Source organism: Hermetia illucens, chromosome 5, assembly GCF_905115235.1.
Source record: "Hermetia illucens chromosome 5, iHerIll2.2.curated.20191125, whole genome shotgun sequence".
In the NCBI taxonomy this organism is placed as follows: domain Eukaryota; kingdom Metazoa; phylum Arthropoda; class Insecta; order Diptera; family Stratiomyidae; genus Hermetia; species Hermetia illucens.
This window is the reverse complement of record NC_051853.1, coordinates 99,790,377-99,851,324: the sequence shown is the minus strand read 5'-3', so window position 1 is coordinate 99,851,324 and position 60,948 is coordinate 99,790,377. Positions and strand designations below refer to the sequence as shown.

The 60,948-nt window shown below is 41.4% G+C and overlaps 1 protein-coding gene across 3 annotated transcripts; it reads left to right on the top strand.

The window, feature by feature from the left end:
• Positions 1-17,496: 17,496 nt before the first annotated feature.
• On the top strand, positions 17,497-31,314 carry LOC119657434. 3 transcript variants are annotated; one of them, XM_038064339.1, is made up of 5 exons: positions 17,497-17,649; positions 29,951-30,065; positions 30,133-30,301; positions 30,356-30,667; positions 30,782-31,314. In XM_038064339.1, the coding sequence occupies exons 2-5, from the start codon at positions 29,977-29,979 to the stop codon at positions 31,190-31,192; spliced, it is 981 nt and encodes a 326-aa protein (XP_037920267.1). In that variant the 5' UTR covers positions 17,497-17,649; positions 29,951-29,976; the 3' UTR covers positions 31,193-31,314. The 3 variants fall into 3 exon arrangements, with proteins under 3 accessions (XP_037920267.1, XP_037920265.1, XP_037920266.1); XM_038064337.1 differs by having other exon boundaries at positions 29,692-30,065; XM_038064338.1 differs by lacking the exon at positions 17,497-17,649 and adding an exon at positions 26,489-26,553 and having other exon boundaries at positions 29,692-30,065.
• Positions 31,315-60,948: the final 29,634 nt, after the last annotated feature.

Here is a 60,948-nt window from a genome sequence, read left to right as displayed (position 1 = left end):
CCAACCCAAAACGGACACCGGTTGCTACCCATTTATCGCTTCTCCAGGTGCCAAGAAAGAATAGTGGATAACTCCAGCTATAGACCACCAAACAGTCACCATTACCTTCTACGGATGAAGGCTCGGTTTCGACATATGCTTCGGTGGCTCATCAGCATCTAGCCTTTGTGTTGATCGGCGACTATTATCGTATAATATCCACTTTTCATCACATGTCACTATTCTGTGCAAAAAGGGATCGCATCTGTCGCGGGAAAGTAAAGGGCTGTAAATTTCCGTTCGAAGCACCATGTTTTGCTTCATAAGGACTTGCGGAACCCATTTGTCGAGCTTTTCCATCTTTCCAAGTTGTTGCAGGTGTCGGGAAACTGTCGAATAGTCTACGCCCAGTTTCTCTGCAATGTCTCTCACAGACTGACGTCGGATTCGACGAGCAAACGCAGCTCGTCGTTATCAATCAATGGTCCTGGATGTCCACGTGGCTCATTTTGAAGGTTTACGTCGCCTGACCTGAATTTTTCGAACTACCGCCGTGTGCTTCGTTCGCTTACCGTATCAGCGCCAAATGCCCTGTTAATGTTCTTGGGTCTCCTCCGCTGCTTTAAGACCGAATTTGAACTCATACAGAAAAAGTATACGTTCTTGGCTCTTTTCCATCCTTTTTTCCATTTTATTCACTGTTATCCAAACGATGGTCAAAACTGAAATGCCTCCTTAATTAAATATAGGAGTATTTATACTTCATTATCCGACACCAACAGCGCCAACTGGAGGTGGTTTCATACAGCAAGATCGAAAATAACTTCACTTGATTGCCAAATCGGCCATTTCATATGCAACAACCTAATACATAGCTCGCAATGTATATACATATTTAGCATGTCAAACTACGAGTATTTACTTTACTGTGATATTGAGTATTTTGCATTCCAGTAAATTTACGCGAAAAAGGCAACTTTGAGCTATTGTAACTTTATCAGTAGTAGTACGATTTTGATCACGCTTTATACTATAGTCATCACGTTCGACTCCGCACACTCCCCGCCTTCCCAACAAATGTCAAAACTTTCGTTTGATACAACATGACTATATTCGGTGAAAAAAAATTACAGCCCCCCTGTTGCATGTGCCCCTTTTAAATTCCACGTGGAACGATGTAACTCAGTGTACATGTTTCTGATAAAAGTACGTGTGACAGACAGGCAGACATTGAACAGATTTTAATAAACTTTGGTTTTGCTAACAAAACCTTAAAATCATAGAATCATAAACTGCAAGTTGAATCTTAAGGATGAACTCCTCAGATCAGAAACCTCATCAAAAACATGGAGCTGTCCTGTCCAAATATTATTGTGGATCACAATTTGGTCGTCATTTTTAAGGTTTTGTATGATTACAATTATTAGAAGCAATTCGATGTCTGCCTATGGCCTATAGGTACGATCAATTTATATACGTGCATGGATATGTACAGTACTGGATGATAGGTAGTTTGTTTGTTGAAATAATATCTATGTCTTTAATATGTATGCATATCTTGTAGTTTGGAAAAATATGAAGGAATATATTGGATTTGTAGCTATATACGGATGGAAAAATGTGCGTAGAAGTTTCTCACATAAGATAAGAACACTTCTTTTTCTTCAGCCTTTGTCCCGTTCACAAGCGGGGTCGGCTCGTCGTGATCGGCTTCGCCATTTGGCTCTATCGAATGCCTGATCTGGGGGCAATCTCGAGGCTTTCAAATCCCCATCCAGCGTATCTAGCCACCGTTGCTTAGGTCTGCCTTTTGGTCGTTTACCATCGACTTCGATGTTCAGACCAATCTTGGCAAGTGAATTCTCGTTTGCACGAATTGCGTGGCCATACCATCGAAGACGCCTCTCTCGCAACTTCTCCACGATCGGTGCAACCCCATAACGATCGCGGATATCCTCATTTCGGATGTGATCTAAACGTGTGACGTCACTAGTCCAACGTAGCATCTTCGTCTCCATTACCGCAAGACGCCGTTCATTGTCTTTTATGGTTGGCCAACACTCAGAACCATAGAGAGCGACTGGACGGACGACATTGCGGTAAATTTTAGATTTGAGACGTTCGTTGATATGTCGATCACAAAAGACACCAGTTGTGGAACGCCACTTCATCCAGGTTGCGTTATTGCGTAAAGCAATTTCATAACGCAGCTCTCCATTGGCTCATAGCGTTGACCCGAGGTATTTAAATCGCTCAGTTCTTGGCAGATCACTGCCGCTGACAGTGATTGTGCCTGTTTCAACGAGATCGGTCGTCAAAAATTCAGTTTTGTTTAAATTCAATCTGAGACCGTGTTGCATGAGGCGATAATTCCATTTTTGAACAGTTTGCTCGAGATCATTTTTGCTATCAGATGCTAGGAAAACATCATCTGCATAAAGCAGTGTGTAGGGCGCTGGACGTTGGATATCCCGTGTGACGGTGTCCATAACAAGGACAAAGAGGAGTGGTGAGAGGGCACTTCCTTAATGAACTCCAACAGAGACACGAAGCGGTTTTGATACACCCGCCATACTTCGAACTTTACTTTTCGGATCGTGGTAGAGCAATTGAACCCAGCGCACGAGTTCTTCTGGCACGAAGTGTTGTCGTAAAGCATACCAGATGAGTTCGTGTGGCACACGGTCAAACGCTTTCCCTGAATCCAGAAAGGCAATCTAAAGAGGTCGATGCTTCTCACGGTGTTTCTCCATGAGTAACCGCGCAGCGTGTATTGCGTCAGTAGTTCCGCAGTTTTTGACAAATCCGGCTTGATTCACGGTTATTTCAACGATTTCGCGAATGCGTTCAAAAATATTCATGGTATGGGAAAGTAACCGGATCGGACGGTAATTTGAACATTCTGCTGGGCCACCTTTCTTTTTCCATATTGGAACAGTGGTACTTTCTTGCCAGTCAGATGGTGTTCTTCCTTCCTGAATAACACGGTTAAAGAATTCACTGAGCCACAGTGTTGGGTCCCAGCTCTTCGCTTTCCAGAGCTCAGATGCGATGTCGTCAGGTCCTGTTGCTTTCCCCGATTTCATTTGTCTTATTGCCTCCTCGACTTCAGTTGCGCTGACTGGCGGAACTGCTCCAAATGTCGGCAATGATTGTGGAAGTGGAGGATGAGGAAATTCTTCAGATGAAATCTGCTCGAAGTATTCTCGTCATCTATCCGTTTCGGCTAGACGGTTGGTAAGCAAAGTACCGGTCTTGTCATTAACGCAACAGAAGTGTTCGATATCCTGCGTGCGTTCATTACGACTTTTATTAAGTCGATACAGATCTCTCTCGCCATTCCGAGTGTCCAGTTTATCGTAAAGATTTTTGAAATGGTTCGCTCGGGTGACAGCGACCGCTTTCTTTGCTTCCCGGTTGGCATTTTTGTAAATTTGCCAGTTAGCAGGCATTTTATCGTCGAGAAATTTGTGGTAGAGGCGTTTCTTTTCACGGACCTTCATTTCAACATCATCATTCCAAAGCCAAGTATCTCGGTTGATGTACCGTTTACCCGGCTTGGTGACCCCGAGGGTTGCAGAGGCCGCTTTGTGGATCGTGTCTTTCATTTGGTTCCATGATTCTTCCACATTCGTAATGGTTGGCAATCGTATGAGTGAGACTGTTTCTTCTCTCTCCTCACCAAATCGCCACCATTTAATGCGCGGCGGGCCAGTGCGTTCCTCACGCTGTTTTATCGGTGGCTTAATTCGCAGGATGGCAATCAACGGCCGATGTTGAGGTGCGATGGTCTCATAGGGAACGACTTTGCAATCAGTGACAGTGGTAAAATGTTGGCGTCTTATGAGAATATAGTCGATTTGCGTTTTATTGTTCCCACTATAAAATGTGGGAAGGTGAGACAATCGTTTGATGAACCATGTATTCATAAGTGCAAGGTCATGGGTGTCCGCAAAATCGATTATACGCTCGCCACCTTCATTGCGCGCTCCGAACCCCTTTCCCCCATGGCACCTGTTACCGTCTGCCTTTTCACCCACATGACCATTAAGGTCGCCGGCAATGATTATGTAATAGTCAGCAGGCACGTGACAAGTCTTTTCATCGAGAAGTTGCCAGAAGGCATCTTTCTCGGCATCAGGTCGACCTGTTTGTGGTGCATACGCGGTGAAGAAGTGAATAGTGCAATCAGCTGATATAATGGTGAACTTCATCAGCCGATCATCAAATCGTTCGACTTCTTTAATGGCATCACGGAAACCCTCTGAGATGGCAATGCCAACACCATATTGAGTGTGTGGGTTACCAAAATAGAGAAGTTTGTAGCCATTTTGACCGCGTTCGCGTTCAATGTCGCAGCTTTTGGCACCAGACCATCGGGTTTCTTGCAGAGCGCAAATGTCAATGCGCCTTTTCCGAAGGGCTCTTGCGAGTTCCTCGGTCTTTCCAGTTAGGGTACCAACATTTAGCGTGCAGACACGTATTTGTTTTGTTCGTTGTGTGCGGACTAACTTGCTTACGTCCTGACGCCGTCCATGCGTCAAGAACCCTTGCCATTTCTCGACAGGACCGGGGCCCGTCCTGCCGCGTCGACTGAGGTGAACGCCCTAGCATTTCTCCGAGGCCTATGACTTAATCCGATTATCATGTTTGTAACGACATTGTATGCATTTTCTTGGTAGACCTGTCGCGGGGCCTGTCACCAAGAGAGATCAGGTAGGATTTAGCATAGTAGAATAACTCCAACTATACTCTATTTATCTCTTTCCCTGATCTCAGCATTTTATTTTTGTTTTACTGAGGATAGTACAGAGTACGTTGCCTCAAACCCTCCTCCTTTACCTGGGCTTGGGACCAGCATACTATGTTAATAGCATGGCGGAGTTTAAAATAAGAACACAAAACCTTTATAACCGAAACGCCCCTCCCCCCCTTATTCCGACTTGTTTGTATCAGGGGAGATGTTTCCTCCCGCCAGCGAATTTTCTTTTGAATCTGTTTCAATTACTTTTGAGGTTTTGTGTAAAACTATTTGTCGGTCCGTCTACTTCTGCTTTTTCTATGTCGCTATAGTCCGATGTCGGTTATTGGCCTCCTGAAATATTCGTCCCCATTCTTCGCGCAGTTGCTCGCCTTCCAATTTCGCAAATCTGACAATGTGTAGCCTGTGGTATCCATCGAGTCTCCCCACCTACTTTGACCTGGCAATTTTTGTGTTGCCCGTGAGTTCTGCATAGCCTGCCCACTGCAACCTTCGAATCTTGATGCGACTGGCATCTGTCGGATTATAGACTCCAAATTAACGTCAATGTTGTTTTACTTCAATCTGAAATCTGTACCGAAACATTGTGTTGCCTGGTCATTTACGTCATTGTCATTCGGATGAGTCTAATCAGTTTTGATGAAATTTCAAATTCGGACAATATTTTGTACAGTACTGATGAATGTGTTGATTCTAAGGAATTTTTTTTTCACCGAATATGGTCAAGTAAGATCAAACAGAAGGGCTAGATTAGTACTTTTCAAAAATGATCTTGTTTCTGACATTGGGTGAAACATAGAGGAGTGAGGGCTCAAGATGTTTGCCCCAAAAAGTAAAGCAGGTCTCGTTCTAAAATCTATTCAACCCAAAAATCTGAAAAAAAATCATCATCATCATCAACGGCGCAACAACCAGTATCCGGTCTAGGCCTGCCTTAATAAGGAATTCCAGACATCCCGGTTTTGCGCCCAGGTCCACCAATTCGATATCCCTAAAAGCCGTCTGGCGTCCTGACCTACGCCATCGCTCCATCTTAGGCAGGGTCTGCCTCGTCTTCTTTTTCTACCATAGATATTGCCCTTATAGACTTTCCGCGTGGGATCATCCTCATCCATACGGATTAAGTGACCCGCCCACCGTAACCTATTGAGCCGGATTTTATCCACAACCTGACGGTCACGGTATTGCTCATAAATTTCGTCGTTATGTAGGCTACGAAATCGTCCATCTTCATGTTGGGGGCCAAAAATTCTTCGGAGGATTCTTCTCTCGAACGCGGCCAAGAGTTCGCAATTCTTCTTGCTAAGAACCCAAGTTTCCGATGAATACATGAGGACTGGCAAGATCATAGTCTTGTACAGTAAGAGCTTTGACCCTATGGTGAGACGTTTCGAGCGGAACAGTGTTTGTAAGCTGAAATAGGCTCTGTTGGCTGACAACAACCGTGCGCGGATTTCATCATCGTAGTTGTTATCGGTTGTGACTCTCGACCCTAGATAGGAGAAATTGTCAACGGTCTCAAAGTTGTATTCTCCTATCCTTATCCTTCTTCGTGTTTGTGTTTGACCAGTGCGGTTTGATGTTGTTGGTTGATTCGTCTTCGGTGCTGACGTTGCCACCATATATTTTGTCTTGCCTTCATTGATGTGCAGCCCAAGATCTCGCGCCGCCTGCTCGATCTGGATGAAGGCAGTTTGTACGTCTCGGGTGGTTCTTCCCATGATGTCGATATCGTCAGCATAGGCCAGTAGTTGGGTGGACTTGAAGAGGATCGTACCTCTTGCATTCACCTCAGCATCACGGATCACTTTCTCGAGGGCCAGGTTAAAGAGGACGCATGATAGCGCATCCCCTTGTCGTAGACCATTGTTGATGTCGAATGGTCTTGAGAGTGATCCTGCTGCTTTTATCTGGCCTCGCACGTTGGTCAGGGTCAGCCTAGTCAGTCTTATTAATTTCATCGGGATACCGAATTCTCTCATCGCCATGTACAGTTTTACCCTGGCTATGCTATCATAGGCGGCTTTAAAGTCGATGAACAGGTGGTGCAACTGTTGTCCATATTCCAACAGTTTTTCCATCGCCTGCCGCAGGGAGAAAATCTGATCTGTTGCTGATTTGCCTGGAGTGAAGCCTCTTTGGCGTATGGGGCTATCCGGCCTAGCAAGATAGTGGAGAATATCTTATATGATAGATGGTACTCAGCAACGTGATACCTCTATAATTGCTGCACTGTGTGATATCTCCCTTTTTATGTATGAGACAGATTATGCCTCGTTGCCAATCGTCAGGCATTGATTCGCTGTCCCATACCTTGAGCACAAGTTGATGAACCACTTGGTGTAACTGGTCGCCTCCATATTTAACCAATTCGGCTGTAATTCCATCGGCTCCTGGCAACTTATGATTTTTTAGCCGATGAATTGCACGGACTGTTTCATCCTGCTGACTTGTTGGTAAAACTTCCGCGCCTGGTGCGGTTGCTCCCTGTACTTTTCTAGTTCACAGACTTGTTGGTTCTCCCAGGCTTCCTTTTTCCGTCTGTGAAGTCGCTTCTCCGCTCGACGGAGTTCGTGATAAGTCTCTGCGCGTGCCCGCGTTCTTTGAGAATGCAACATTACTCGGTATGCGGCATTCTTCCGTTCCGTTGCTAGCCTACATTCATCGTCAAACCAGCCGTTCCGACTCCTTTTGCGGCTGGGGCCAAGTATATTTGTGGCCGTATCCATAATAACGTTCTTCAGGTGGTTGTGAAGATCATTAGTTGATGCTTCATCTCCAGGTCCTCTGTTGACTGCGGTTATTGCGGCATCCATTTCCCTCTTATAGGTGTCGCGGAGGGTTGTGTTGTGGATAACTTCAGTGTTCACTCTCACCTGATTGTCAGAGGGGATTCTAGGTGGTATTGTTATTCGAGCTCGGAGCACCATGCCAACGAGATAGTCTATATTAGCCCCCCTATATGTTCTGTCATTCATCAAGGCGAAGAGGTGGCGGCGTTCGATCAACACGTAGTCAATTTGGTTGAAAGTGGTCCCGTCTGGGGAGGCCCACGTATGTTTGTGGACCGCTTTCCGCGCAAACCAGGTACTTCCAACAACCATTTCGTGTGACCCTGCTAATTGAATAATCCGCAGTCCGTTATCATTTGTTTTTTCGTGAAAGCTATGGGAGCCAACATATCGCCTGAATACGGGCTCCTTCCCTACTTGGCTGCTAAAATCCCCAAGTATGATTTTGATATCATATCTGGGGCAGGCTTTGAGGGTTCGTTCTACTGCCTCGCAGAAGGTATCCTTCTCCGACTCTGCAGTCTCCTCTGTAGGGGCGTGAACGTTTAGGAGGCTAATATTTCTAAACTTGCCTCGCAAGCGCAGAGTGCATAGCCGTTCGCTTATGTTTTGAAAGTCGATAACAGCAGGTTTCATTTTTTGGCTGACTAAGAGACCTACTCCGAGCACATGGTTTACTGGATGACCGCTATAATACATGGTGTAGGGGCTCTTCTCCAAGAAACTGGTCCCTGTCCATCGCATCTCGTGTAACGCTGTTATATCAGTCCTATACTGGGACAGGGTATCGGCTAGCTGCTCATCAGCTTCATCTCTGTACAGGGAGCGCACGTTCCATGAGAAAATGCGCAAATCGTTGATCCGTTGTCGTTGCCGGGTTCGTCGTTTTAAAGTCCATCCTGTCCGGGGCACTTTTCGTGGCTCCGTAACTTCGGTTTTCCGTGTAGGGTTGTCAGCCCTACCCAATCCCCAACCTGGAGGACCAGTTGGTACAATTTGTCCCGTTTTTAGGCGCGGGAGACTCGCCTTCATCCTTCTCCGTCTGCAGCTTCTTGTTAAGAAAGAGCTCCCAGCGGTCACCACGAGGACAAAATCTAGGCTTCAAAATACATCCGGTTCAGACATCTGGACAAAGAAAGTTAATAATAGAGTATTTCCGGAAACTCCCTTTAGGTTCATTCTAGAAGTACGAAATGTTAGTGGTTTAGGGGATAACATAAGGCATAATTTGATCAAGTTTGAAAAAATCCAGCTATTATTCGCAAAGCTATAGAGGGTGAAACTTTGCAATTTTTTGTGAGTTTCATGCATTCTACACCGTTACCATCACATATCAATTCGTCAATACCACAACAAAGTGAACTGATATGAATAGAGGGTCGCAAAGAAACATTTTGTTTTAATTTTATAGTCATTTCTGTATTAATATCAATTACTTCAGACAGACATATGTGTGTAGGTTGCCCGGATAGCGGAGTGGTTAGAGCACAAGGCTATTGTACGGAAGTGTACCTGAGTCAAATCAGGGTAATAATCTCAGGCGAGCGCAATCCTGACCACATTGCCTCCTACAAGGTACTGTAATATGTAGTATACCGTTACGGATAGAAAAACGTGCATAGAGAGCGGCGAGCTTCACGTATGTTCCCGTTAATTATGATGTCAGCACCTTATTTGCATAGCTCAGAATGCAGTAAATTCACACGAAATTGATAAGTTTAAACTGGTATGACTTTGACAGCAATAGCCGGATTTTCATGAAACTTGGCATGCATATGCGCGATACTGTTCTCCATGATGGTGCAATTTAATACTCCTAGGATAAACTTCAAGGGACTTTTTCAGTCAATTTCTAAAAGTTAGTAATATGCTGTTAGAAAGTTTATTTAAGCAGATAACGGAATTCGACATATTTTGAGGCCTAGATTTCGTATAAGCGCATCCTGCCTCACATTAAGTATGCACATATCAGTTTCGGAAAGTACTAATGGGGGCCTTGATACCACACATTTGCAGAAAAAAATATTTGCATCGCCCCTTTATATGTGTGGGAAACCCCCCTGTAAACTACATGTAAATTTATGCCACTCACTGTATGCGTGACATTTCCTAGATCTCATATGTCCACTAAATTTTGTTTGAATTGGTATAATCCTTTTGGAGAAAAGGGCGTATGGCAAACAGGCAGACAGAATATAAATAATATATAATAATATAATATATAATAATATAAAAAGGCGGCTCGTGAGTGAAGCCGTACAACTCCGCACCCAGTGCTGCGTTCGAAAAGGAGGGTCCACGATGGATCAGATTCTCGATCAATGTTCCTCCTACCTCATATGTATGACGCGCGGCTCTTAAGGTTCTCACCCTGCCTTAACATACACAGAGCGTGATGTTGGAGTATGTCTCTAGTCTAGTCGAGTTTTACAGGGCTAGAGAGGGGTAGGGCAAGAGGAAGTCCTTAAATCAGAAGTGTTTGGATATAATTCACCGTAAAGTACATTTCTAGATTAATCATGCAGGAATTACTCAATTTATTGAAAAAGAAAAAAAACAGAATCGTAGAGAAACAAAAAAACATAAAATGATAAAATAATAAATTATAGGAAAAGCTAAAATTAATATATAAAAAATAAATAAAAGAAATGGAAAAAAACAACAAACAAATAAAATCAGAGCTCCTGGATTTAGAAAGATATTAGATAATAAACAAAATGAAAAATAAAAATAAAATCCAAAAAAAAATGAGAAACACGCAAGAATTCAGGCCTTCTCCTCTTTACAGCTGTAAAGGTGAAGTTCACTTTACAAAATCCGAAGCCCTCCACTCTTTCAGAAAAGAACACATTCACAGCAAGAAAAATTATTGCAAATGTAATTTTTCTCCAATAACAATACGACGCAATCATTTTCATATGCTGCGACAGTTACCGTTTTTTCCTTCCTTATTTATTTCTCTTTTTTCTTATTATTATATTATGTTATAGATATACATAACTCTAACAAGGGTTCTTAATCAACTAATAGGATTCTCCAATAATAATTCCACACCCAACAACGAGGACAGCACGGTCAACTTCGTCTAATCCTTTTTTTTAATTTAGTTCATAATAAATGATTACTTCATCCACCTCTTTAACAGTTTTCTATTTCACCTAACTTGTGAAGAATCTGACTGCGATTGACCACACTGCGTCATCCACTCAACACCCTCTGGATTCCTTCGATCCGGTGCCGCTCCGAACACTGAAGCTTCCGCCACGTCCAGCCCTCGAGGTATAAGGATCCTAAAGTCATCGATGTCGCAGGAATGACACTACTCACAAAGCATAATCAATTTTCGCTTCCAGGGACTTTTCTACCGCAACTGGACACTTCCTTCTAACTTGTCATGTTTCACGCACCTGTTTCTACGGGGTGCCCCCTTTTATATCGGAATTTCACTTTTACTCGCTACCTCTGTTTACGAAAGCAAAACGGAATTATATGTTTGATTTCGTAGCGTTATATCACAAGCATTACGTCGCAAACAACTCCAAAAGTTTTCTCCAAAATCTTATTATTTTTCTGATCAATCACTACTTCATTTTTAATTTCCCTTCGCCAGCAAAAATTCAGCTTCTACAATACTCATCCACTTCCCCCGAAAAACCAAAAACGATCTGCCCGGTTCGTTGTCTATCGATCAGCCGGCCCCAGTCCTGTAAATTTCCCATGCAAAATTCATTTTCAATTACCTCAACCAGCAACAAACGTTGGGTCTACATTCCTACAACTATTGTATGCATCGCAAAATATTTATTTATTTTTTATAATGTAGGTACATGTCTAAAGTTTTTATTTACATTGTTTTGAAGATCAAATCTGTTAGGTGACGTCCCCCATTCTCCATACATTGCGTAAACCGATTTCTGGCGTTTGTCATGACTCTTGTTAGCATAGCAGGTGTTATGTTGGCAATTTCTTCTTGGATGTTGGTCTTCAAATCTTGTAGGGTTCTTCGACGGTTCACATAAACACGGGATTTCAAAAAACCTCATAGAAAAAAATCACAAGGGGACAGATCGGGAGAGCGTGCCGGCCATTCCAAATCGCCTCTAATTGAGATAAGGCGCTCTGGAAAGTGTTCCCTCAAAACAGTCATCGATGCTCTTGAAGTGTGTGCTGTTGCACCGTCTTGTTGGAACCAAGTGTCCCCCAAATCCAAATTTTCTAGCCGTGGGAAAAAAAAATTCTGTAGCATGTTTACATACCGGTCCGAATTCACTGTCACTGTAACCTCATTTTCCTCAAAAAACCAGGGACCAATAATTCCAGCTGAGAAAATTGCACACCACACTGTGACTTTGGGTGAATGCAGAGGCTTTTGATGCAATTCTCGAGGGTTGGTGTCAGGCCAGTAGCGCATGTTTTGTTTGTTAACCGACCCACACAAATGAAAATGGGCTTCATCGCCAAAAAAAAAACAATAGCACCCTCGGGAACGACATCAAGAAGAAGCTCACACGCGTTCATCCGAGAATTGAAGTGACGTTCTGAAAGTTCCTGCACTATTGCCATCTTACAGGGATGAAAATGAAGATCATCACGAAAAATTCTTCTCACAGAACGATCGGATAGTCCAAGGGCAAATGCGTGTTTGCGCGCAGAACGCCGTGGCGATCGCAACATTGACGCTCTCACTGCTTCAATGTTCTCAGGTGATCTAAGGGGCCGAGGGACTCCAGTTCTTCCTTTTGTCGCACTTGCAGTTTGTCTGAATGTAGTGACCCATGTAACAATTGATTTGCGGTCTGGGACGGGAGCCAACAGGGCTAAATTAAAGCGATTCCGAAATGCACGCTGTGTTGCAATAACCGAACATCCGCTTGAAAAGTAAACCTCAACGGCAACGCATGATGGCGACTGAACCGTGTCGGGACAAAACTTTACAGTATGCCCTCTTGAACGAGACCACTAGCGCTCCGCTATGACATCAACTAACTGAGTGGCGCGCATTTTAAAAAAGGAAGTTATGCTGCCGCACCCTGTATATGACCTCATCAAGTTTAAGTGCAAAGTCAATGTTCCCTTTTGACCGGTCATGCAATATTCGAACACTATTAATATGTACAAATTGACAATTTGTATATAAATATATAAATGAGTTTTAGAATTTTAGGGAAAGGTAGCAATTGGTAGTCTTTGATAAATGAAATGATTAATTTTCAAAATTTTAAATGGTGGATGTAATTGAATATCGGGGAAAAAAGTAAAATGGAAGAAGTATATTGGGAAAGGTAAGGGGTGTTAAAATGGAAGAGAAGGGGATAATGTTACATATCAGTAATTGCATTCCTCTTTTAGGTTACTTCTGGGAAAGGCGAATGTCGCAAAGACGCGGTCCCCAGAAGTTATAATTGGAAAAAGTTGGAGGTACATATAAATGAAACCACTACACTTACTATCTAGAAATATACATAAGAAAGCAGGAAAAACAGCAACAATCTCCAAATTTGACTTCTAACGAACTAATGAAAGTCCTGGGGGTTTAACGTGAGTACCTGCCATGTAGGCATAATCCCACCGTCCTCTTCGGACACGGATTGGTTTTGAGATCACAATCAGAGCCCGCCATAACTGGGACAGCGATACTGGTTTATACTGAGTGCAGGCTCAGCATTCATACCAGTGGATGCGAGGCCTATCTAACACCTCTGCCGCAACTAAGGGGTGCGGCACCCGAGTTGTACAGCGCAACTCCACGCTTGAGCTCCGAAGAGATTCGAGAACGTGGACGATGTGTTTATCTTAAACTGTAATCTGACTCAATGGCCGATTGGGACTTCCTCAGATTTTTTGACTCTTGTGAATATTCTCTGTTCCTGGATACCGAGACCGCATTGATTTTCTTTTCCTTTTAATGTTTCGATGTTTCGAGATATTTTCTAAAATTGTGCTTTCTAAGTAATTATCGGTTTCATTTCCTGAGCAGATTTAATTGAAATTATTACTATGTTTCATACTCTTTTTGCGTGTAAAACTGACCAAACGCTAGATAGAATTCCGTTCGGTAAATGCCATGAAATCACCAAAATTTATCTTACACAATCCTTCAATCTTTGAGCTGGATAGTTTTCCTGTGAAAGTTTCGCTTATTTCAAAAACTTTTTGGGTTCACGAAAGTAAACTTTCCAAACGCTATCCAGAAGGGTGAACGTATTCTCGAACTGCCGGAGACAGTTTCAGAATACGTGTGGAGGCTTTTTCAGCCTCAAAATTCAGTGTACAGACAGTGTCCGTAGATATCCCCAACTTCCCAAGGTGACAATTTAGCCTGCAATGACCAGCGAGTATTTGAATTATGATCCGCAGACTCTTTTTGGCGAAGTTTAAACAATTTTTTGAGTGACTGGGTTCGTGTTCCACATGAGCACCCTGGACAACGATTTCTCCTTTTTCCTGAGTAATAGCTCCCCCGTTACTTTCTAACCCGCACTATTCTGAGCCATGTACTTCTAGGATGACCCATACGTTAGTCATCCTGGGAGTCGTCGCCTTTCTTATATTGTGACCTTCACTCTCCACTTTCACCTTCTAATTAACACATCTCCAGTACCATATTGGATCAGGATCAGGGCCTTGAAGTGTGTTAGAGCACTACATTCAAGCGCTGTTAATGTAAGCATTGAGGCGGTGATGCCGTTGGCACAAACAACACTATTAAGGCAGACAAATTAATCGCCACTCTCGATGTTCTGTTCATTAATGCAGCTAAGAAAAGTACGATAACCCGGCAGACTGCGAACCTTTGTTTGTTAGTACTTATCTTCACTCTTCTTGCTTATTTTTCCAAATCCTGAACCATTTGTCCAAGTTCCACGGCTCGTTATAGAGCAAGCGGATGTCATTAGCATAGTCGGGCTGTTTGAGAAAAGATGATGTAGTTCCATTGAAGCCCTGCAACTCCTCCAGGGAACGCAAGGGGTAATATACAGGGCGTTCCGTTTATGATAATACAAATTCTAATGGTCGACAGTACCACTTGCTTGAGAAAAATTAATAATAATAATAATCGTTGGCGTAACAATCGGTATTAGATCAGGGCCTCGATGTGTGTTAGAACACTGCATTCAAGACTGCAACGGTACACCACAGGATTACAGTGCCTTATAGGAGGCAATGTGGTCAGCATTACGCTCGCCTAATATTATTACACTGATTTAAGTCAGGTACTCATTCACAGCTGAGTCGACTGGTATTCGACATCGAGTCACGATAACAAATCCTTCCGCCACCAGTGGGATTTGAACTGCGGCATTATTGTTACGGTACTTTAAACTTACAAACTTGCAAAGTTGATAAAAGTTGTAATAGTAAAACGTGATGTTGATATGGAGCGAATCCACTTAAATATGTAGTTATAAACAAGTGGTAGTATCCACCATTAAAATCTCTACCACCATAAACGGGACACACTGTATAGTATCGGTGACGGAAGGTAACCTTATTCGATTCCGCTTTGAACTAAAAATTCCTCTGAGATTTTACCTCGATGCAGGATGTGATACTTTTCACCATCGTGTGTTGCACTGGTAATCGCTGTTAGTTTTTTCGGAATGTCTCCCCTGAGTTGATGAAGAGCAGATGGTACGAAAATCTAAAGTCCGAACTTTTGATATGCTCAGTTCTAGGAGATGAAAAGCGGAACCCAACCCGCTCTATGTCAACCAAACTGTAAAAATGTTCCTTGATACGTTCCATTCCAGTTACTGCATTCAAGGCGTGTGCCTTTCTTTGGAATCTCCTCGATCATCCCCTTTTTCGATTTACTGAGGAATATCAGAGATTTCCACGATTGACGTAGACGAAAGAACTCAGCAGAGGTAGCAGTAACTACAATACACAGTTCTGCGGGGAGATTGTGAAGTCTAGCAGCGCTATCTTTCTTGGGTGCAGTGATAGTGAAGACCATTTAAATTTTGTTTGCCGAAGCAGTCAGAAACCTAACAGGTGAGTGACTTCCTATTTCTTTTAATAGATGCCAGCGGTCGGTTGAAAACTGTGATGACCTTTTCCTTCCAGCTATCAATTTGCTCGTTACCGCGGATAAAAAACCAACCCCTAACGTTTCTGACAGGACCATCGAAAGACTTGCCATCACCTACAATTTCTTGGTGATGCGGAATACGGTATTTCCACCTCTCTGTTACAGCACATACTACACTGAATTCTCCAAGGGTTTGTCGCACAATTAGAAGGCTACTCATAAATCTGCCGCTGATTGAGGTGTGGTCTATCTGATTAAATGTACACTGTTGGTCAGTAGAATCTCAATTGATCTTATTAGAAGTTCTGTGCTCGAGCAATGCTCCACCAATGATGAGCCGGTTGAAGTTACAGAATGCGGCATGCACTTCCCCATCACATATCCCAAGAAGAGTTACCAGAACTTACCTTGAGGTTCAGATCATGCATACGAGCGGATTATCACTTTTAGGGAGCCGCTCATGGACTACGTTTAGTTACTCATTGAAAGCTCACTTCTCCTCCTCATTAAATACCTGCTTCGTTGCTAACGCTCTACTACCTTAAGTCCTAAATCGGAATCTCGCAGTTAATATTCCGTCTGATTTCAGTTATCAAGTCATGAGGGACCTGGATACGATAAGCATTAGTTCAACACCGGACTCTCGCTTATTGCCAGCAGGCTTTCCGGAGTACAATAGCACAGTGTCACAAGATGCCACGCTTAACGCCAAAAAGGCCAGGATGTATCGTTGAAATTTTCTCGCAAGTTGGAGCAAACAATTATTTTATTGAACCTCAATACCGTAATCGAAAAGCATTCGCAAATTCCTGAATCCTATCCTAAATCATTGAAGAAAGGAAAAGTCATGCCCGATAGATCAGCCCGATTCGAAGATGTGGTAACGGTTTCCCAATCATAATTTCGATAATTGCAGATCGCTAGCCCAGCAATCTGTATTCGTTTTAGTTGCCTCCTACTACAAACGGGGAATGCTTTGAGTGAATTCAAAGGAATCACTGCCTTATCGGGGCATCAATTCGCCTAAATGCAATTAGGCAGGATGGAATTGATTCCGCCTAGTCCCTCGGATGGCAAGGTGTTACATGGTCATTCAAATCTTCCCTCTTATCTGTGCCGCAGTAAAATGCTCGCTTGGGAAATAACGTTGCGTAGTTTAAATTATAAATAAAGTAGCAAATATCTCCGCTTAATTTTTTGCCCATATTTTAATTGTAAATATTTGCGTGTTTATTAAATGATGCTCAACTCTTATCTTGAAGGCAGGTAATAATTCGGGTGGGTTTGTCGCCATTATGTAAGTAACTTCCAAACCACCGCATTATGGAAATGTTACTAATGTTTTTCGGAAAAGAAACTATAAAATCTTTACATCTGTGGGGTACTGGAAACTTCAAGCTGTATAATTTTTCTAAAGTAGAGTCGCCTTTGTCCTAATTTTCGACAACAGAAAACCAAAGACGTTCATTCAATCACCTCCAAACACCCACGTTCATTAGATATTTTAAGGATCAAGTCGCCGTATATTACAAATAGCAACCATATGGTTACATTTATTCGTTTTCCGTTTGTCCAGTATCTTATTTATGTAATTTTCATCATTCCAAATTTTAGTCTAAAATCTGATTACATATGATACAGATAAGAACAATTATTTCATTCACCATAATCACAATTACGAATGACTTGCGTTATCTCCCCAATCTTCACTCAATAAATCAACTTATCATAATAAGTTTAAAGCCGAGCCTTCATCCGCCTTTGCTGGCGTGAGCAACGAATCCAAAATATTTGATATGTGATATTTAAGCCACATGGCTTTATTTGCAGAGCATCGAAAATCTCATCATTACCAAGCAAATTATCTTACCGGTAACTATGAGTTTATTTCAATTTTTGAAGACGTTTAGCAACTATAAAAGCAGTTGCTGCTTTATTTTGATGTTCTAATCAACACCAGATTAGAAGCGTGGTTGTTCACAGTATCCGCGTTGGAGTTCCAAACCTGTCCTCATATTGTATCGCGATTAAATTTGGTGACGATGTGAATTACTAATTATTAATCACTGAGGTGTTCTTGCCAGGTAAGACCGTGCTCTGATGTTCGAAAATAAGTGAATGTGCAAATCTATGCCAGTGAAAGTAGTTTGTACAAAAACTGCCTACATACAGACGCATTATTATAATATCTAACAGAGATGTGAAACTTGACTATGACTATACTCCCTTTTTGTGATAAAAACAGATTTCTAAGATTCGCCAGTGATAAGAACAAAGTGTTTTAGATATTATAACCTAGTGAAGGGGTGTAATAATTTTTTTTCATTGACATTGGGTGGCAAGCCGAAATAAGGATTCTGAAAAAAACTGGAAGATGAGGTAGCTTTTTGGATAAATAAGTGTGAAATATCAGGAAAGTGTTGATATCCGGGTTGAATTGAAAAATGGCTAGTGGCAATTTCTGTATCTATTTAGTTGTTTCGAAATACCTGGCGATGGTCATTTGATGAACACTAAGTTTTGGACACCCAGAAAAAATTCAATGAATCTCTTGCAACACCGTAAAATTTAAGCTAAAATCAAATGGATCTTATATAGCTCGTATGCCAATACTGGTCCGTTGTTTTGAAGACTCAAATATAATAGCCCCTAGACAAATACTTCAAAGGGTTAAATTTTTCAGGAATACGTATGTCGAAAACCCCATTTAGCATCTTCTAGTCAACAATATTTGCTTTCTAAATGGACGATGTTTGTATAACGATATTTGGGAAAATAGGCTTTGTTATCTTCACAAAATGTATGACGTAAATTACTTCATTCCCTGACTGCTCGGCATTAAACCAGCTAGAGGGTTAATTAATTTTGGTAATAGAAGTTCTCGAGATTTTCTAATTTTTCGGGTACTTTCTTGTTGTCCATCTTAAGTATTTCGGAATATTCTTAGTCCATCTATAGTCCAGTCCAGATTGGCAGATCTCGCCCAAGATCGACGATAATCAAAGTAACTCAGAACGCAGTACTGGAAAATTTTGCTCAATGTAATATAACAAGCTTAGCAACTACCAACAAAGCTCAAGTTTCACTTAACTGTTTATGAGCACCAATCTTCATAATTTGATGGTTATACCTTTTCGCTAACAATGTCGAAGAAGTATCAGGAAAAATTGAGTAGAACCAACACTTTTTCATCTTTTCTTCAGCCTTTGTCCCGTTCACAAGCGGGGTTGTCTCGTCGTGATCGGTTTCGCTCTATCGAATGCCTGATCTGGATGGAATCTCGAGGCTTTTAAATCCCCATCCAGCGTATCAAGTCACCGTTAATTCGGCCGACCAAAAAGTCGTTTACCATCAACTTCGATCTTCAGACCAACCTTGGCAAATCAATTCTCGTTAGCGCGAATTACTTGACCATACCATCGAAGACGTCTCACTCGGAATTTTTCCACGATCGGTGCAAGCGTACATCGATCGCGGATATCCTCATTTCGGATGTGAACCAAACATGTCACGCCACTAGTCCAATGCAAAATTTTCGTCTCCACTACTGCAAGACGCCGTTCATTGTCTTTTCTAGTCGACCGACTCGACTCAGTCTCACTCAAAACCATAGAGGGCGGTGATACGGCCATCAAAAGGAACACACTTTTTGCAGGTTGCGTTAATGCGTGAAACAATTTCATTACGCAGTTCTTCATTGGTTGATAGAGTTGAATCGAAGTATTTAAATCGCTCAGTTCTGGGCAGATCACTGCCGCTGACAGTGATTGTGCCTGTTTCATGGGGAACGGTAGTCAAAAATTCAGTTTTGTTTAAATTCAATATGAGACCAACACTTTTTTCATGCTCAATAATATTTATATAATAATAATCGTTGGCGCAAGAATCCATATTGGATCTAGGCCTTGAAGTGTGTTAAAGCACTTCATTCAAGACCATAACGGTACACTACAGTACAATGTAGGAGGCAGGAGAAAGTACTATTTGGTCTTCTGGGTAGTGGCTTTCGCAGTATGGCAGCGAGCTGCATAAATATTTAGGTCACGATACTGCTGTCGCGATTCCAGAAGTCACCGGCTACCATAATTTGAAGCCCTTGATAATGTCGTTGCACTGGCCACAATTACCCCCAGAGTTCAGTTGAGGATCCATCGATAAAAAAGATGCGTGCTTGTGGGCGCTTAACCTTTATCAAGGGTAATGCCTTCATTGATTAGCCTCTGACTGAAACTTTTTTAATTGTCGATAATTTTTGAGTTAAAAGTGGTTTCTTTGGCCTGACGTAAGCATGTTTTCCTATGGCTTCTGATGCAATCCTTGATAGTTGTCCTGCAAACTTCTACACACAACCTTGAAATTCTGGTGATTGATTGAAAATTCTTGTCACTTCGTCAAGTTGGTGGCTAATCAAAGCAATACTGTTTCCTTACTTATGCAAACACCTCATCCTGCTGCATATTTCTTTTGTTAAAACCATGATACATAGAAACCATCCATATTATTGCTTTATCATTTTGAAAATTACCAAATTAATCAAAAATTTTACGACCGATTCATTGTGAAAGTTGCGTAACAGCAATTGGTTTCGTTTATGCGAGTTTTCATTTTGAAAAGCACTTGGCAATCCTTCCTGCGATTGGTGCGGATTCTTGAAATGGTAGTATCATCTGCAAACATTGAAGTTATCAAATTAGGATCAGTTGGTAGATCTGAATTATAAAGATTAAGTCCAAGGACCCTACCTTCAGGGACTTCAGTTGGTATGTTGTACTCGCGAGACGTCAACTTTCGTATTCACCCTGAATTTGCGCCCCAGAAGAAAAGATTCCAAAATTCCATGAAACTGTACTGGAAGCATCTTCTTTATTTTACAAATTAAACCATCGTGCCATGCTTTTCGAAGGCTTCAGCCACATCGAAAAAAAGTTGAGGAATTAATACTTTCTACCTTCTAGTGCACTCCATATCTCACAGACTATCCTGTGAACCTGTTTGATTGTACTATTTTTTATCGAAAGCTGCTGCTAAGGAATTGATTATTTTCTAGTGAAAAGATTTGCTAATATTTTTGAAACCAGTAGTTTTTCGAACATCTTTGATGCAACCTGTGTTTGGTCTTTCCCACATTTAAGAATCATTGCAACTTCTGAAGCCTTCTAAGCTTTAGGGAAATAAGCGAGACGTAGAATTGCGTTGAATATGTGACTGATGTGAGTGATTGCGATACCTGGAAGTTCCTTCAACATTTTGCTCGTGATTGGATCACATCTTGTAGCTTTCTTTGGGTTCACTTGTTCCCTAGAGACTTGAACAACTTTTTGGCTTTAATTGAGAAGTTTCCTTCGGTGTAGACATAGATATTTTTGGATATTCTGTCTCCATCTACGATAAACGGGCATAGGTTCTTGCCCTGCTGGCTTGAATAATTTCCAAACTCTGCTAATCTAGCATCTTTCTTCCGGGACCGTATTCGGAAATAAATACATTATTCACAGTTATGCCCTTATATAGAACAATTGTAACAGATCCTGCTAGATAAACTCATTATTGGCCAATCATAAACTACGATTTATTTGGGATCCTAAGTCCACATCCACTTGATATTCGACGTAACTAAATGGAGAGCAACTACGCCTTATGGTCCACGACCCCCTCGATTTGTACATTGCACCAACGGGTTTGTCCAAGACAGACGCAACTCACCAGATGTTGCCATAGTCCTAGGATCCCGCATATCCTAAACACAAATCAAGGTTTAGCCTAGCTTAGGCTCAAACTATTGGCGGTTTAAACTTGCATATAATTCAATTCCTTGCCGTGTTTTTGCGGTTATTTAAATGGGCGTTTTCCACCTGTTGCCACTTTCGGTCACGCTGCTCCCAGGGCAGATGTGAGGCAGCCTCTGATGAATTCCCTCCGCCATAAACGAAACCGTTAGTCTTTCATTTTACTTAGCTATATTGTTTCTTTATTAACTCATTAAAATGAATTCATAATGCATAAAACCTCGAATACTGAAGAAAATAATGAATATAATGAAATATAAGTTGAAGGACATTTTTCGGGTGGCATGCCGAGGGGTTATATTGAAGTGCACAAGGAAGAGAGTTTGAGCCTCCAAGAACTGTCGAAACACCTCAGTAACATGGTGTTCAAATTACAAATTTTCGAGCAAAAACGTATACTTTCCGATCTACTACAAGTCACGACAGCCTCGACCTCAATAAAGCAGGATTCATTTACAATGAAGACTATGATTAAATGAATAGAAATGTTCTCATTAATTTAATGGCTATATAGCTTCATTGTGCTTATATTGCCACGTTTAGAAGTTGCAAGGAAGAATATCTTGTATGTTATGTTCCACTGGCAAAAGCAATTTGCCACTGACGTAACTGACCCGTCAGAGCCACGGAGTGTGTCGGACATGGCATTATAGAAACCGTCTCCAATCTGAAATTTTGTGTAGGAAGAAAACATATATGCATATACGCCGTTCCGTGCATCCCATTGGGACTTTGTGAAATTATTTCGTTCTTGCATCAATGTTTTTACCAATATATACATACAAGCTAAAGAAAAATTTAACTCCATGTAAAATTAGTAACGGCAAATGATGTTACCATTCTTTCTATAAGTCATTCTCATCATTTATTTATTCATTTATCCAAGGTGATAAATTCACAGTTGAAAAAGGAACGAATTTATTTCGTATGACCTTGGCCTTTCACCTTAATCACCTCTGCAATTCGTGCAGGCATCGATTGGTATACATTTTCAGTAAAGTTGTACAGCATTTCATTTAACCATATCATCTCTAAAGTTTTTTTTACATTTGCCTTATTTCTTATCAGTCTTTGTTCCAGTCGCCGGCTCATGAACGCCCACAAGTTCTATATGGGGTTAAAATCTGGACTTTTTCCTGGCATGCAGCGACTGTATAGCCAGCTTGGCTTTCCAAGATGTAACTTGTTAAGGAGGACCGTATTGGGTACAAAACAGATCAAAAATTTCACACGGCAAAAATTTCGTTTACTTACAGTACGAGCTCTATGACACGGGGTTGAATCATCATGAAGCAATACTTCATCAAAGTGCTCATGCAAGGCTTCTACCGTAGCAACAAAGGAATTTTCATAACTTTAAAAACGAAAAACGGCCAATTCCTTTGGATGTTATGCATCCCCACAATTACTGAGCTAGAATGCCATGTAGTTCGTCCAAAACATTGAGGGGGGGACTGTCAGATCCCAGAAAACTGAATTTCAACTCATCAGAGAACGCCACTCACCTCCAATCATCTACAGTCCAGTCACTTCGTTCCAATGTGCAGTTCAGCTTTTTTCGAGGATACCCTCCGTTAAAATTTGCTCTTTTCTGGCCCTAATTCATTCAACCGTTCTCACACTAACTGCATATTTTCCCCCTCCAGCAATTCAATATATAATTGAGGAGCAGTTGTAAATCTATCGCACAAGGATGCTCGCGGTAATGACCGTCTGGCCCGGTGAGTAATCACCCGTTCCCTTCTTTTCGTCCCTGACTGCTATCTCTATTCTAATACTTGTCGATTGATTTTTCTTTCTATTACCGCAAAGCAAGAATACGGACCTTTTCCTCAACACTTAATTTTTTCCTTCCTAACATTTTTTTCATTCAAAATTAGCGGTTTCACTCTCTCTCCTTCGAAATCTCCAAGCAAACTGATACTGAGCTAAATCTGAATATGACAGTCCTTTTCCAACACCAACATTTAACATTAAATTCGGCAACGATGATGGTAGTATCGTAAAAATGTTGAGTGCGGAGATTTTTTTGTCGGGCATAGTAGTTCGCATTACACTCTTTATTTCTCGAAAACTACGCTTTATTTTTGCGAAAACTATGCTTCAATTCTTAAGAAGTACATTTTGATATAGATTGGCCTTCGATGCATATGCCATTGTTTCTTCGTTTCCAATGGAATAGGTTAACAATTTCACTACTGATGCTGGATCGTATAAATACTCTTATAATAAATCTATGGAACACTTCTTTTCTATTCGACACGTTCATTTCTGGACACGTTATCTGTTGGATAGTATGAATACTTTTGTCTGTGCTGTGCTGAATACGTTCCGTGCCGCATCATATCATTTCTCAACTTTTGTCCCGTTCCGTGTTCGGATAGTTGCCTCCTACAGTGTAGTGTAGTTACGGTCTTGAATGCAGTGCTCTAACACACCCTAATCCAATTGGATTGCTGCGCCAATATTTATTATTATTATTGTTATTTGTCCCATTCGGCCCGTCGTGATCGATTTGGCCATTTTGTTTTATCAAAAACCTGAGCTGAACGCAATCGCAAGGCTTTCAGATCCCCATCTAGGGTACGAAACCATAGTTGTTTCGGCCGGCCTTTTGCTCGTTTATCATCGACTTTGATGTTCAAACCAATCTTGGCGAGAGAATTTCCCATAACGCGAATTATGTGACCATATCATCGGAAACGCCTCCTCCCAATTTTTCCACGATCGGTTCAACCCCATATCGATCCCGGATATCCTAATTTCGGATGATCACAGCGTGTTACGCCACTAGTCCAACGCAACATCTTCGTCTTCATTATCGCAAGACACCGTTCATTGTCTTTTATAGTCGGCCAACACTCAAAGAGGGCGACAGGACGAACGACACTGGGGTAAATTTTAGATGTAAGATGTTCGTTGATACTTCGATCGCAAGGAACACCAGTTGTGAAACGTTACTTCATCTATGTGGCGCTAATGCGTTAACCAAATTTACAACGCAGTTCTCCATTAGTAGGTAGCATTTACGGGAAATTTTTAAATCGTTCGGTTCATTGATAATGATTATGCTCGTTTCATGGGGCTCGGTCGTCAAAAATTCAGTTTTATTTAGATTCAATTTGAGGCCGTATTGCATGAGGCGATCACTCCATTTTTGAACAAGTTGGTTGAGATAATTTTTGCTATGTGACGCTAGGAAAACATCATCTGCATAATGCACTGTATAGGGTGCTAGACTTTGGATGTCCCGTGTGGTAGTGTCCACAAGGTGTTGTCGCAGAGTATACCAAATGAGTTCGTGTGACATATAGTCAAATGCTTTGCAATGCAATATAATGCGGGCGATGCTCCTCGGCTCAGCGTAAATTGCGTTAGTAGTTCCGCAGTTCTTGACAAACCCCACTTGATTCACAGTTATTTCAACGATTTCGCAAATACGGTTGCCAAGAATGGTGTTCTGTTTTCCCCAATGACTCGAATGAAGAATTCAGTGGACCAGAGCTCAGATGCGATGTCATCAAATTCTGTGGTTTTCCCCGATTCCATTCGTTTTATTGCTTCCTCGACCTCAGTTGCGCTGACAGGTGGAACTGCTCAAAATTTCGGCAATGATTGTTGAAGTGGAGGATGAAAAAATTCTTCAATTGAAATCTACTAGAAATATTCTCACCATCTACCCTACGCGGCTCGACGGCTAGTAAGCAAAGTACCGTTCTTGTCATTAACGCAACAGAAGTGTTCGATATCCTGAGTGTCTAGTTTATCGTAAAGATCATTGTAACGGACTGCTCAGGTGACGGTGTTCACTTTCTTTGATTCCTGGCTGGTATTCTTACAAATTTACCAATTGGCGAGTATTTTATAGTCGATAAACTTGTGGTAGAGACATTTCTTTTCACGGGCCAAAGCCAAAAATCTCAGTTAATGAACCGCTTACCTACCTTGGTGACCCCGAGGGTGGCAGAGGCTTTGTGGATCGTGTCTTTACTTTAATTCCATGATTCTTCGACATTCGTAACGGTTGGTAATCGGGTAAGTGAGATCATTTTCGCTTCATTCTTACGAAATCGTCCCATTTAGCAGGTACGGTACCATTGTTTAATCGTTCGCTAGATCCGCAAGACGCCAATCAACGGCCGAAACACTCTTGCGAGTTCCTCGGTCTTTCCAGCCAGGTTGCCAGTATTTGTTTTGCTTTTGCTCGAATTAACTTAATTAAGTCCTGATGCGTCCATGCGTCAAGAACCCTTGCCAATTTCTCGACAGGACCGTCTCGACTGAGGTGGACTCTCCGAGGCTCATTGTTACCCAATCTGATAATTTTGTTTTTAATGGCAGTGTATACATTTCGCCTGTTGCGGGACCTGTCACCAAGAGATCAGGTAGGATTTAGTATAGTGAAATAACTCTAAATATACTTTGTTCATCTCTTTTTCTGATTTCAACATTTTATTTTTGTTTTATTGCGGAGAGCATACAGTACGTTTCTTCAAACCCTCCTCCTTTGCCTGGGCTTGGGACCAGCATGCTATATAATAACACGGCGAAGTTAGCTTCTGGATCGTATCAATAGAGCTTAACTTATATTGCTGCATTCCTATCCCCATATCATGAATAAATACTAATTTAATAATGCAATTACAGGCAACATTTTTAAACAAATATGCTAATATTTTGGCAGTAAATAACATGTCAGCTGTTCATCTGTATCTATTGTTATTATCTTTAAACGCTGTGCGTTCGTGTTTGCATTGAACTTTTATCTTCTTCTCTATATACATACATAGTGTACAACTTAATACACATACAGACCTTTCAAACGTCTTACGGTTACCTCCCTATCTACTATTTTTGCTAGTAAAGAGAGTTTTTTTTGGCAGTAGCCAAGTATCTGGAAATGACTTATTTCATCTCGCCTTCTTTTGAAGAAAAATGCCTAATCATTGCTGACCAGTTTTTTCACTTCAAGTTACTCGACAGTTATGTTGCTATTATGCTTACTCCAACGCTTCAGCACTTTCGAATAGGTAATATTATATATAGCAGTGCATCTATCGTCCAAAGTTAGAATTGGAGTTGTACATACATATATGAAACACGTGTAGTATATGAGTAACATTTTGATAATAGTTACTTGGGTTCTGTATTCTGTAGTTATCACTTCGGCCCTGACATTCTCAATGATTTCGGGAGTTAATTGTGAGTTTTGGTAATTTTCATGTTAGTTATTTCAGCCCGGGAATTAATGTCCGATGTCTAAACGATACCAATGCCAGACGTAGATGTGCAGCACAAGAATCCAACACTTGAAACAAAACTTCCCAAAAGAAGTTCCTGACAATGATGTGAAAGTGATTAGAATTTAGACTTTTGTGCAGATCGGAACATCATTAATTCTAGTATGCATAGAATGAGACTTACTCCATTACGTTGTACGCGCCACATTATTTTTGCTAGAGAATCCAAGGTTCACGGGCAAACTTATTTGCTTCTAAATATCATCACCAAGCATAAACCTAACTTTCCACCTCGAGTTTTTGCCAAAATAAATATGTATTCTGTTTCACGATCGATATTCTAATATTTACAAATTAACTAACAATTCGCAAACGGGAAGCTCTATGCTTCAAGTATGAAAGGTTTTGTGTATTTATTGTGTATATTTGTGTGAAGAGCTATTCTATTTCCATGTAACCCATAATGTATATGCATTAAACATGCCAGACTATTCACGTCAGTATAATATTGACATTTAGTGTTACAGGGAATTCACACGGAAGAGACAATTTGGAGTTACTTTGTCAGCTATAGTTCGATTTCGGCCAGATGTACTACCAATATGCATAACTATATATCGCAATCCTCACCAGTGTAACCTTCTTTTCCGAATTTACGGCACAGTTCGGATCTAGCGTGTACATTTGTACAGTTTTTTCCTTGGTGCCAAATTCTAAAGACTTAAAGCATCTTTTCAGTGCTTCGTAATCGCAACCGATTCAGGCTTTGCTGGTTCTTTTCGCCACATCAAGAGGTAGACTTATCGACGCAGTTTCCGTGTCACCATATGCTTTGCTTTGCGGTAGAATATGTGCCTCCCGATCCGATTGTATACCTAGCCGGGATCGTAAAGTTCCACCAATTCCCTCCTTCTTAGTAATCTTGTCTAAGTCGGTACATTAGATGGCTACACAATTTTTACTCAGTTTTACTTCTGCCGTTTTCTCTAGTGATGACTCAATTTTCTTTTGCAGGTATTTTGACTTTTCACACTGGCTTAAATTTCACCAGTACGCCATCCTTCTTCATTCGCCTGTCAGTTTATTTTTCACACCCGATTTACTCGCTTAACAAAAATTCGAAACCTCTCATATAAGAAGCGAACAGGTTCTAGTTTCCCGTAATGCGGGAAGAGTATTATTGATTTTAAGGTGGTACTTCTTGAAGAAAATATCCTTCGAGTAATTTCAGTTCATCAGCTTCCGATAAGGTCGATTTTCTTCTTTTCTTCTTTCGTTTCTTTACCTCCCACTTAACCTGGTTTAAGTCCCAGCAATAGATCACCTTTCTGTATTCGTTCTATACGTATGACATTTGCATTCAGATCAATCAGGCAGGTATTGGCATTGACTTTACAGAGGACTTGCATTTACGCAGACTTGCTGGATTTTGTTATGTTATATTTGCTCGAAAAATACTATTGCTATATCGGGTGCAATTTTTAACCACCACCGGTGGCACTGTTCTTCGCAATATCTTCTCTAGATTCTTCATTTTCCCTGCGCATTTAGGCATTGGAAGAATACATGCTTCTGGTCCACCTAGAGCAACGCTTCCAGTGCGTCACCAGTCTCCGAAAGCTGACATTGTCAACTTTAACTCAAGCCCTAGCTATAGTGAGTACACCGGTGCCACCACCTGGTTTTGGTCTGGCCAACAAGGTCGCTGCCCCATCTTCCTTAGCGCCACCTCAGAGTATCACTACATGCATACATATACATTACGAGCTACTTGCATGGAAGACAGTTGTGAATTCTTACAAACACACAAAACCGTTCATTTTTGATACGCAGATCTTCTGCTTCTAGACTTATTTCTTGGTGCCAATCCAACAATTGTTGTTCAATAAATAACAACTTGCATTAACAAAATGTAGAAATTGGATGTAATCTGAAGCTTAAATTTCACGGAGATGCATCGTGATATTTTTTCCACACTTTTGGGAACTTAGTTTCTAAGAGTGAGTCCTGTCTTTTTCAACCCTCACTGCCTTACTTGGTAAACAACGTCGAAAGCATTCCGATGCATTCGTTTAACACCCTATGCTATCAGTCTATATTAAAACAAGTCGGCTAACCGGAAGCTGGACGCTTAAGGAATGAAAGGTTTTGTGTATTTCTTATATAAACACATTTGAGTGAGCATTTGGCCCATTAGCACATAGCACGTCATATATGCATATATTATGTGTATGTGTATCCACTTTCGGATGATATTGACATTCAAAGTCTTGAATTTGCAAGGAAACAAATTTGACCTATCATAACTTTGTTAGTAACTTGGTAGGATAATGCTCCAGATTATAGCCTCCATTTCTGCGAAATTTCCTGGTGCTAGGATGAACCTAACGGGGGTTTTGCAGCCAATTATTAAAAAAATGATAATATACTATTATCAACTTTATGTGAAAGGATATCGGTATGGAGGGTATTTCGGAGTCTAGGAAGCATGCAGTGGCGTGATTTTTTTCAAATTTTTCATTTGGGTATTTTCCGAGAATTAGCCCGTTAAAGAAATGATCACTTTTGCTCCCCGCACTCCCCATCTTTCTAACGAATGTCAAAACTTCGGAAACTACTAATCGAGACCTTTCATTTGATACCCCACAGTACTATTTTGATGGAAAAAAAATTTCAACCCCGATTTTGCATGTGTATAGCCCCCCCCCCCCCTCCCGCCTCCCTCAAATTCCACGCAGTATAGTGTAACTCACTATATGCGTGAGCATTCACAGTTTCCACCTTTCCACCAAATTTGTTGTTAATAGCTATAACTGTCTCCCAGAAAAATGCGTGTGACGGACAGACAGGCAGAAAGACAGTAAACCGATTTTAATAAGCTTTTATTTTACACAAAACCTTAAAAATATGCCTATTTGGCATGTATAAAACACGCTATTTAAAATTAACGTAGAATCATGTCCTTTATTGCATACGTGAGAGCTTCAAGACATCCACTGAATTCATACCATTCCGCTTCCAACTGAAATGCGTATGCCAGGCGAACGTATAGTAAATAGGTGTAAATGTTGACTGAAATGGTAAATAAACTGTTTTTCAGGTCTACATCCCAATTTTCACGATGATCATCCAAAAGAACAACTATGACATTCCCGACTTCCTCAACGAACAGTTTTTTAAAAATGTTGTCGAGAATAAAGTTGGATCTAAGAATTTCGAATTAACCAGCCTCGATTTCTCAATGGGATGTAAACCTGAAGATAATCATCTGAGCAAGGTTTACCGTGTAAAAGCTACTTATAATGAAAAAAAAGCGGGAAGCAAAGCAGAAAACTTTATTGTCAAATGTGTTCCCTTAGAAGGCGACAGGGAAGAGTTTGCTGAGATGGACATTTTCGAAAAAGAGAAGCTAATGTATTGCGATATCATACCGCGGATTGAGAGCTGCCTAGTTAATATAAAAACTGCACCAAAGTAAGTACAATATACGGTAAGGCTCCACATAGTTAAATTTTTAATATGAAATTTACTTGATTGCTAGATGCTACTATGTCATGAATGAACCCATGGCGACTATGGTCTTTGAAGACATGAAACCAACGGGATACGATATAGGAGATCGCGTGAACGGGGTGGACATAAACCATTGTAAAGTTTTTTTGACAAAACTAGGGCAGTATCACGCTGGTTCCTTATTGCTTCTGGAAAAAGTATAAACTAACAATTCAGAAAAATTAAAATTCACAATAATCCCTTTTCTGTAGGAACCTTCGTTGAGAGAATCAGAAAATTTAAAGCATGGTATATTTTCTTCGCTGAGCTTCAGCAAACCAAGTATGGCAACCATGCCGTATCTGAATCTTTCAAGACTTATCGATCATGCATCAAAATGGCCTGGCTATGAAAAAATCGTGAATAAACTAAAAGACTTCCTTACAAATAAAACTTTCCTCGACAAAGTTGTAGAAAACATAAGAATATCACCAGGTGATATAGTAGCAATCTGCCATGAAGATTGTTGGGTAAACAACATCCTTTTCCAATACAAAGGGAATTCGGTAACGGATGCTCTTCTCGTGAGTATATGATAATAATCATTTTTGAAATGGCATTCAATTGTAATAATATTTTATTTATGTTTAAAAAAATATTCTAAAATAACAGATAAATTTTCATTGATTTATTTTTAGATTGATTTTCAAGGATGCACTCGAGGGAGTGTAGGACTTGACATTATATTCTTTTTTACTGTCAACGCAGAATTAAATGTCTTACGCCAAGATAGAGATCAACTAATTGAAGAATATTACTACCCAGCGTTCCGAACATCACTCGAACAAGGCTCCTATAAGAACATCCCTACAATTCAAGATGTCAAAAATGAAGTTAAAAAGAAAGCAATGTTTGGACTTTTGGGTGCAGTTCTAATGTTACCTTTTATCTCAATGAAAAAAGAAGACAAACTTGAAAATACTATGGAAGCACTAAAGGATAAAAATAAACTAGAAAAAATGGCCGATATCGCTTGCTCATCAGAACGATTCAAAGAAACTCTAAAAATTTTTCTGAAGGAGTGGGAAACCTATGGATTATTTGATTAAGAAATTACCCCGCTAAAGAACTGTGCTACCAACTATTTCATCTCACCAATTCCATTCAGTATTTCCAATAACACACTGGAGATTCAAACTATTAAATTGATAATAAACATGTGAAAACCAAATTTTATGTGTAGCTCTTTATTTTGACTTGAGGTAAAATCAAATTTTGATCATCTAGGGGAATCTGGGAGATTCTATGAATCTAAGAGACTTTTTTTCTCTGTGAATTGGGACCTACGAACACACGCACACTCGGTGGAGAAGAGTGCTTCGGCGAGTACTGAAACTGTTGCCTGCAGTACGGCATGGTTTTGTTAGTGCCGCCGCCTCTGCCCTATCGACTCCGCGATGACCTCAAGTCGAACAGGTTCGCCGATGATGGCCGGGATTCTGTAGCTGCGAGTAATAAAGCGATACACGCAGTCATATACGCTCAGCGAATCTCTGGTGCAACAAGGAGCGGTAGGATGTTGTACCCGCCCCGCCGTTATTTCGTTGTAGGAGCAGATGATAAAAAGGTTTGCTGCCTACGTGAACCTGTCGAAGTGGTCACCACAGATTTTGGCACGCGGAATAATGCTCATGGTTTTCGTGGCGCCTAGACGTCGAACCGCCCCACGAAAAGTGGTTTTGACGTCCATTACGGAATACCGACCTAGTCACCAAGTTAGACGACTTCTGCTGGTTATCCGCAAGTTTCTCCTTCTCATTAGATCGATTTTCATTTTCTGCCTAACTCCCAGGTGTAGTGATAGCTTCCTCAGTGAGTAATATGCAAGACTGCAAAGTTCAAATGATCGCGTCAGTGACATTGAGAAAGTGGGTGCACCTTATGAGAGTGATATTCGTCATATTACCCCCCTGTAAAATGTAGCAAAATGAAACAACCGTGTAATAATCTAGCTCATGATAGGCGCAAAGTTATGACTATTGGCAAATCGACCATAAGCGGGGCATACCCTTGCGAGTGTGTAAGCTTTTGGCGACATGGCACCGGTTGCCGCCTGTCTTCTCCATGTCAACGTGCACTTTATTGGTATTTGCATTTGCAAGAAGGCATCCTTTTCAGAATCAGTTTGACCTGTCTGGGGCACATTAGGTGCACGATCGGTCAGTTGATATAGCAGTGAGTTTTATCTGCCAGCCGCGCGCGATTTCTTTAATGGCGTCACCGAAACTGAACCCTCTCCGATTGATTTCCAGGGAAGCACACTCACTTATTATAAATAACTTTCTTGCTATGAATCCATCTAGCTAGTTGGGAAGTCATATTATTCAGGCTTGAAACAAGCTCTAGAAAAGCAGGTTTTAAAATTATATTTATGTCACCAACATCAAGAAGTTGAGAAATCGGAAGCTGAACGCTGCAGGCATGAAAGGTTTGTGTATTCTTATATACTCTATAGTATAGGTTATATTACTGCTTCTAATGTACTATTATATTATTATAAACAGAGATCGGTATTGAGAGTATGTTGAGGCCTAGATAGCATGCGCATGGACTAGCATAATTTTTTTTCAAATTTTCAAGTTGAGTAGTGCCTGGGAATGGATTCTAATGCACCATTTTTGGACCCCTGCAATCAATGTCAAAACTTATGTCGGCTATAGAAACTACTAATACAGGATTTTACTTTTAACATCCCACATGACTATATTCGTTGCACATATGGGGACCACCCTTAAACTCAACATAGAACAGTGTTCTTACTACATGAGACAGAATTCACAGTTCCGACCTTTTCACCATATTTCGCATCCGTGGAAGTAAGTTGCTCTCTATTTGGTCCGGTCCAATACCATGTGGATATGGGCTTAGGATCGCCATGTTTTAACTTTAGATTAAGATAATTAATGACAAGGCCTATATCTTATGCTCCTGAGCCTCCTTTACAATGAAGAAACTCTCGTAAGAGTCCAATTTGTTCCGCTTGAGCTCATTCAGCAACGTTACTCTCACCATTTTATGATCATGTTCTATGTGCGACTGCAGATTTGATATGTGTTTTTCTGCCCTGTTTTATTAGCTCAGCTTCTTTTAAATGTTCCTTGACCCGAGTGTTGACTGGCCGTTGATCTTGCCTTACGTATGGTCAAGGGCAATATCCGCAAGACATCTTCTAGATGCGGCTTTTTCCTCTTCTTTCTCTGGGTCTTTTTCATTGCCTAGTTGTGCTTTGAGCATGTGAATCCTGCTTGATCCTACTTCTTCGATAGTTTTTTTGGCCGAGATTCGTCGCAAAGCTGGGAACATTGCCGTTGAGTATGTTATGCTGACTCATTGTGTCCATCTTCATCCTCTGTTGTTCGAACAAAGTTGTTAGGCGATTTCGTTCCTTCGTACCTTACATCTTTCGAACCAAGCTATGGATTAGAGTTGGCCGAAACCCATTCTTTCCGGCTGTATCCACAATGTATGATTTTTCTTTTGCAAACCTTTCTTTGGTAAGAAGTATAGACAAAAGTCTGTGCACCATGGATCGGTAGGCGACCACTTTATACTGGTGTGAGTGGTTAGGCGTCCTGATGATGGTACGTTGTTTAGTCGATGGCTTCCTATATATGTCGAGTTCGAAGCTGTTACTGTTCTTTAGTATTTTGATATCGAGGAAGAGAATTCCACCGTTTGATTACTCTTCCATCGTGAATTTCATATTAGGATGCCACTGGTTGATTTGGTCAAGTATATGATATTTTGCTTTTTTGCTCTTTTACAATGGCCAGAACGTCATCCACATAGCGTAACCAAACTCTAGGTTTAGTTTTCTGTCTTTCCATTTTCTGCCATAATGGGTAATTTGGCATACAGTTTGACCTGTTTTTTACCCTCCGGAGTACTGTCCTGCTGTTCGATTCATTCTTCCAGTTTTCGTAGGGCTTCTTTCACTGGGATGCTAGGAAATAGTGCCTTTACATCGTATGAGACCAAGATTTCGTCGTTATCTATATGGCACTCCTACAATCTCTCCACGACTTCTGCTGTATTTCTCACTGTTGTGCTGTTGTAGATATTACCAATTTTCTGTACTTCACATATCACTCATTTGGCTATGTTGTATGTTGAAGAGTTCGTACCTGCTATTATCTCTCTCATTTCTTCCCCTTCTCTGTGAATTTTTGGTTGGCACCTAATTCTCGGAAGGATCGGGTTAGGCATTCTAAGCTATGCCATGTTTGGTATAATCGATTTACACTCCTTCAGTGGTTTTTACATTCGTTTAATCGAATCCGGCAATGGATTGATTCTTAATTCGAAATATCCTCCAGATTTTTGTTTTTCGAATACTCGCCTATCATATTTCTGTTTGCCCATGACTACCAACGCGTTTCCTTTATCCGCATCTATAATAGATAGTATGCATTCTTTTGCTTCAACTGTTTGGTCAGCCTCATTGCTTTGCAAGAGCGACTGAGCTTACTGTTGACCACCGAATTTACAACTTTGGCCACTTCTCTCCTAATGTACTCGTATTTTGTCTCTGTTTCGAAATATTTTATTTAATTCTTGATATGCATTATTGTAGTTTCGTCTATTGTAAATCGAGCAGTAGATTTATTAATAAAGTAGTTGGGTATCGTTTCAATTGAGTATTTGATTGCCTTGTTCAGTTGTGGTTGGGATCTAAATAGGTCCGCTAGTTTTTTGTCATGGATACTTCTTTTTTGGCTCTCGTACATTCCTGGACCCTGGCTATTTATGCCAATTCGCCCACTATCGGTTCACATTCTTTCTCCGATTGGCTGGCTAATTCTAGATGTGCTTCATATGTTATTAGTGTGATTTTGTTAAGACTAGAGTATAATTTGCTTCTTTTAATAACCTCGCGCGAGTAAATATTATTCGGAACCAGTAGGTAGATGAATCTGAAGGGACAAACCAACGCAAAACATTTGAGAGCGTCAATAATGAAGTTTTCCTAATTCAGTGCAATAGGAAATGGAGTTAATTTGTAGTTCGGCTCACTTTGTTTAAATAGAATAATGGCATCCTGAAATAATATATATTTTGCCATTTCCTTTTAGCTTTCCTATTGTTTTTCATATATCCTAAAACATGCTGCTCCCAATAACTGGGAGTTTTTCTTCATTAATTTATTATCAGTTTGGATTGAAAATATTGAAAAGAAGTCCTAAATGAGGGGTCCGTGGACCAAAAAAAGAGGGAGTAAGTTGCCCTCCATTTGGTCCGGTCCGGCATTAAGTTGGTGCGGACTTAGGACCCCATAATTCTCAAGAAAAAAAATATATATTGAAAATATTCCTACGAAAAAAAGTTAAAATTTTCCCACGACGTTTTCAATTGTTAATTATAGAAGTTTAAAATCAAATTTACAAATATTGACTTGAACAACCATAGCCGAATTGCCACACGCCGTTTATAGTCTCATTAACCTTATCTCAAGATTATACCTAATTCAACATTAAAATAGTCCATTCACATGCTTATCTACTGAAACATAAACGTCATCCTCGACTGTTCTTATATGGGGTATTCATGGAGCTCTAACCGGTTGGCAGCAGCTTGGCATTATTTTTCCCATTTATAAAAGAGGAGGCGTTAATAACTTGTGTTGCTAGACGGATAGTCCCATACGCTCCGAGCACACCGGTTTATACCAGACAGGTTTCACTCCAGCAGATCAAAGAAAGTACATGTATTGTGGCAATATCCTGAACCAAATAAAATATAACGGTAACATCCAATAGCACTGTTTAACGAAAATAACTTCTGAAAATGGTTCAAATCTAGTATCGAAAATCACAGCCGATAATATGTATGACGACAAAATCCGCAATCTGTTGTTTGCAGCCAGCAGAGTTCGGCGCTTCAGGTATAAAAGGTTTTGTTGGTTTTATATGTAAGAATATTTAGGTTGGTTCTATTTATACATAACTCAATATGTATACACTTTGATTCAATTAGAATTGGTACTGACATTTCATCTCGTGCTCTTTATGTGAAATAGTAGGATTTCCACCAAACCCTCCAGTATGATGCTTCCGATTTTAATCTATCCCATTTCACTTTTACGAATGTAGGATGAACTTGAGGGGATACGCTGCCAAATTTACAAAATACGATAATATAGGATTAGTAACTTTATTTGAGCAGATATCGGAACATGGAGTATTTTAAGGCTTAGATAGCATGTGCACGGATAGCAGTGATTATTTTCAGATATTTTCTGTTTCTGAGAGCAGGTCTTTGAAATAATTGACCCCTTTTGGAACGGACCCCACGCTCCTCCTTTCATTTGATGCCCCAGATGGCTATATTCGATGAAAAGACCAACCCTTTACATGTTTTGGGGACCGGGAAAGAAAAAGTGTATCATATAAAACTACGGTATAGGCCATAATGTCAGGCAGTTGCTAGAGATATCGAATTGATGTATCTCAACCAGGATGTTTAGAGTTTCTTCCCATGGTAGGTACAAACCGGTCACTTTACACAAAAATCTTAACAAACATTAACTAAGATATTTTATGGTAAGAGCTTATATTTGCTTATGTTGTTCTGGAACGTCTTAAGCTCAAATTACTACATAGTGTCTAAGCTCATAAACATGAAAGTGACAAAACAGGGAACTCCCAAAGTATTCGTCACCATTCTTCTCAATTGGCAATTGCGTCGTCCAGTTTCAAAAATCTGACAGTATGTAGCGATTGGGTCTTGAGTATTTCGACCTGGCAATTTTTCCGTGGCTCATAAGGACCACATGGCCTACAATTTTCGAATGTTTATATGGATATCAGCATATAATAGGAAAAACTTACTGTTGTATCTCATTCGCCATCCGTCGTCTACCATTCCTGCGCGTAAGATTCTCCTGAGGGCTCGACGTTCAAAACACTAATTTTTGCTCTCCATCTTGCTGTCGTAACCCAGCACCTGCCGAATCAACGTTGTATATATTGACATATTGTAAACTTTGCAATACTGCCAATCAGCATACACTAAATGGCACCGTTTTACATTTAGTTTAAGGAGGTATCCTTACATGTGCGTATTGATTAATACTTCTGCGCGTCCATTGTAAATGGGAAATGCAATGGTTTGGGAAGTGCACACTTGTTTTAAGGCCATTTCATTTCATTTCATTTCATTTATTTCGGAATAGTGACTTACAACTAGACAATGATTACTTAATGCTAGCTTAATAACGGCTAATAGATCTTAACGCTATCAAACGGGTGACTATTACATAGTTTGGCCAACCCGACCTTCTCTGTAATCTACTTTACTGTGTATATTTTTATTTATACATCGATCTTGACAATTTATAAAGCACTTGGCATATTCAAACTGCGCCCGCACTAAAGGCGCGAGAAGGTGAAATTTTACTTACTTAACCTAATTACATATAACTTAACCTAACTTATTTTAACTTAATCTAGCTTAATCTAACATAAATAATTCTTAACTACTATTTACAATGAGCACATTACAATTTCCTGTGCTTATCCTCTATCCACCCCTACCAGGCAGGGAGTTTCAAAAAGGGTTAGGATTTTGGGTCTTAGAGATGAACTCACGATTTGGCAGGGCCTTAAGAATGTGGCCAATGGGGAGGTTTTACCCTGTTGGTAGAGTTGCCGAATTAATGGGTTGGGGTGGTCCTCCGTTCTTTCGAAGAACCTTTCCATTATTGTGAGAACGTGTTCTCGAAGTGGTTTGACTTTGGCTCGCCTATACACTTCGGCGTTTTTGCCGATCTTTTTTGTTTTCCAGTTGTAAGACAAGCCTGTGCAATGTCTAAGGATTCGGCGTTCGAATGACTCGCATTTTGCCATTGCTTGGTTGGAGCAAGATATCCAAGTTGGTGCTCCGTAACAGATAACGGGTCTTATAAGGGCCTTATACAGGGTCAGTTTGGTTTTGGTGCTGAGACCTACTGTCTTGCGAAGAAGATAGTAGATGCTACTGACTGCACCGCGTGCCTTGCTGATAGCGAGCTGAAGGTGGGGTTTGAACTTAAGGAGTTCGTGCAGGGTTACTCCCAAGTATTTGATCGAAGTAGATCCGCTCACTGTGGTGTTCCCGATTCTCATTTTCAAGCGTTTAGCTTTCCTATGGATGCCTCTAGAACCTAAGTATCTAGATTTTCTCCTAAAAGTGCAGATTTGCGTTTTTCCCTCATTAATCTTGATTCCCCAACTACGGTAGTACCTGCAGAGATTTACAATGTATTTCTCAACCGCTTTGGCTGCCCTGTTGGGGTGGAGGTTCGAAGCGAAGATAAGCGTGTCATCGGCGAATTGGATCAGTTCAACGCCGTCATCGGGGATCGGAACGTCAGCCGTGAAGATGTTATAGAAAGTTGGCCCAGAAATGGATCCTTGCGGTACACCCGACGTTACCGGCAAGAGATCGGAGAATTCACTCCCCACGCTGACATAAAAGTGCCTATCTTCGAAGAAACTTAACGCAAGTCTTATTATCGGGACAGGAAAGTCATTGTCTATCAATTTGTATATAAGTCCGTTTACCCACACGGAGTCGAAGGCCTTTTCCAAATCTAACGCACATGCTACTGTGGGTTTATTGTTGACGTTAAGTCTTGAGACGACAGTGTCGTGTAGGTAGCTCAGCGCGTGCTGGGTTCCGTGTTTAGCACGGAATCCGAACTGGTGGTCAGGGATAACTTTGTTGAGATTACAATGCTGGACTAGCCCAATTGTCCATGCTTTCTCAAACAGTTTGCCAAGGTTCGATAATAGGGAAATGGGCCTGAAATTGCTTGGCTCGTTGGAGGTTCCTTTCTTTCGGATCGCAATAATTTTTGCAACTTTCCATGTGGATGGAAAGTAGCCGTTGTTAATACAGTTGTTGAAAACTGCTAATAAAAACTTCAGTGAGGCTCTGGGGAGGTTCTTTATGACAAAGTTCGGGATTTCATCAGGCCCGGCTGACCTTTTACCGTTTAGGTTTCTGGTTAAGTCGGTGAGTTGAGTTAAACTCAGAAAATGTTGCGATTCCGATGGCTTGACTGAGGTGTTGGTTGTGGTGAATTTTGTTAGCTTCTTGGAGCTCTCAGAGACGAAGGCCTTGATTGTTGAATCAACAATCGACGATATAGCCGGGTTGTTTTGAGGCGGAGGGGAATTGAGCTGAGTCTCAAAAGATTCCGCGAGAACTTGCGCTTTCCTAGCGTCACTGCAGATGTGCTCCCCGTTCTTGGAAAGAGCGATATTGCGGAACTTATGTTTGCCGGTTAGCCTGTTGATATGCTGAAACATATCTGGGCCGGGCTTAATATCTGCTAGTTTCCTTGTCAGTTCTTTGTTGCGGAAATTCGCCACTCTTTGCCGAATTATTGTACTCAGACAATTAATCCGGGAAAGCAATGCTTTATACTCAGCATTAACTTTATTTCCGAGTTTGTGGAAAATCCGTTTGAGTTTCCTACGCCATATTTGCCTGACTTTCATATGGAGCATGATATCGTGAGGGACTGAGTTATATTGTAACTCGTCGACTTTAATAAGCCTTGTGTTTCTGCGTGTAGCAGTATTAATGGCATCTGTGGCCAAGGTGATGGCTTCGTCGATCTCCATGTCTGATAGATTGCGGTCAGTTGCGAGTTTTTTCAAGTTCAGCCTTGGTGCAAGGTCTGCCTTGAATTTGTCCCAATCAGTGTGGGCGAAGGACCTTACGGTGGTCATTACTCGCTTTCGCAGTTGGGAGGACGAGGACAGTTTAAGTTGTACTGCGAAATGGTCAGACATGCCTGGTAGAGTAGTGCACGATATCACTTGAAAGTTCAGGGAAGTTTCCTCAGATAGGAGGAAGTAGTCAATGGTTGATTGGCTACTGGGTCTTGTCGGAGTATCTGGCAAGACCAAATCGACATAGGCTGGCGAGTAAGGGTCTTGGATCCATTTAAGCAGGGTTTCCCCATTTCTATTGACTGCCGTATCGCCCCAGGAGGTGTGCCTAGAGTTGAAGTCGCCACCGAAAATGAGGTACTTGTACTTTAACTGGAGATTGCCCAAGATCTTAAGATCTTGTCCCAGTTGCTCAGTTAGACAATTGCATTTGATGTAGACGGAAACTACCAAAATTCGTCTTCCATCAGTGGTTTTTACTATTGCCGCCGCAGCGGAAGAGGTAAGCAGGTTTCGTATAACGACTTCCTCAAATTCATAGTCTTTTCTGACTAAAAGGGCAGCGCCAGTGTTATTGTCGTTCCGGATAATATTATACCCGGTGAATTGCACGTTATGCCTGCTATTGAGGTGAGTTTCTGAAACGCAGTATAAGTCTGCTTTCAGACTGTCGATCAACACTTGGGCAGTGGCACGTTGGGCGTGTGAGATCAGGGACGCGGAGTTAAAGGTGACGATATTTAACTCCATAAGTTCATCAGAAGTTTTATTGCAGCGAATTGACGCTGCTCGTTGGTGGAGGCCGTCGCGAGGGATTGCACCAATTCGCGGAAGGCGTTTGGTGCGGGGGTGGGAGCAGGTTGTGCTGCCACTCTTGGTGCAGAGCTCCTGGCAGCTTGCGCGTACGAGACGCTGGGTCTGGCCAAGCTTTGTGACAGTTGTGTCACTGCGTGCTTGGCTCGGGAGCTTTCATTCGCTCTTCTTTGCTTGGCAGCTTCCTTCCTAGCTACCATTTCTTTATAAGCTGGGCACCCGCGGTAACTCGCTGGGTGGCCTGCTTGTCCGCAGTTGCAGCAGAGTACTCCTTCGGCTGCAGTCCTCGTGCATTCCCCACGAGGGTGCGCTTTCGAGCACTTGACACATCTGTGTATTATTGTGCAGTTTTGCGCAATATGTCCGAAGTTTTGGCAGTTGTAACACTGCACTTCTTCGAAGCTCATGACTTTTTGCCATGAGATCTTTTGATGAAGGATGTATCTAACCTTCATCACTTCGGTGAGCTCTTGAGAGGGCTCGAACGTGGCGATAAATAGTCCCGATTGAGATTTCATCGGGAGGGTGGGGACTTCTCTATGCAGAGCTTTGTCTCTGCGGGTGACCAAGTTCGCCACCGTGTTGAGTTTGAACTCAGGGTGGTCGGCTTGCAGTTCTTGCAGGATGTCCGTGGGGTCCGTTTCCCTGTGGAGCCCTCGGATAATTAGGGACTTATTTCGCAAAGAAGGCGGGGTCCGGGTTGTGGCGTTAAGCCCTTGCTCTTTCATGAGCGCGAAGACCTGGGCGTGTTCTTCCGCCGTCTCCGTGAAGATGAGGGTTCTATCCGCCCTCGTGTTTTTTAGGGATGCTTTCAATCCCTTGGCTTTAATTAGTCGGAGGAAATGGGGGACGTTTAAATTGTAGCCGGTAATGGCCGGAATTTTAACTTTTCTAGTTTTTAAGGGAGGGGAAGGATTTGCGGATGGTTGTGGTGGCTGTGGTGGGGCGGTCACAATTTTCGCACTAACCTTGCTTTTTTTATAACTTTTCCGGCTCCGGACAAAGTTGAAGGGGTCCTCATCAATGATGACCTCAGGGAAGGCTGCAGACGATCCCGCGATGTCCATTGAAGAGGCTTCTTGTTGCTCTTGTTGTTGCTGTTGATGCTGTTCTTGATGTTGTTCTTGATGTTGTTGTTCTTGATGTTGTTGTTGCTGCTGATGTCTCATTTGCTGCTGTACTGCTGGCGGCCCAGAGCGGACCGTCTCCTCCAGCGACGCTAGCTTCTCCTGCAGTTGCTTGATGAGCAGCTGCTGGCACTCCAATTGCTGTGCCATGGCTGCTCTTTCGCACTTCAGGTCTGCAATTTCCTTGTGCAGACCCAAAGCAACCTCGTTGACCTCGGGGCCCGTGCTCCCCTCTTCCTCGGAGGACATCTCGCCAGGGAGTATCACCTTACTCCTCTTGGCGGACATTCTGTCCCCAAGCCCGTTCTGCGTGGCTGCCGGTTATTTTCTGCCACTATCTGAAATAAATAATAAATGATCAATAGTTTTCTTTTTTTTTTCCCCTTTGCTATACAGTGACTCAATAATATTGAGATGCACTGTACAACGCTGTCGGAACGATACTTCCTTGCGAGTATCTTGCTATATCTGCAATTTCACTTTTCTCACTTTCGCACTTTTAATTCACAACTGGTGATTTGAGAAAATCACCTCGCACTGTAGAATGGAACTCTACGCGTCTCGTCTGTTCGCTTCGATGTCTCGGAGCGAACTCCGTCGTGTTTTAAGGCCTCATTCTCACGATATATATAGCGATAAACCCATACATGGGCATAGCGCGTCACGCAGACCTATGAACCATCGCTCTCCACCCCTTTCTTCACTGTTCTGTGCCACGTAGTTGTAGGATGACCCACTCATAGGCCATCCTTATACAGCGAGATCCATCGGCTGATTCGAATTTTCACGCTTGTAGAATGTGTACAGTATAGAGGATCAGATTTTGGAAATCATTGTCGATTTGAACGTGGGTAGGTACGCTGACCCCTAGCAGACGGTTATGTGGGGTTTTACCCCAAAAGCGGGGCTATCATATGGTATTACATCGCATGGCTGGATCAGTATTTAACCATTATTCGTGATAGTGATGATCTTCTTTTCCTTCTTCAACATATTGTCCACAAAGCTTTCCGCTGATAAGTAGGTACCCGGCTACTGCTTCCAGTTCCGTTCCATATGATGCGTACCTTGGGCATGGAAGAGTACATGCTCGCATCCTCCATTACGTTCTTTTATCTTGGATAGTTCAATGAATCATCACGGCCAAATCGGTGGATTCATCCTCGGTAGCCATAAGGTCCGCCTAAAACCTAAGTCGAATCGTAGTCTACGTCTTCTTTAATCCAGCTCTCAACTTTCTACCAGTGATAGATTCTTTGCCGACTGTTATCGAACGGTGGTAGATTTACCAATTCCATAACTTGGTTCGTGAATCCAGATAGATTCAGTCGCAAAGATATCGATGGACATCATTCCAGTTCATTTCCAATTCCAGAAGTGCATCATTATAAGTGATGACATAACACTTAATTTTGGAAAGTTTGAAGTCAATCTAACTATTATTAACAAAGTTATACTATAAAAGGTCAAAGTTTTGTTGTTGTTTTGTTGAAGACTAGAAAATAGCCGTTGGTCGTTCCTAATTTTGTTGAAGGTCTTCAGGTTAGTTCTTTTAATTTTCATCATTTCCTTAACTGTGTATTCAAGAATTGGTCTGGTTATGCTTCGGAAATTTTTAATGTAGTGTAGTCCCCATTGACAACTAGAGAACAATTTGATCGCCCAAGAAGCTGTTTTAGCTTTCACTAAAGTGCCCTTAAAGTAGAGTTTGATTTATGTGTTCAACAAGTTACTACGAGGCCATTAACGAAAATCGTCCTTTTGCTTTCTGCCGAAATGTATGGTATTGGACTTTTCAAAACTAATTGGTAACCTAAGATAGTGTCAGTTTTCAGTGAAAGATTTTGTCTCTGTCCTTAACTTTGAAATTGTTCAAAAATAGACAAATTCTAATTTCCTTTAAGTCATTAGTTTTTATTATTCACCGAATATGTACGTCGGCAGCCACTTATTGCCTTCTTCAGCGAAATCGCTGACTGAAATAGAATGCATAACGCAACATTGTTTTGAAACCGCTTCCTCTCTGATGATAACTGTTATGAAGGTGGAAAGTCTAAAAACAGAAAAGGATTGCGCTGAAGTAAAGGGTTTTGAATTGTAATGGACTCATCATTAATTGTCATGGTTCTATGTGAACGGAAAAGGAGTATTAATCGAGCAATATCATAATGTGTTCTATGAAAATACCTTTCAATAAGCCCAGGTCGACTTTTTCATACGCATTTTGTGTTTCTAGGCTTGTGGCAACTACATGTCTACTATTACTCTTTTCGACCCTTGTGACTAATGGAATGCCAGTGTGGCAGGGTTTTGTCAACCTGCGAGGTCTGTCAGCGTAGCTTTCAAAGGGTAAACACTGATTGGCCTCGACAAAGTTTTCAAGTCTTTGTTTCACCATCGCATTGTGCGCCTTGCGAAATACATTGACTGACTATTAAAATTTTTTACTTTTTTAGGGAATTGGGACTATTCTAATGGAAGTCCAATCTGCAGGAATTTTTGAATGCAGCCATATCTTGTTCAGTGCTACCTTGAGGTTCTGTTTAACTGAAGCATTAAACCATTCAAGGTATTCTGTGATGTTACCAGTCCAATGATAGTTCCCAAAGGTCGTATTTGTTTTTTTCTGGCGATTTCGTGTTATAAGTTCCTCAATTCACAAGCATTTTTCAACTGACACATGTCAGTGAGTGTTTTTGCAGTAATTTTTGGTTTTTGTTTTTCGTAGGCAGGTTTTCTACTCTGACTGAGCGTTAGTATATTTATTAATAAGTGCTCCTATTTGGGCATGTCATGCCTTGCGTTTGGATCCTTTCCCATTTATTTTGTCGACTTACCAATCTCCTCTTTAATGTTATATCAGGTGACTATTTGACTATTTGATTAACTTGTTTTGGAGCAGGATTTTACCGATGAAGTGTCTGGCTTCATGACTGAGTTTATAGTTTTGGATGATGATTACGCTATGAAGACTATTGCTAATTTTCCATGGGGACGTGATCCATTCCCAAGAAAGGATGGTACTGTTTATCATAGTGATGTCAGGGATTGAAGTGTGAATTTGACGGTCGTTCGACCTTTGGTAGAAAGCCAGGCCACCGTTATTTAGGATTCTGAACTCGGTATCACTAACCAGAATCTCTAGAGTCCTGCCTTTCGCTGACGTCGTCGAGTTTCCATAGGTTCTGCCGCGGTATTAAAATCACCACAAATGGTGGCATTATAATGTTTTTTTAAAAAAAGAGAAATGAGAGATATCTTTTGAGGTATTCGGTGGAAAACAGACAGAAGCCATTGTTAAATTCGGTTTTAGATTTTTTGTTGTGACTATCAGAATATCATGATCAGATTGATAATGCAATTTAAAGAATTATATATAATTTTTGAGAACTATCCCTATTCCTCCATATCGATCTTTTCTAAGTATGAAAATTGTGTTGTACTCAGAGATCGTGCTATGCGCGAAACTATCGTTGATGTTGAAAATTTTCCAGGGAATGGGTATTAAAGTCTTGTCTATTAGCAACATATAAAAGGGAGTTCTTATTTTCACATAGGCTTTACATGTTACCGTGTAAAATCCCCACTAAGTGATTACTGGACGTGTAAATTTTATCTGCAACTCTTCGAAGGCTAAAGTACTTTAAAAAAAAAAGTTAACTGCCTCAAAGTTAAGTTCTCAACAAAAAAAATCCCTTCGGCCTGATTTAGATCTGAACTTACGACGGATTTCACTTCACTCAAGTGCGATTATTATCATACAATATAAATGGAGCGATTACCACCCATTTGCTTTGGTTACACTGCTCCCAGGGCAGAGGCGAGGCAGGGTATGATGAGTTGCCTCTAGCCTGGACGAAATCATCAGTCAACGTTTTTGATAAACCTGGGCGTTTATCCAAAAAGGAGGAGGCCATGCACCACAAGAGAAGAAGTAAGTTGCTTCCCAAGTGCTCCGGCCCGTCATGCGGGATGCGGACTCAGGACTCTCAGCATCCTAAGTAAATAGAGTTAACTTTTATAATTTTATTTGCATGTTTTCGATAGTTCGGGGTGGATGGTTGTATCCAGTTAGATCACTGCTGTTAATATAAGGGTTTGCTTTTGAAAACTGTATTTTGGATTCCATTCGTGGAGTACTTCTCTTTTCCGTAATAAGGCTATAGAATTAATTGTCCCTGGCGATCTCCTTTACGTCATTATGCTGGTTTCTGACTGGAAGTACATTTGCCATGAGCAAAAAAGAAAAAGGGTAATCGCCGAACGGATCCAAATTCAGAATGTCCAAGTATTTCCATGATTTACTTATATGTTTTTGATTGCTGCAACTTTAGGGCAAGAGCTGCCACTGGCGTTGTGTAGGGCACTATTGCATAGAAAACATTTTTTATTCTCGTACTCATTTGGACATTAACCCTTATTTCCACATTTAAGACATATCGCATTCACAGACTTGCAGAACTTGATCGAATAAGCAAGTCTTCCGCATTTGTGCGAATTCTAGTATAATCGAAAATAATGAATTCTGGGATTTCAGTTCTTTCGAGTGTTCACTTAACCATGGTAGGAGGAATGAAAGGATAGGGGTTATCTGTGTCTCTTCTTTTAAATCTGATAACGTTAGCAATTTTCACTGGCAATTTTGTGTCACAAACAATCTTTCGTTCAGTGAAAATCAGAGGAGCACGTTTTACGATACGGTATCAGTAAGTAAAATTGTTGAGAATAAGATCTCTAAGATCCTTGTCTTTTAATCTTTCGTTAGTTACAAAATCATCCGCGTTTTTGACACAATCGAACAAAACTTTATGTTGAACCTTGCAAAGCCTACTTTTTAAGGTTTTGTGTAAAACAAAACCTTATTAAAATCGATTCACTGTATGTCTCAAAGAAATTTGGTGGGCATATCGGAACTATCAAATCCCATGCATAAAGTGAGTGACATAAATTTGCGTGCAGTTTAAAGGGGGGCCCCATACATGGGGATGTAGAACATTTTTCACCGAATATAGTCACGTGGAGTATCGAATGAAAGGTCTCAATTCGTACTTTCCGAATCTGATATTAGTTTTGAATTGCAAAGTGTGCGAGTAAGGAGTCAAAATGTAGACACTTAAAGTGAGACAGGACTCATTTTCGGAAACTACCCAACCCACAAATCCAAAAAAAATTTTGGTGCGCTTAAATAAAATCTAGGCCCCAAAACAGGTCTCATCCCAATATCTGCTCAAATAAACTTACTAATAGTATATTATCAACTTTTGAAAATTGACTAAAAAACATATATAGGTCTAGGGTGTTGTCCTCTGACATGACATTTTCCTACGTATCAATGTATCACTGTGCTCAGGTGTTTTGCCAATTCTATAGTTGATATGACAATGGCTACTGATCGCCTATCACCATTACAATTGCGGACAGATGGACAGACGAGGTCCGAGGTGTGACAGACAGAGACCGACGATTTTGATAAGTTTCTTTTTTACACAAACTTTTAAAAAGGGCTGGGGAAAATAGATTCTTGATAAATGGAGATTCAATATTACACTCGAATATCAATTATTTTCGACAATTATGACGCCAGCATTTGTATGGTTTAAGATGTAGTAAATTCACAAAAAAATTGATAGCTTTAAACTACTACATCATCATCAACGACGCAACAACCGTGCCGAGTTCCACCAATTCGATATCCCTAAAAGCAGTCTGGCGTCCTGACCTACGCCATCGCTCCATCTTCTTTTACTAACATAGATATTGCCCTTATAGACTTTCCGGATGGGATCATCCTCATCCATACGGATTAAGTGACCCGCCCACCATAACCTATTGAGCCAGATTTTATCCACAACCTGACCGTCATGGCATCGCTCATAGATTTCATCGTTATGTAGGTTACGGAATCGACCAAGAGTTCTTCGGAGGATTCTTCTCTCGAACGCGGCCAAAAGTTCGCAATTCCTTTTGCTAAGCACCCAACTTTCCGAGGCACACATGAGGACTGGCAAGATCATTGTCCTATACAGTAAGAGCTTTGAGAACAGTTTTTGTAAGCTGAAATAGACTCTGTTGGCTGACAACAACCGTGCGCGGTTTTCATCATCGTAGCTGTTATCAGTTGTGATTTTCGACCCTAGGTAGGAGAAATTGTCAACGGTCTCAAAGTTGTATTCTCCTATCTTTATTCTTCCCGTTTGACTAGTGCGGTTTGATGTTGTTGGTTGGTTGGCTTTCGGTGCTGGCGTTGCCACCATATATTTGGTCTCGCCTTCATTGATGTGCAGCCCGAGATCTCGCCTCAATTGCCGCCTGCTCGATTTGGATGAAAGTAGTTTGTACGTCTCGGGTGGTTCTTCCCATGATGTCGATATCGTCAGCATAGGCCAGTAGTTGGGTGGACTTTAAGAAGATCGTACCTCTTGCATTTACCTCAGCATCATGGATCACTTCCTTGAGGGCGAGGTTAAAGAGGATGCATGATAGGGCATCCCCTTGTCGTAGACGGTTGTTGATGTCGAATGGTCTTGAGAGTGACCCTGCTGCCTTTATCTGGCCTCCCACCTCGGTCAAGGTCAGCCTAGTCAGTTTCGTTAGGATACCAAATTCTCTCCTGGTCGTGTACAATTTTACCTTGGCTATGCTATCATAGGCGGCTTTAAAGTCGATGAATATATGCTCCAACTGATGCCCATATTCCAACAGTTTCTCCATCGCTTGCCGTACAGAGAAAATCTGATCTGTTGCTGATTTGCCTGGAGTGAAGCCTCTTTGGTATGGGCCAATGATGTTCTGGGCATATGGGGCTATCCGACCTAGAAGGATAGAGGAGAATATCTTATATATGGTACTCAGCAACGTGATACCTCTATAATTGCTGCACTGTGTGATGTCTCCTTTTTTATGTATAAGACAGATAATGCCTCGTTGCCAATCGTCAGGCATTCATTGATGGTCACTTCCGTGATGCTGGAAATATCCCTTTCTTGAGTTGTTCGAAGCATGCATATCCGAATGCTGACCACATTGCCTCCTACAGTATACTGTAGTGTACCGTTACGGTCTTGAATGAAGTGCTCTAACACACTTCAAGGCCTAGATCCAATATGGATTGTTGCGCCAACGATTATTATTATTATGCATATCCGGTTTGGATTTCACGACAAACTTAAGGCCTTATTCGGCACGCCATCTAGCCCCAAAACTTTATTATCTCCTATCCTAGCGCAGGTCTCCAGCAGCTCGTGGATGGTGACTGGCGGTTTTTTAACAAGAATGAAGGGCATGTGGTCTGCGGAGATGATAGGCCTCTTAATCGCCCCATCACGGTTCTTTCGGCGCTCCCCCATGGGTTTTTACCCTTTTGCCCTTGGGCGATTCCGCCTAGTGCCCTCTGAGCCGCTCTTCTGGCTCGGTGACAGGCTAATTGAAAAGTTTTCAGTAGTCCACCAGTAGTAGTCTTCTAGATAGACTGCTCTTTTCATAGAGGTGCCTGCCTATGAAGGTCTCTCATCCAGGGTTTTAGCAGACCAGCCTGACCCCTTTTTTGGTTTCGGGCATGATGGTCTTCTGCCCGGTGACTCCACTCATAGACCAAAAAAGGTTGTCTGGTAATCGTTGTGAGTGTAGTCCTTGCTGAGGCACCAGGACATACCACGCGCCAGTGAGGTGTTTACATAACCTTCGTTGGCCACAATTATATCAAACTCTGCAAAAGCGTCTAATAGACTGCGACCCCTTGCATTTGTCGCTCAGCTACTTCACTCACGGGCCCAAGCATTGAAGTCACCAGCAATCACCCTTGGACTACGACCCCTTGCGTCGAAAACAAGACTATCAAGCATTTTCTCGAATTCGAAATTGGTGGAGCATAACAGCTGTACACATATACCCCGTTTATTTTCGCCCACACAAACTTCCTGTATGTCTGACTCACAGTAGATTATACAGTACCGCTCCACCAGTCGAATCTGTAGCCCATACCCCACCGTGACGGTTTCTGTAGTGTTCGCTAATAAATGAGCTCAAGGATGCCTTTGTGGCAGAAATTAGTGTATCAACGGTTCGTCGGAAGCTCAGAGAGGGTGGGCTTCATGGTCGACGTCCTGCAAAGAAGACTTTTTTAAATGGAAGAATGCGGAAGCAACGCTATTTATTGGCAAAGAACCACGAAAATTGGACCGTGAAACAGTGCCAAACTGCAATATTCTCCGATGGATTTCAATTTAATTCTTTGGGTCGGATAGGACCCACCACGTAGGGGAAGAACAGGTGAGGGATTCAATGGAGAGTATATTCAGACCACAGTAAGCCAGCCGGTGAGCAGGATGTTCTGGAGCTGCATTTCGTTTTATGATGTGAAAGGACTTTCATTAATTAATCGGAGGATCAATGGTATCCGGATAGCTGAGTGGTTAGAGCGCAAGGCTGTCGTACGGAACGTCGCGGTTCAAATCTCACTGGTGGCAGTGGAATTTGTATCGTGATTTGACGTCGGACACCAGTCGACTCAGCTGTGAATGAGTACCTGAGTCAAATCAGGGTAATAATCTCGCGCTAGCGCAATGCTGACCACATTGCTTCCTAGTGTACCGTTACGGTCTTGAATGAAGTGCTCTAACACACTTCAAGGCCCTGATCCAACATGGGTTGTTGCGCCAACGATTATTATTATTATTATCAATGGTACAGCCTATAAACAAATCTTGGAGCAAAGAAAAGCAGGACGATTCTGCTCCCTGTAACGGGTCCTACATTGTAAGTAATAATTTTTTCTTATTTCTGTAGCTGTTTTATAAGAAATATTGAAGGTTTTCAAATTATTTGATCTTGTTTGCTTTGGAGGTGCACAACTTTCTGGCCGAAAACTCAGTAAAGCAGCTGACTTGGCCTGGGCATAGCCCGGACTTAAACCCCATACCCCCAACTTGTGGGCACTAACGAAAAAAACATAGCTGAACAAAAGCTGGAAAGGCAACTCGAGCTTGATCTAATCCTCGTAAGGACGTGGATGATGATGATGAAGTCAACCTGCAGATTTTTCAGAATCTTATTTCATTAGTGCCAGCGAGGATTAGAGCCGTAATTAAGGCAAAAGGAGGTGCAACGAAATACTAATTAAACATTTATGAGTTTATTGTTTAGTTATTAAGTAGATAAAAAAAAATATTGTGATACGACGAGCTTTATGATTGATATGAAACATAAACCAAATTAACCTATTTCTCGTAATATAGACTAATTTTGAATAAAAGTCCTTCCTGAAAAATTTTACATAGGTTTTTCTTCTCCAACAACTATGTTTAGTGCAAAATGTCAATACAAAAAAATCTTATATTTACTTTTTTTACCAGCTCAATATTTTCTCACAAAAATCAGATTTTCTTTATGCCAGAACTGTATAACTTGTCTATTTCTTTAAGTCTCATTAGTTTCATCATTCATTGCTAGCAATGAATTGGAGTTTGTAGTTTTTTTTATAAATTTGCTATCACTTTTGATTGAATATATTCCTACATAGGAAAGTGAAAATTATTATTATTCCACGAAGTTTCTTATTCAAATTATAGAAGTTTAAAACGAAATTTCCCAAAGTTAACTTGCACAATCATTCCTGAATTACCACACGTCGTTTATAGCTACATTAACCTTATCGAAAAACTATACCTAATGCAATATTAAAATAGTCCATTCGTATGTAGACGCTTATCTACTGAAACACTAACGTCACACTCGATTGTTCAAATATGGGCTCTAATTAGCTGGTTGGAACCGACTCTGTCTAAGTTTTATTCGCAAAATTTTGAGAAAATTAAAAAAATGACATAGCATAGATTAGGACAAATAAAATTAAACAAGCATTTATATATCAGTTAAAGATTTGCTAGTCATAAAAGCGTTAGGTCATTAGCAAATTTACAAAATTTTCATTATAGTCTTTTTTTTTTGGAGTAGGGTAGGTGAATGCGTTTACGCACAGAGTGTTGGACTGCTAAACTAAACACCTCCCTGTCATCAGAGAACTAGCCTGGAACCATTTGATACATTATTTCGGGCCAGCCCTCCCGCTCTCCCGGCTATTGGAGCCTTCAGGGAATCCCTTTTACCAACGGGAGGCGAGGGGAGGAAGGGAGTTGTTAGTTCAGGGGCCCCTTACCATCCGATCCTTCCGCCGGTCGAGTTCAATCTTCTTCGCAATAACAAGATCCCGAACATAATGCGAAACACGATTCCAACTGCCAGCGCTCTTCAGCATCTCTCTGAAAATTTTGTCTGGAGAGCACTCCCCTGTGTCTGCATAAAGCTACTGACGAAAACGGCCCCACTTCTTGCAAGAGAAAAAGGTGTGTTTGGCGTCGTCCACCACTCCATTACAGAACACACAATCAGGAGATCGCACCTTCCCAAACCTGAAAACCTCCATGCCCGCTTAGAAGTTGGGTAATTGTTTATGAATCGCGCAATCCATCTGCCCGTTGGCTCATTTTGCCAAGAGAGTTGGCACTCGGTAAGGGTGCGTTGACTTTCTTCACGGGAAACCACTTTTTTAAGTTCTCGCCCTTACGGTGGTAGAGAGCTTTGCGCTCTTTGGCAAGGAGGGCAACGGGGATCACTCCCGTGATCACTATCACGGTAGGTTCTGAGACGGCGCGATAAGCAGACGCCACTCACAAAACTACCCGCCTTTGCCCTTGAGCAAAGCGCTTACGATGCACTCCTTGCCAAGGGCATTAGCCCATACCTCTGCGCCTTAGAGCAGAACGGACTGCCTTGCTCCCATAAGGAGATGTCTTCCAGTAGATATAAGGCTCCCAACATTCGCCATTAGCCGACTCAAGGCCGTGACTCCAGCTGCAGCTCTGTTCGCGGCTACTTTGATTTGCTCGAAGAAGCTCATCTTCGAGTCGAGCATTAAACCAAGATATTTAACTACTGGTTTCAACTCGCCGATCGATATGGGACACAGGGTCGGGATTCTCCTTCTGGTCAAGATGACCACTTCGCTTTTTTCCAGAGCAAGGGTAAAACGATGAGCAGTCAGCCATTCACTTACCTGTCGCATCGAAATGCCAAGCCTGTTTTGCGCCTGTTCAACTGTGCGCCGGCAACAAGTGCTGCAAAGTCGTCTGCATTACCGACCAGGCGCGACTCTCCGGACATGTGGAGTCTTAGCAGACTATCGTGGGAAGCCTCCAGAGGTCCGGCCCTAGGATGGATCACTGTGCTTCTTCCGACGTGGTCTCCATCCTCCTCTAGCCCTCTAGCGTCTCATAAAGCAAGCAGAAGCCTTTCAGATAATCCCTCAACATCGGCAACAAATAGCTTCGCACGTGAAATGAGTTCTCTAGTGTGCCTAGCATATTTGTCCATCTTACGAAATTGAAGGCATTTCCAACATCAATCATTCTGAAATCGGCGGTTATGTGCTTTGGTTCAATGAACTGCATCTACAACCTCCATAGTAGCATTCACCAATTTCTTCCGTTCTGAACCCGAACTGCCTTTAGGATAAGTCCCCGGCAGCGCTGATCGCTTCAGCGAGTCTACTTCTGATGGGCTTCTCGAGCACTTTCCGGGCCGGTATGCAGACGGGAGCTCTGGATCTCCTTTGCCTTTACTGATTAGCGCTAGTCTGGCCACTGTCCAGCGATAAGGAAAAATGCCCCTCTTCAAGTAAGCGTTGAACGCCGTTGGCGGAACACCAGTTTGTAAACTTCTGCCGGGATGCCATCAGGGCTTGGCGCCTTCTTGTTTTGCAGCGAGAGCCGCTTCTTCGAGCTCTCTCATTGTGAAAAGTGGGCAATTCTCGACGCTTTCCGTGTCCGTACAGGATGTCTGGGGAGAAAATGCCCGCACAATGCGGTTCGTCTGATCGGTATGCAGGGCCTCCGCAGAGCCCCGATTTTCCGGGTCACAGCTTATAGCCAAGTCCTCACGGGTGCTCATTCACCTCATTGACAAGGTTCTGCCAGGCGCGGGCTTTGCTTTTATTTATAGCGCTGCGGAGCCTCCTTCTTGCTGACCTATACTGTTCCTTACTGGTGCATGTCTCCTCGTTGGCGTGCAAACGTTGTGCCAAACGACGGAGCTTATGATACTGCCTCCGTAGGTCCAAAAATGTCTGCCGTCCACCATGCATGGAATCCTCACACGCCGTCGTTATCAGGTTCATCACTGAATTTATGACGGTGTGAGCTGCGACGCTACCACCCCCCAGAGCGCCCTTCAGCGCAGCTCTGCCTGCTCCAAGAGCTTCGACGAACTTCCCGATGTTCACCCCTGCGACATTCCACAGGCAGGGGGAACGTCGCGTTGGTGCTCGCCAGCAAGTAGGATCAACCACTTCGAACGCGATGTACTGGCGATCACTTACCGAGAAATTTTCTAAGATTCGCCATCCGTCCACCGATGATGCCCGAGATTCCGCAGCTTGGGCGCCAAAACGTTGCTGTGGATTCATTGTTTAAAACTACGAGTCCTGTTCTCGCCGCCATTTCCAGAATCCGTTTTTCTCTGGAGTCTGACTGGGATATGCTCCTTTCAAGGGCCCTGCCATTAAATTCACCGCCTCACCGTCTTTTTTATTGGACATCTCACGAAGGTCAATCTACAACTTAAAGTGCAGCCATTGCTGGTGAAGATTAGAAATAATTTTTTGGTTTATTTATCATGAACTCCATTCAGCGAAGAAGCAACAGAAAAAGATACCTTTGGAAACATCAAGTCTGAGATGATGCAGATAAAGTCCTCAATACTTTCTCTGGCGAGACAGATTTCCGACCGGGTAAGCATTTGGGCGGTAGGTCGATTACTTGGATGAATTGCTAATTGAATACGACAAGAAAATATTGTCAACGGGAGCTAATGGAATTACATCCCAACTCTTTAGATATGGAAGCAGTCAATTTTCACCCCGGTGATCGATGGGAAAGTTTAATGAAGACGCTTATAGGTTGCATCTTCTTATCATCAATTCCGAAGCCCTTCACGGTAGCAAAATCACGGTCAAACTTTGCGCAGTCACACGGGAATTCGCTATCCTGATAAAATTAGTAAATTTGACTAGGTTGGCTGCAACCACTGTTGACGACCAAATAAAAGCAGCAGAATCACTCTCGAAACTTTTCACTATAACCTCCTCGATCCGGATCTGGAAACGATTGCATGCCCGAATCATATGCTCCTTGTTCATATTCACCATAACGATAGTAATTGCAACCTTCAGAGAAGAAATAGTGTTATGAGGATGTTTGTTGATTTCACGCCCAACTACGTCCCATACGTAATAATCCAGAGGATTAAAGTCTGAGGAGCTAGGCGGCCATAAGTTCGGTGTTATGTGGTCATGGAAATTTTCAGCCATCCAATCTTGTGTCGCCATCGCTTTGTGTGAAAGAGCAGAGTCTTGTTGAAAGATGTATGGGCTGTCACCACGAACACTATCAATCCAGGATTTCACTACTGTCTCTAAAACCTCGATGTATGCAGCAGAATTGACTCGAAGTCCTTGAGTGAAGAAGTGAGGTGGCATGATATGTCCTTTGTTGCTTACCACAGCCAAAACTATAACAGTAGCTGGAAACTTCGTGTGCATGACAACAGGAACCTCTGTAGGATCGTAACAGAGCCACCTGTCATTTCTGCGGTTGGCCTTTTGGTCTTGATCAAAATTTTTTTCATCAGAAAAAATCATAACGTCTCAGGCGTTTCAGGGTGTTTATTTTTGTTTAGAAGGAGTTTTGATCGGATAACTCGCTGTTCCCGTGTTTGCTTCGACATAAACTGTCGTCTGCACAGAGCGTAGGATTTATACCGGAAATCTTCTTGAACAAGTCGACAGATAAGACGGTCAGGAACATTAAGTTCCCTCGCAAGGGCCCTTATTGATTTTACAGGGTCCTCGTCAATGATCATTTGCACTTTTTGAATAAATTCTGCAGATCGGACAGTGTCAGAACGTCTACGTATTTTTTGCGTTTTGCAACAGATTCTGTATCGCCGCCTGGTGCTTCCAATACACGGCGAACCTTATGAACGAATGAACGGGCGCACTTATGAAAATTAGAGATTTCTAAATCGGTGGAAATGTTTCTTCATTCCTTGAATTAAGTTGTAGTCCTCCATGTCTGTCTTATCTGAAAAAGAGCAAAAAGAAAATTATTGGTTTCGTACCATACGCAAACTATCCAAATCGAGCAAGTGACTTGAAATTTTAGACTGCACATTGATGGAGATATGAGAGAAAAATACATTGTGGCAATATCCAGATTAAAACCTAAAACAAACAAACATCCGATAGCACTTATCAACCGAAAACAATTGAAAAGGTGGATAAAAACTTTGAAATCCTTCAAAGTTGATATCAACAATTCGAAACGAAAATCATAGCCGATAACAGGTATGAAGACAAAATCCGTACAGCATTGTTGGCAAATAGCAAACCCTCGCCACATAGTTTACAAAAACTGTTTCGCTCAAAACGTCTATATGGATTAAAAGCGATTCCTTATCGTATAAGGAGATGTAATTTATTAGCAATATCGCGGTAATTTGACTCTCGATAAAATCCATCTCGTGGTAGACCCAGTATCTGAAGGGACTATGGTATAGGCCATGATACCAGACACCTGAGGTTATTAAACCAAGATGTTCGGAGTTTCTAATTAATTCCAATCCAAAACGGACACCGGTTGGTACATGGCCGATAATAAAACAAGACGAAAACCGGAAGCTTGGCGCTTCAGGTATGAAAGGTTTTATTTGTTTCTTATGTAAGCATATTTGAATGCAGAACTATTCCATTTGTATGTAGTTCGTAATGTATATGTATATTTTGCATGCCAAATAACTCACTTTAGTGTGATATTGATATTGAGTATTTTGCATTCCAGTAAATTTACACGGAAAAGGAAACTTTGAGCTACTGTAACTTTATCAGTAATAATACGATTTAGATCATGCTTCATACTATAATCTATATTACTCCAAATTTTTATAACTCTAGAATACACTTAAGCGGACTTTCTTGTCAATTTCAGAAAAGAAAATAATATATTATTACTACCTCAATTGGAGTAGATATCGATTTGGAGAATATTTCGAGGCCTGCACACGCTGTATAGAGCTTCATTATTTTTATTCCCGAATGGGCCCGTTAAAGAAATCGTCTTTTTCGACCTCCCCCACCCTTCGCCTTCCCAGCAAATCTCAAAACTAGCACCGGTTTCGAAAAGCACTAATCGGGGCCTTTCATTGGACTATATTCGGTAACACCCCCTCTCCTGCATGTATGAGGACCCCAAGTGGAACGATGTAACTCACTGTATACATGAGCGTTTACAGTTCTTATCTTTCCACCATATTAGATATCAATTTGAAAAAAGTCTGAAAAAAGTTCGTGTAACCGACAGACGGACGGACAGACATTTCAATAAGCTTTTGTTTTACAAACAAAACATCAAAAATCACAACGAGGAAAGCGTTACAGTCCAATATCGGTTATTGGCCTCCCTAAGTCTTCATCCCCTTTTTTCTCAATTGAGGAACTGCGTTCTCCAATTTCGAAAATCTAACAATGTGTAGCCCGTGATATCCACCGAGTCTCCCCATCTGCTTTTGCCTGGAAATTTTTTTGTTGCCCATGAGCTCTAGATGGTTTGCCCACTGCAACATTCGAATCTTGATACGGCTGACGCTTTCTGCTTCGTCGAATAATGGGTACAACTCATTGTTGTATCTCGTTTGCCATCCGCAGTCTACCCTTGCTGGGTCTAGTAGTCCCCTGTTCTCTGGCCTAATTTCTACTACCCTTCCCGGTGCCATACAATGAACTGACTGAATCAATTTTAAATTTTGTGTGAAACAAAACCTTATTAGAATCGAGTTGATGTCTGCCTGTCCGTCTGTCTGTCTGTTTGTCACACCCGATTTATTCGAAAACGGCTAGACCGATTGTCACGAAAATTGGTGAGAGCATGTGATCTGTTGTTCCCTTTACATACAGCAAGTGGCGCCATTTTGTGCTAAGTTTAAGGCTGGGGCTAGCCATACATGTAAATGGAAGATGCACATTTTTTTTTTCATAAAATGTGATCATATAGGATATCAAATGAAAGGGCTGAATTGGTACTTTCCGAAAATGGTTTTATATTTGATATCGGTGGAAAATCTAGGGGAGTGAGGGCTCAAAATATGACAACAAACAACAAAGTTAATAATAGCATATTTCCATATTTTAGAAATTTACCTGGCCCATCCCTGAAGTACAAAATTTGGCATGGGTGTAGGGAATAACATAAGGCACATTTGGTCAAGTTTGAAGAAAATCCAACTATTATTAACAAAGTTATAGAGGGTGAATTTCGTGCATTCTACAACGTGTATGACGTCATCATCCCATATCAATTTGTCAATACCAGAACGAGTACGTTCGAATGAGGGTCGCAAAGAATTATTTTGTTGTAGTTTTTTAGTCATTTGTATGTGAATATCAATTATATGTATGTAGGTAAATAGTATATGCGTGCTAATGAAGTTTGTGTTTTGTACATTAAAAAAGCCGTATTTAATATACGTACTATCATATGTATGTACATATGTATGCTTTTGTGCACGAAGTAAGTCGGAAAAATGAGTACGATCAATTTATATACTTTTATATATAGTATTCGGAAATAGGCAGTTTGTTTGTTTAGGGTGAGGATAATATATATGGCTGTAATATGTACGTACGTCTTGTAGTTTGGGTAAATATGGTTTGCAGCTATATCGGATAGAAAAATTTGTGTAGAATTTCTCACATAAGATGAATACAAAACCTTTATACCCGAAGCGGGAGCTTTGCGGTATTCCAACTTGTTTAAAGTTTAGCTTTGTCCAGCAAAAATCTCCAAATTTTCCTTTTAACGAACTGATGCTTTCATTCTCCAGAATCTTGAAAATTTTTAAATCCTCGAGAACTTGTACGATATGCAACTGCCTACAGTAATCGGATTTCCACAATCGTTTATTCAATGGTCGATTAAGACTTCCTCATATGATGAATATTCTCTGCTCCTGGATGTTTCGAGATATTTTTTGACTATTGTGGTTTCCAAGTGATTATCGGTTTCATTCACAGAGCAGATTTAGTTGAAATTATTACATGGCTTCATACTCTTCTTACTTGTAAAATTGACCAAACGTTTGATTGAATTCCATTCTGCAATTCCATGAAAGTTTCTCTGTGAAAGTCTCGCTTGTTTCCAAAACGTTTTGGGTTCACAAAAATAAACTTTCCAAAAGCTATTCAGCGGCCTCAACGAATTCTGCAACCGCCGGACACTGTTTTAGAATACGTGTAGAGGGTGTTGCTGCTTCCAGCGCAGAGGTGAGGCAGCGTCTGATTAGTTGCCTCTGCTTTGGAGATGTGGTAATTGTTTCCCAAGCACAATTTCGATAAATGCAGATTGTTACCACAGAAATTTATATCCATTTCACTTGCTTCCTACTACAAACGGAGAATGCTTTAAGTGAATTCAAAGGAATCACTGTCTTATTGGGGCATCGATTCGCGATCTTAATAGTAAATACAATTACGCAGGATGAAATTGATTCCACCGAATCCCTCAGATGCCAAGGTGTTACATGGTCATAGAAGTCTTCCTTCTTGTCTGTGCCGCAGTAAAATGCTCGCTTTGTAAATAACGATGAGTATATTAAATTATAAATAAAACAACAAATATCTCCGGTTAATTTTTTGCCCATATTTTAATTGTAAACATTTCTGCGTTTATTAAATAATGCTTGACTCTTATCTTGAAGGCAGGTAATAATTCGGGTGCGCTTGTCTCGATTATGTAACTAACTAGTCTCCACTAAATCGTATTATAGAAGTATGTATGATAGTTCCTGAAAAATGGTAGAAAATTGAACTTTATCTACTAATGTTTTTCACATAAGAAATTACAAAACCTTTTCCATCTGCAGGATACTGGAAACTTGAAGCTGTTTGGTTTTTCGTTTTATCGATTTTGTTCGATAACGTGGATTCATCCTGATGAAAATTCAGATGTGCCGGGCGTAAGTGACGTGATATTTTTTAAAATGACAAGGAAGGAACCGAAGTGTCTGGTCACATAACCAGACTAGTCAGCAGAATAGTGTACAATAAAATCTTGACAGGCTTTTCTGTGGTGGGATTGAAGCGTCCAGTAGACACCCCCTCCCCCTTAATCGGACACCACCTTGTTGTTGTGGGTGAGCCTATATTAGTTTATTACTACACTAAGGGTGTCCAGAGGAATGCGGGGCGGGGTATACGGAATTCTTCTACATCGATGGCTCAAAAACAGAACAGGTTTCGGGAGCCGAAATCTACCTCTCGAATAAAAACGAGAAGTGGGCTTTTCCTTTGGGACAATATGCAACGGTTTTTCAAGCCAAAGTTTATTCAATTTCTAAGGGCGGAAAATTTGCTGATTGACGAGCGGTTAAAGGCAGGCGCATCGCAATCTGCAGTGATAGCCAAGCTGCATTGAGGGCGTTGAGCAGCCCTTCGATCACCTCGAAAATCATTCAGGAATGGAGAAACCGTTTGAACTCTATCTCTAGAATCAATATGGCGGAACTAATCTGCGTACCTGGTCACTGTGGCATAGATGGAAACGAAATCTCGGATGCTTTAGCAAATAGGGGCTAACCTCCACTATGCCGGGACGGGAACCAGCAACTGGAGTATCAGTAGCATTGGTTAAGTCTGTCTTCAAAAACTGGGAACAATCTTCCCACAATCATAGAGTGCAGAGCCTAAATCCTGCTCGACGCACCAAACTTTTCCTGCATGCGTACCGCAAAGTTTATTCAGTCGAAAAGCAGGAGGACTTGCAGGTGTATTGTGGACATTCTGACAGGCCATAATTCACTAGCTGGGCATATGTTCAGAATAGGGATTATTCAATATGATACGTGCGATGCGAAATCCACGGAGCATTTCCTATGTGAATGACCCGCCTGTGGATGCATCAGGCATCAGATCTTTGGTGTCAATGTTCTCTAGTGCGACGGGTAGCATCACATCCACTAACGGAATATTCCGTTAGATGGGGGTGGCGAACACAATGGACCAACACGGTCTGAGTGCTCAGAAGCTGTAACTTCCTCCCACCGTACACCAACACACACAGGGGTGTCTAAACATAAATATGAAAAGAAGAGATTTAAACTCCCCAA

Bases quoted from the DNA above. Each gene is read 5' to 3' on its own strand.
- LOC119657434 (XM_038064337.1), top strand. From the start codon at position 29,713: ATGATCATCCAAAAGAACAACTATGACATTCCCGACTTCCTCAACGAA. The intron at 30,066-30,132 runs GTAAGTACAATA...CTTGATTGCTAG, and splicing joins AATATAAAAACTGCACCAAA to ATGCTACTATGTCATGAATG. The intron at 30,668-30,781 runs GTGAGTATATGA...ATTTATTTTTAG, and splicing joins CGGTAACGGATGCTCTTCTC to ATTGATTTTCAAGGATGCAC.